The sequence below is a fragment of the Pollachius pollachius genome, assembly GCF_949987615.1.
Source record: "Pollachius pollachius genome assembly, chromosome: 10".
In the NCBI taxonomy this organism is placed as follows: domain Eukaryota; kingdom Metazoa; phylum Chordata; class Actinopteri; order Gadiformes; family Gadidae; genus Pollachius; species Pollachius pollachius.
The window spans coordinates 18219023-18291111 of record NC_136943.1 but is presented as its reverse complement, the minus strand read 5'-3'; the positions used below and the strand labels follow the sequence as shown (position 1 = coordinate 18291111).

Sequence of the window (72089 nt, the reverse complement as noted above, 5' to 3'; positions counted from 1 at the left end):
CGTTTCATCTACTTCACTCCAGCTTGTAAGAGCCTGAACGTGTGTGCAGGGTCTGGCAAAAAATCTCAAGGTCATGTGAAACCTTATCATTGCAACTACACACTACATTACTGATCAAACAGCAGGTACGAGACCAATCTCACCAGACGGTTGTCTGGTGCGTTCTTATACGGAAAGGTAAAAAAGAAGGCGGAAATGAATGTCAGCAATACTGCACTTTTTTTTGCGATCATGGTCTCTGATGAAGGAAGTCAATTCTTGAAAGCAGGCTGGAAACAGCCACCTCTATAAATAATTAAAAATAGAGAGCCACAAATCAAAATAATAAAAAACACCTGTCTCTACTAGAGAGATTGGTGAGTAAAACTCTTTCACAGCAGTACACGTCCTGCAACAGAGCAAACATCTTTAATTAGATACTATTCTGATCAATTGGCTTCAAAACCGTGACTTGTCCTCACTGTCACTCCCCAGACGTCACTACATACAGGATGCTGATTGACAATCCATTGCCTTGCAGAATTTGAGGAAATGGAGGTGGAAGAACAATACAGCCCCTACACCGTTCATTTTCCTCCTGAACAAGCTAATTCAATTCTAATTCTCTCTCTCTCTCTCTCTCTCTCTCTCTCTCTCTCTCTCTCTCTCTCTCTCTCTCTCTCTCTCTCTCTTTGATGGAAAGACAATATACAAATATGTAAAATATAATATATATGAGCATACAGTCGTCTTAAAAGAAACAATGTGGTATTAGCTCTATGAATCTCCAGTCAATACAACATACCCTGTTTTTTATCATGTATCATTAATTTAAAAATATTTATTGATATATCCTTTGTTGATACATATATTCAGCAAATATATTATGCACACCACATGTGTCACACAATACCCACACAAGATGCCGCTTATTGTCCAGGCTCACCCTGGTTTGACTTCATACATATGTTCATATCCCTGTTGTATCATGACAACGTAGTATATATTTTATTAAATAATATTTTACTAATGTTATGGACACTATAAGCACATTTCATTAACGGTCAGATATGTTTATAAACTCCTGTCCCTCCTTATTTGTTCTCAGTATGTTCTTGTTTGGTTGTGTATGCATTGGTTATGCGCATGTATGTGTGAGTGTGTTGTGTAGGCGTGTGTGTGTATTAGCACATGCATGTGTGGGTATGTTAGTGCATGCATGTGTAAGAGTGTGTGTGTGTGTGTGTGGGGGGGGGGGGGTTATTGCACACATGTGTGTGTGGGTCTGTTAGTGCATGCATGCGTGTGTACTGGACCTTGTCCCTGCCAGCTCAGCATGGGCCAGTGATGTCCAGCCAGCTTATGACGGCGGTCAGCAGCGTCTGTTCTCCCAGAGGACCTAGATGGCGTTTCTCACCTCATACCTCACATGCACACGCACACACAGACACACATAGATGCAAGCAAGTATGCACACAGACAACACACATGCAAGTAAGCGCACACGCATACACAAATGGAAGAGTCCAACAAAGCAAACATAGACACACACACACACACACACACACACACACACACATAAACACAATTCTGGTAGCCTACTCTACTCATTGAGTAGGCAGAAGAGAGCGAACTGGACCTTTCCCATTCCGGCAGCTGTCTCATCAGACTTGTATAAAGTGTATTTAGAAGTCTGATTTGTGTGACTGGGCCTGGGCGGGATAGGAGCCTCTAAGCCTTGTTTGTTAATATCAAAAAAAATATCTGTCTCTGAGAGACTGATATTGAAGGCCTTTCTATGTACATCTGTGTGTGTAGAGATCATATAAATCAAAGAAGATGACTTTATATGATTTATTCTCTCGAACTGTGTACGTGAGTGTGTATGTATATGTAAAGATGTATTATATATATATATATATATATATATATATATATATATATATATATATATATATATATATGTTTCATTGTGTCAATCATCCATGTTGATGAAATGTGTCACAAACAGACATGATGACGTAGGGTCCGCCGATCTCGTTTGACCCAGAGACTGTAGTTAATAGGGAGAGAGGTGACATCCTCAGCCATCAGAACAGCAGCACCTCCAGCACCCCTCGCCTCTGGCCTCACCCAGCTCAAGGTGCTGGACCACTGGGTGCTAGAGGAGAGAATCAGGAAATGTGTTTCACCTTCTTATTCGTGGAGCGGGTTTGAAAGTGCATCCGCTCACTCCAAGCTATCTCTATCTCTCCTGCTTGTTGTTTGATTTGGTTGCTGGTCAGGGACTATGTATGGTGTTGTCATGGTGAATGAAAATGCCTTTGTCAACAACTATACATCTCTCAAACGGGATTGCTTTATTTGTTGAGAATTATTGAGCCAGGACATTACCATGCGTCAGCCTCTCAAGGTACAAACATACACAGAAATATATATTAGACTGAAAAGAGACAACGAGGACAAACAAACCACAACATCTGAGAAGGACCACAGTGAAAGGAAAAAGTAAACAATGCAACACATGTATTTATATACAGCGTATTCAAGCATAGATTGATAAAACAGAGCACTCGTGTAGGTATGGGTTGATCTCCAGGATATGAAGACTATTCCCATAGTTAATGAATGGGTCCCGGATTTTGTTATTTGTCATATATTTGATCCGTTGGTTGTGTGACGGAGGAGTCATGACCTCCTTTAAAATAGAATTGAGCATCTAGCTAATAGAGAGGGAAGGCAATGGCCTTCTGAAAAGTGAGCCGGGAGATTGGAATCCTTCAGACTTGCGAGTATACAGAAAATAGCAGTTAAAGCAGAAGGCGTAATACTACAGCCATAAGTCCTGGAAATGGTGTCAAAAAAGGATGACCAAAAATGTCAAGTTTTTGGCCAGACCTCAACATATGGCAGGTGATCGCTGGGCAGGTCGCACCTGTCGCAGGTAGGGATGGATTTGGGAATATTCTCCCAAGTTTAGCTTCAGAGAGGTGAATCCAGTGAATCACTTTAAAATGTAATAAAGCATGTCTTGTGTATAAAGAAGAGGAATGAACCCTAGAAAGAGCCATGTTCCCTTCCTCATCCCCCAGCAGGACCCCTACGGTATTGTTTTTTTTTACCAGATAACATAAACGCGTTGTTAGCTATTAGTACATCGTTATTATCATCTTAATAAGTACATTTTGATTAATCAAACTAATCATTAATGATTCTTTGTTCAGCATGTACATATTATGTCGGCCCTGAAATGCAAAACACAACAGCATATCAGCAAACACAACAGCAAATCACAAAACAACAACAGTAAATCACAAAACACAACAGCATAAGGGAGACTCACAAAGCAAAAGGTAGGTACATCATTATTTTAAATTTTTTAAGAGGTAGGCACGTATTGGACAATGATGCCTCAGCCTGATTTGATGTACTGTCTGTTCACTTGCAACTAACAGATGTAGTGGCGCGAGAGGAACTTTCACATCGTGTTTTGGGTATGCATGCTACTGTATACTACTCATTTTATTAGTGAATACACTGTGAAAGCATCTATCTGTTGTGCTTTGGGTCTCTCCAATATGCTTTATGATTTCCTGGAGTGTTTTGTGATTTTCAGCTTTTTTTTTTGATTTGTTGTGTTTTGCACTTCAGGGCCACTTTGCAATTTGCTGCTGCATATTCTGACTTGCTGTTGTTTATCCGATTGCTGTTTTGTTTTCTGATAAGCTGTTTTGCTTTGTGACTTGCTGGTGTGTTTTGTGACTTGCTGTTATGTTTTCTGATTTGCTGTTGTGTTTTCAGAATCAGAATCCCTTTATTCGCCAAATGCATCAATGGACACACAGGAATTTAACTTGGCACCCAGCCAGGGCCGCTGCTGGCCGTTTCGGTGCCCTACGCGAGCGGAGGGGAAGGGGAGCCTCTTTTTATATATTAGGTAAAAACATATAATTGCCGAAATTGAGTGATAGGTTATGCAATTAAGAAAATACAACGGTGGGCCTCTTCATAACTAATTTTTATATTTTTTTAATTCAATAATGTAATAATTATTTTTATTTTTTTATTTTTTTTACAAACCATAATTTTTGGTGCCCCCCCCCCAGGTACTTGGTGCCCTACGTACTCTGCGTACTCTGCGTACTCTGCGTATAGGGAGCGGCGGGCCTGCCTCCAGCACTTAAAGTTTGTATCAGCGATGTTGGGTGACGTCACTTCTGTTGGTAGTTGAAGCGAGATCCCAAACAAACAAAGCCAGCTCGCCCCTCCTTTCCGTGTTTTGTGCATCCAGTAAATATGATCATGAGTGCAGCGCTAAAACCCACCCCTTGTCGGTGATTGGTTGGAATACTATTTATTTTAGTTTCGAGTGGTTGGAAGTACCATTTATTTTTGTGTATAACCTCTGTCATACACAGGCTGTCACTGTAGGCTGCCAACAGCGACGCGTTTTTTTGACGGCCTGCTTAGCGGACAGGCAGCTACCGGAGCGTGAGGAAAGATCAGATGAATGTGATCATTTATGTTTCGGCCTGGAATCGCTGATACAACCTTTAACACACAACTAGACAGTCAGACAGTCAAATGCACATAGCACTAGTAAAACATGATACTAAAAACAGTTCTATAAATAAGGAATAATAATGTAGTCCATTCCAGACTGGGGGGCGGGTGGAGAAATAGCCATACGGAAAAAAGCTATTTTGGTGGCGTGAGGTCCTTGTCCTGAAGGCATGGTACTCGAGGGGAACAGCTCAAAGATGATGTTTGCAGGATGAGACTTATCAGCAGCAATTGTACCTGCCCTCTTCCTGACCCTGGCCTCGTGCAGGTCACTGATTGACAGCTGCCTCTGTCCATTCAGCCTTTCTGCTGTGCGTACGATATGTTGCAGCCTGTTCTTTGCATGGCCGGATGCTGAGGCATACCACCACGAGATGGACGAAATCAGTAGGCTTTCAACAGTGGCTCTCTAAAACCTGGACCGAACAGAGCTGGAGACATTCAGTTTCTGTAGCTGTCTCTGACTTGCTGTTGTGTTTGGCCTTCAGGGCCCCCGTAATATATGCAACCATAAACACATACAGTATAACATATTCAAGGTTGGCAGATTGCTCCCCACTACTACTTGTCTGGCAATGATTATCATGATAATTTCTGCAGCTTTTACGCCTGCTTCAGTGATAGCACCATAAATGAAGTCAATGCCTAGATTAGTGGTGTGGGTGATGTGATAACCGTAGCTGGCTGAGTGTCAGTATTGCATATATTATTTTATCTGCGTAATGAAGAACTGCCATCTCATAATTTCCAGCGTTCAACTGAATTCCCTCAACTTCCTGCAATAACTTCCTAAAGAAATCCTATGAAAATGGGCTGTTATCGCTAAAGTCATGCAGTGTCTTCCACTGAACGAGTGTCTTGAGAATGCGTCTTGTATTCTGTCTAGTATTGATAGGTTCAATTACATTTCATCATATACATTATATTATTCAACATACACAGATTAGCTGCCAGTTTCAATGTCGGAAAAATACCTTTTCTGGGAAGGGAATCTGGGACGTGTGACCACCTCATGGCTTATCGATAATCCATCTGTTTTACTGCAGGAAGATGAAAGTATCTGGTCCTGAGTAGGACTGGGGAATCCACCACTGAATAAGTCATCCACAATGAATATTCCAAAGCTCTGCTCGTTTTCTACTTTTCATTCAACGTGGGAAGATTTCAGCGAGAGTGAGAGAAAGAAAGAAAAAAGAACGACAGGCCTTAGAAGATATTCTAAGAGAAAGAGAGCAGGGAGTCTAATGAGGAGGACAGGGTGGGCCGCTTACAGGACTTCTCTGCATTCTGATGGAACAGCTCCTCCATTTCATTGGCCTCCTTCTCAGGAGCTCCCCGTCTCCGTACTTCATGAAAGGTCATTGGCTCCGTCACAGGCTCCCCTATTATTTTTAATCTGCGGTGTTACATCCATAATGAAAGGAACGCAGATCTCTGAGCATGCGGAGCTCAGCAGCACAAAGGGCTGATAGACAAAAATTGTGAGAGAAGAAACAAGAGAGATATTTTTTGCATAACTTTATAGAAAGTTACAACTGTTGTGAATGTAAAATAGAACAATTCAAACTTCAATATCGATTCAAACTGATACGAAATCATGAGAGCTCCTAGAAATATCAAACTCCTCCTCCTCCATTCTGTCCCTCACTACTCAGATATCTTAAACACCTTGCTCGCTCCATTATCAACGTATTCCTGGAGTGACATGAATACAAACATAAATCGCTTAATTGTACAACCTCAAACCTGTATTGTGAACAATATGACAACATCCCAAAAAACAAAGTCGGAGCTCTTGTGAAATGCAGGTTATTGCAAAGTGTCCTCCGTCAGTGCAGTCACTTCTGATTTGCTGCTGGGTGGTTGCTCTTTAAACTTAAGCACCGGGGCAAGCGGTGGGGGAACGTCTACGTTACTCTGGAGAGAGCAGGAGGAACCTCAATATATTTTAATTTCACTCAAAACTGAGATTTGCGGCAGGGATGCCTGCTCAACAATACAGCAGTACAGCGAGATTCTGCTGCATCACGGCCCCGTTCATTGTTTTCGTCCGTTATTTATGCCTTTACCAGGATAAGGCTGCTGCCGTGCTGCTCATCATAACCCTGAACAAAGGGTGCTTACAGGTTAGAGCCATTGGACCTGTGACAAGTCACTTTGTGGTGAACGCAGTCCCTGGCGTGGCAGGGGCTAGTGTGTCCTGTTGCGTGTCTGCAGTGTGTCCTGTTGCGTGTCTGCAGTGTGTCCTGTTGCGTGTCTGCAGTGTGTCCTGTTGCGTGTCTGCAGTGTGTCCTGTTGCGTGTCTGCAGTGTGTCCTGTTGTGTGTCTGCAGTGTGTCCTGGTGTGTGTATTTAGTGTGTCCTGGTGTCTGCAGTGGGTCCTGGTGTCTGCAGTGTGTTCTGGTGCGGTTCTGCAGTTTGTGTTCATGAGGCTGAGGATGATTTCCGGAGTTGTAACCCTTCCTCCTTGTCTCCTCCTTGTGTGTGTGTGTGTGTGCGCGCGTGTGTGAGTGTGTGTGTGTTTGTGTACGTGCCTGTGTGTGTTTGTGTATTTGTGTGTGTGTTTGTGTACGTGCCTGTGTGTACATGCGTAAGTGTGAGTGTGTGAGTGTATAGACAAATGTATAACTATTTGTGTGTGTGTGTGTCTGTGTGTTGGTTTGTGGATGCCTGTGTGTGTGTGTGTGTGTGTGTCTGTGTGCGTTCCCCACCCAAGCCTCTGTGTGTTGGTTCCCCTGAATGTGATTAATGGTAAGTGACGCCAGAGGCATTATCCACATCATGACGGAGCAACGTGACACCTCCATCCTGCAAATGAGCTCTCCTATTGGTTTCAGTGTGCGTGTGTTTGTGTGTGTGTGTGTGTGTGTGTGTGTGTGTGTGTGTGTGTGTGTGTGTGTGTGTGTGTGTGTGTGTGTGTGTGTGTGTCTGTGTGTGTGTCTCTGCGTGTGAGTCAGTAGAATAGTGAGCTGTACAGGGTGTGTGGGGACAGGGGCTGCAGCAAAATAAAATGAATAAATACAGTTATGAGGGAACACAGAGAGATGGCAAGCGGGGCCCACACCAACCTATTTCCCGGAGAGGACGCAAGAGGAGAAAATCATGCATGAACCAAGAGAGCAGACGCAGACTAGAAAGGCAGGGATGACGATTGAAAGAAGGAAAATGGAGAAAGAAAACACAGAAAAATAAATCAGTGGCTAGGAGGGACAATGAAGCAAGAGAAAGAGACATGAAGAGAAACACGTCCACACAGATGCACATTTAAGGGTATGGGCGGAGAGGGGAGCCGTCTCACAGTGACTTGAAGTCCAGTGTTCAGGAGACGAGTGCTAGGTTTGGGTTGGAGGGAGGGAGGGAGGGAAGGCGTTTTGATGGAAGGGATTAGAGTTGTAAGAGAAAGGCAGTGGCGGTGTCTGTGTGTATCTGTGTGTGTGTGTGTGTTTGGGTGTCTGTCCGTCCGTCCCTCTGTCTGTCTGTCTGTCTGTCTGTCTGTCTGTCTGTCTGTCTGTCTGTCTGTCTGTCTGTCTGTCTGTCTGTCTGTCTGTCCGTCCGTCCGTCCATCCGCGTGTGTGTGTGTGTGTGTGTGTGTGATAACGGCTGCTAGACCCAGCCATGTGATGAACACATCTGAGAAGAATGTTGGAGGTACTGGAGGTATTAAGACCTTAATGAGGATATCTAGGGATAAGGACGGACCTAACACCACTTCAGCCAAAGTGGTTGCTTAGGTTCTACATTTATATCTGTGTGTGTGTGTGTGTGTGTGTGTTCGTGTGTGTGTGTGGGTGTGTGGGTGCGTGTGTGCGTGCGTGCATGCGTGCGTGTGTGCATGCACCTGCAAGCTTGTCATTCACCAGAACCATATATCAGAACACACAGAACGACAGAGAGAAGGAAGGAGCAGGAAAGTGGGAGGGGAAGAAAGTGAACGAGCGACTAAATAAATGAGCTGAGACAGAATCGAAGTGTCACCCCAAACACAGGAGCACTACCCCAGTGTGAGGAAGTCGTTTTTCCAGGGATGTAATTTATGGAAACGCTGTTGGGTAATTAGTGGTTGATGACTCACGCCTGCTGAATCACCTGGATGGGACTTCAACTGACAACCACCGGCAGCTCCGACCATTATAGGAAGGTCGGAGCTGCTGCCTGTGCCCATCAACAGAAGTACAGAGGAGCTAGGTTACATTTCAGGAGCTAACTCGTGTTTTTCTAGGGTTGTCTGCATGTCGTTATTATGCCCGAAACGTGGAAGTGAGGAGGCGTGTGTGTATGTGATTGTGTTTCTGCATGTGTGTGTGAACGATTACTCTCGTCAGCCTCGATGAAGGCTAAGTGTCATCATTATAAGAAGTGCGTTGATTGCAGTGCTCTGTCCCTCTGATAACTGCAGAACGCCTCCTACACCTGGTTGAATAGGCACTTGCATCCAAATGAAGTCTCTACAACATCTTTCTATTATGTCATGAATACCCTATGAGTGTCTGTGCCCACGTGCTTGTGGGCATGTGTGTGTCCGCGTCTCTAAACTGTGAAACTACACGCATTGGCTGTTTGTTATGGGGTCAGAACAGTCTCATTAATAATGAATGCACAGAGAAGGATTCACAAATTTAGTTTGTGATTTATATATAAATGACTCTCTTCTCACAAATACATTTCAATGCACACACAAATGGATATCTGTATGTATAAATGTAAAATAAATCCATAAACAAAAATAGGTTTCACAAACACATTTCTGATCCACACACAAATGTGGATTGTTTTAAATAAATGTAATATAAATCCATAAATATATGAATTAAAAAAATATTGGCAATTTTCATCAAAATGTATTTGGATGTTGTTAGATTTATATAAAAACTGTTAAACTTGAATTTACAAGACACTTTTCATTTGTGAACTTGTTGTCATTTGTGTGTGAACTGGTCTGTGTTCATATGTGGATTTTTGAGACTCTCCTGACGTGGCTAGATTCACAAATACGTTTTTTTCAACAAGGATCTCTCTGAAGCCAATCAGATGCCTCCCTTGTTTTCAGCCAATCACCTCGTTTTCAGCCAGGCACATTTGTGTGTGGATCAGAAATGTGTTTGTGAAACCTATTTTTGTTTATGGATTTATTTTACATTTATACATACCGATATCCATTTGTGTGTACATTGAAATGTATTTGTGAGAAGAGCGTCATTTATATATAAATCACAAAATACATTTGTGAATCCTTCTCTGTGCATTTATTATTAATGAGACTGTTCTGACCCCATAGTTTGTAGTTGATTCTCATTGAGTGTGTGTGTGTTTCTGTGTGTGTATGTGTGTGTATGTGTGTGTGTGTATGTGCGTGCTTTCACGAACAGGAGCAAGCATGGGTATGTGTGCGTAAGAGACAGAGTGCGTTTGTGTGTGCACGTGTGCGTGAGCGTGTGCGTGTGATGGAGAGTGCGGGGTCAATGTAATGGCTTACCTGAGATGTGTTCAATCTCCCAGGTGTCAACAAGACCAAAGCACAGAGGGCTGATTGATGGACGTCAGGTTTAAGAGACTGCAGAAGATTAGAAGGGGAGAAGGAGGAGAAGAGGAGTTATTGACTCATATTATGTTAGCCAGACAAGGAAAGGGTGGGTGGAGAGGGAGAGGGCTTGACATTTGGTTGCAGAGAAGCCTAGGGGAAGATTCATGACCTGACTGACCGGATGGAGAAACAGGGGAGAGAGAGAGAGAGAGAGAGAGAGAGAGAGAGAGAGAGAGAGAATGAATAATATCACTGATGTAAATGGAAAGATGGAAAACAATTGAAGTGTAGCTCCTCATTTTAGCGATTTTTTGTAGTTCATAACTTTATAATACTACTTATTCCTACAAACTAATGACTTACAAAAACTCTCCTGTAATAAGCATGAGCTAGAATACTGTACACACTTTTATAGAGTTATCTCTTACATTAATGAAACATATGCTGGAGTGGCGGTTCCTTGGTGTGTGAGCCAGCTCCCCTGTTCCGTCTGCAGCTCTTACAGTTTGGATCGTTAACGTGCAAAAGAAACACGACCATCAGCAGAAGAAATGGAGGAGGCATACTCAAACAGCTGATTAAACCCACCGAAATTCAGACCTGCTTAAGAACCCTAACTGTAAAGGAAAACAGCTCCAAGAGAACCACCTCATGAATATGCATGCATTAAGGATAAAACGCAAAACATGGACATTAACCAGAGAATATACAGTAGTAGCATAGTGGAAGTGGGGTAGGACAGAACTAACCTACTTTAGTCACACAAGGAACCCTTCTGGGCTGCCCTCTTTCTGCAATGCATTTTTCATCAATTTGTGAGTGTCTGTGAATTAGCTGAAAGCATTAACTGCATATATATGACATTGAGATCTTCATTAAAACCAGACAGATGCCAAGATTCAAATTTTCACAAAGGTGCAAGGCCAAGAATGGAGCGAGGCAATTAACAGCGACTTTAAATCAAGGAAAAAGGTAAAAGTTAAAGGTTTATAGAAAAGGTTCCACCTCCAGTGAATGGCTGTTCAGACTGATAAGGGCCGGTGGGAGGCTGTAGGCCTGTGGACTATGCAACTAGACAGAGCTAAACTAATTCTGACAAAAGCTGGTATTTGGTTTCAACACAATTCTTATCACTTGCCCAACAAGTCCGTCCTTACAGTGGTACATGATCCCCTACCTACCAAGGCCCCCAGGTCACCGATGGCTGAGTGAGCCTTAATATGGCGTGATGAGCAGACTCATGTCTCTCCCTGCGCGCCCGTCTGCTCTGCCACAATGTATAGCCGCTGGAGGAGGACATCTATGAAACCTAAGGAGCTCCTGAAGGATGTTGCTGGCATATGTCATCATAGCAGCTACTCCAGGTGTTGGCCAACGGCAGGAAGGAGAAGGCCCCTTCCAGCATGGAGCGCACCAGATGATTTTTCAAATTTGGAAAAGTGAGAGAATGGAGACATTGTGAGAACAGATTGCACATGTTGCAGTGGAGTTGGAATCCTCCTGAAGCCCATCTCACTTTCACTTTTGCCGCAAAAGCTTTTTGTTGTGTTTGCAGGTATGACCTTTTCTGTTACAGCCATTGTGCCATCCGATCGTCCTTCCCATTTGACAATATAGTGTGACTGGGTATTTGTCTATATCCTTGGTTCCCATATGACCGGATATCCCACCGTACATATCTAACATGTTTAATAATATGAAATTCCTGCCCCCGATCGTGGTTGACCGGGATCTGATTTCGGATAGTAAAAAGAGATCTTCTCATTCCAACACAGGATATGCTACACCGGGCTATGCAAACCAGTGTCATAAGGAGGACACTGAGAAGAAACCGGGGTAAATATTCTGTAGTGTATACCCAGCACAATAAGTAACCAACTGCGCTACTGGGGGTAAGAGGGGTTTAAGTCGATGGGCAAGAAAGAGGGTTACTGCCGTGTGACAAGATGACACTCTCTAGTGGGATTACATGGACATGGTGGGGTGGCTCCTCCCTGAAGCAGAGTATGTAAGTCCATGTCTCCAGTTGCCCACGTCCATAGCAACACATTGGGTTCGGGTTAATATAGCGATGTGTTGTCGTGCACATTTTCAACCCCTCTTTTGGGCTCTCTAGTGTGCAGATGGTTTTCATTCTGTAACCATGGGCACCATTTTAAGATTATCACCCACTTCCTTCAAACACCACACAGGCGACAGTCGCTCAGGAGGTAGAGTGGGTTGACTGGTAACCGGAAAGGTTGCTAGTTCAATCTCCGGCTCGTCCTAGCTGAGCGTCCTGGTGTCTCTGATGAGCTAGCTGTCGCCCAGCGTGGTTGACCCCGACGTCAGTGTGTGAATGTGTGAATTAATGGTTCTCAGCAAAAGCCTGTGAATGTAAATGTACCCTAATTATTTCAACCGCTCTCCGTCTCTTGCCTCAGTCTGAGGACCATTTGTGGCAGGAAACCCTTTAGAGCCCCAGTGCGATGGATGTATGGACCGTCCAGCTCTCAGCCACGTGCTGACCTGTGTTTATGGGGCTCACGTCCGTCCAGGGGTCAATGTACTTGTACAGAGCCAAAAGTCGGGAAATCACATAGTTATTGCCCTTGTCTCACGCTTGATGTCTCTCTAGGTCTTTCCAGCAGTCAATCTTCCACACGTGCACTCACACACACACATATGTCAACACACTCATGCACACACTGCGCACACACACACAGACACACACGCATACACACACTGCACACACTCATACACACACTGCACACACACACACAGGCACACACACGGACACAAAGCCCTTGCAGCGTTCTGCGGCACCACAGAACCCTCCATCCTCCACTGATTCTCCTTTCTCCTGTAATACGTCACTCGGCCCCACGCCCCACCTATTCTAATCACGTCAGTCCTTCCCGTTCCTCCCCTCCTCCGTCCGCCTCTCCCCAGCCCCCTGCAACACACCTAAGCTCGGCCCTTATCTCCAGCAGCCATGTTCCACCCACATTCTGCATCCCCTCTATTCCTTGCTCACCCACCCTGAAACACTAACGTACGCACCCTGCAGCAAGTGTTCGCTCTCCCCACCACCTCGCCGTCGCTCCTTAACACGCCTTAATCCGTCTTGACATTTTATGGCCCCACGTAATAATTTAACCCTGAATGGGAGGGATGGGGGGAGTGAGGGCAGACATGCTCTTAAATAAATCTACATGAATGGTATTTGGCCAGTGATTAACTGGTTATACGTTACAGTTAATGCAACTGCTCTGTAGTCGCTGCACTCAAACACACAGAAACAGACACACACACACAGACACACACACTCACAGAAACACAGACACACCTTCACACATACGCACTGACACACCTACACACACACACACGCATACTCGCACAAACACACACACACACACACACACACACACACACAAACACAAAATGTCTGCTCTTTTGTTTGCCAAAACTAACATACCATAGAAGCTACCAGACTAGCATATTGATTTGGTGACCTCTCCCGTGCCACACACTGCTCCACAGTAGGTAAACTCGGTTTTTCTCACCTGAATAGCCTTCAGAAATTTAGAAATGGGTACGTTTTCTGTAGATTTGCATTCATTTACGTGAATTCTTTGGGAGGAACATTCTAAGAAAAGGAGATACTTCTCTGCCCTGAATAAGTGATAAGTGAGTTGTTTATGTCAGGAAAAGCAAATACGGAACGGTGTTAATACTTAAGAGATGTCCACCAGGATTCAGTATCTGGCTGGTCTCACCCACGCCCCCTAGTGAGCGGTGGGGTACATCTCTCTGAGAACACGTGTTCACATGTGACCTGCAGTGATGAGTGGTAACCCCTAGAGTATGGGTCAGGAAATGACCCCAAATACATACACACAAGGGCGTAGGAACCGGGGGGGACGGAGGGGACGTGTCCCCTCCAATATCGGAGGCAGGCGCATTTGTCCCACCTAAAAATTATACCGGATCTGTCAGGTTTCCGATATGTGCCCCCCCCAATGTTAAACTCATTCCTACGCCCCTGCATACACACACACATTTTAATTCTTTATTTGAATCCACCAATCAAATTACAAGAGACAGGATTCAAATATTTTAGAGATGAGAAGGGTACAAAAAACATCTCCTGCGCCACACTGCCAGACTGCCTATCACTGCTGATAAGGAGCAGAACTTTGCTAATTAACACGGTTGTGGACATGCCCCAAGCTGCCAAAAAAAAACACTATAAGCTTGCATTGGCAGCCTAGGTCCCTTAGTATTTCCAGAATGGGCTGGTATTTAACAAATTTATCATTGAAAGCAATTTCCATGTACAGATCAAACACACAGCCTATCTCAAGTAAGAATGCTTCCCTTCTGTCTCTGTTTAAAAACACAACATCAGGGGTATTTGGGTCACATGGTTAAGGCCATCTCCTCAATCCTCTCAATCCAAACCATATTTTATTCTGAGAGTGCATGTGTACGGGTCATTTTAGTAAATCAGTGACAATTTCAGCAACAATAACAGCAAGGATAAGTATAAGAGCTTGCTCATTAGGAAGTATAACTATGAGAGTGAGATAAAAAGAAAGCACGAACAACAAAGAGAGAAGGAATGTGATCAATAAGGTATGAGGGAGTTTGCTTGCCCCGGTCTGTGCATGCTTAAATTTTCACACAAATGATTCAGGAGCACAGAGATTTTAGAATGGGATTGAAGGTCACTTTGAAGCAATGCAGCCCAATATGAGCCAAACCGCACTAATCAATGTATTTTCCTCTGAGTGCTCTACCCTCATGGCTTACATCTCAATACCTGACATCTGAAATCAATGCACATTCTCCTCAATATGCCGAATTATCAATGGAACGGGAGGCTAAGATTAATGAAAGACAGTCAACACGGCCCATTCACACACACCTGGATCAATAGGGAAGGTTGGCAAGGTGACTATCTTTCACTTTGAGATACAAAATTATGAACATCTACACAACTCCAAACTCCCTCAGCATTTAAGGATGCATTTTTGCATTTGTTAACTTTGCACCTTTGTCTGTTACATGACCACCGTGTGCTATTTCTTGTATGTGTTAATGTGGCCATCTGGCCAACTCACTCAGTCTGTGAACTCAGGGGGAAAAAACGAGAAATAAAAAATGTAATGGGCAGATCATACTGCTGCTCTAGTTATTGTATGCCCTAATGGCCATGTGTGTTACACCGGCACTAAACATACACACACTTGTGGCAAAGCAACAAAACATTCAACAAGTGTGAGCATTCACAATGACACACACACACACACACACACACACACACACACACACACACACACACACACACCGACACATTCATTCACATCTCCTAGGGGGCTAAACCTGTAGTGGGGAGATGATGGGACATCATACTCATGCACACACGCACACGCAAACACACACACACACACACACATACACACACACACACACGCACACACACAGACACACAAACACACCTCCGTAGGGCATGGAGGTGTTGTTGTGAGATAAAGACACAATTTTAAGCGGTTGAGACAACAAGGCCCGTTAACATTGTAATACTCAGATGCTGGAGGGAGGAAGAGAGTGAAAGAGATAGGGGGAGAGAACAACGAATGGGGAAGGGAGGGAGGGAGGGAGGGAGGGAGACAGACAGTGGAGGTGTTTGTCCATGCAGAGATTACCAGGAACCCTGGCAATGTCTCTCCAGATAGATGTACTGGAAGAGGGAAGGAAGGAAGGAAGGAAGGAAGGAAGGAAGGAAGGAAGGAAGGAAGGAAGGAAGGAAGGAAGGAAGGAAGGAAGGAAGGAAGGACGGAAGGAAGGAAGGAAGGAAGGACGGAAGGAAGGAAGGAAGGAAGGAAGGAAGGAAGGAAGGACGGACGGACGGAAGGAAGGAAGGAAGGAAGGAAGGAAGGAAGGAAGGAAGGCAGGAGGGAATGAAGCAATGATGAAGTCAAAATCAAAATTAGGTTGGAATGAACAATAAAAGGAAGAAAAGGCAGGTACTATGCATATGCATGTTATGTTAAAATGTGTATGCAATTCTAGAGTTTTCGCGCGCGCAACTCTAGTTGTAATTAACAGGGGTAATTGTTCAATGGAAAGTGTAGTATGCTATGCATGCAAATCAATTATTAAATTGCTTTTACTGTTATTCAGGGCTGATAAGTGCATTGACATTTGAAAATGCAAGGCAACTACTATTGGTTAGTTGAGAATAATAATCATCATTGCGATTAAACATCTCTTCCAGTGTCCTAGCCAAGGCATTAGTAGCCTACAGTCACACATAGCATACACACAAAACATAAGAAAAATAAAACAACTAAAATAGTCGGCGGGGGGAAGGGAGATATGAGGTATCAATATAAGACATTTCGGGAGGCTCAAGGAGGAGAGTAATATTAAGTTTGAGCAACAAAGTGTAAAGACATTTCGAGAGGCTCAAGGAGGAGGGTAAAGTGTAGTCTTGTGGTGGACTCTATAGACATAATTCACCATAGCCTACTGTGTTATTGACATGTTTTCGTTGTGTTGTCTCTTTAAGATCACGTCAATTGTGTGTTGATATGCCGGTCGGGTCAATGCTTGAATTAAACGGTTTTTATATGACAAAATGAACGACCTGCCGTTGCTTATCGAGCTGAGAAATTGTCTCTTCCCTTATATAACGCAATTTATATAGTCTAAAGACAGAACGTCTTACCTGGGAGAGTTTGTCGACGGCGGAGCCGTTAGGTTTTTATCTTGGCAAGTGTCGCTGCGGTGTGTGTGCGTGTGTGTTCTTACCTGCTCATGTGCCAATGGCGGAGCCGTTAAAGGTCTTACCTGTGCGTGTGTGTGTGTGCGTGCGCGCGTGTGTGTGCGCTTCCGTGTATGTGTCGCAACCTTTGTGTTGACGTTCGGTGTGTGCGCGTGCTTGTGTGTGTGTGTGCGCATGTGTGTGCGTTTCCGTGTATGTTTGTGCGCATGTGCATGCTTGCGTGTGTGTTCTTACCTGCTCATGTGCCGATGGCGGAGCCGTTTAACGTCTTACCTGTGCGTGTGTGTGTGTGTGTGTGTGTGTGTGTGTGTGTGTGTGTAGTGTGTGCGCATGTGTGTTCGTTTCCGTGTATGTTTGTGCACATGTGCGTGCTTGCGGTGTATATATGCTTTCGCACTTGGCACATGCGCACTTGAGTAACTGGTGCGACAGGCCTGCTATTATAGTAGTAAGATATGTGAAATTGGATGCCTTACATATGGATACTATATGCAAGTATTACATTAGTAGAGAGAGTGAATAAAGGAGTGTAGATATAACATAAAAAGCAGAATGTTTTCTGAAACATTTTCAACCGGGTATCCGAAAGGTCTCCATTCTGCCCAGGTTCCCACACTCCATTCCTCCAAAACTAACTCTGAACATCTCTGGTCCATCCGACATCCAGGACATGCTCAGACCGTACACCCAGCCCGTCTGCTACGCCCTAGGACTGCAAAAACGCCTGCTTCCCCCTCCATACCTAGGGACCCAGCTGCCACGCAACACATTCTCAAAGTCACAACTATTCTCTGTTTTTTTTCACCACAGTGGTGGAACGAGCTCCTTGCCGATGTCAGGAATGCAGTCGCTCAGCAGCTTCCGCAAAAGACTCAAGACTGACCTGTTCAGAGTTCACCTAGACTCTGCTCAGCCAGTCCCTCCCACCCCTCCTACTTATTGTATGTTGTACATCCTGGCACTTAATTTATGCACTTATTTTATTATAGTACTTTGCACTTGGTTCTATGAACAAACTGTACCGACAGCGGTATATTGTTTCAACTTCTACTGACAAATGTACTTATTGTAAGTGGTTTTGGATACAAGCGTCTGCTAAATGCCCTAAATGTGTATCTTGATTGTTTGCAGACCTGGCTCCGCAGGGTGGAACGAGATCCCCTCTGACACCAGGACAGCTGAAACCCTACTAGTCCTGGCTCCGCAGGGTGGAACGAGATCCCCTCTGACACCAGGACAGCTGAAACCCTACTAGTCCTGGCTCCGCAGGGTGGAACGAGATCCCCTCTGACACCAGGACAGCTGAAACCCTACTAGTCCTGTCTCCGCAACGGGGGACCGAGATCCCCGCTGACAACAGGACAGCTGAAACCCTGCCCGTGTTCCGCCGCAGGCTGAAACTCATCTGTTCCGACCGCATTTTAGCCCTTAGAGATCCTCTTCTCTTCCCGGTCTTCCTATATGTACCACTGAAGGGGTTTGCTGATTGCACTTTTTGGGTTCACTGTTTATTGCACTTATTGTTATTTTCTTTGGACAAAATCGTCAGCTAAATAAATTGTAAGATAGTTATTTCATATATATTAAATAAATTTTCCCATCAAACTGAAGCTTGATGAATACAATGTTTATGGAAATCCAAACAGGGGCAGACCAAGACATATTTAACATGCCCTATGATTGGCCCATGTGATCTACCAATGACCTTTTCCTCTGACAGCCCTGCATTTTAATTGCAATTTAACTGATGAGCAACATTCCCCAGTAAAGGCACATTTTACTGCTGGATATTTAATTAACAAGAGGATGCATTGACTCCCACACTCAATATACTCCATAATGTGATTTTGTAGTGATTGATCATACACAAATATTTTTTGAATGTTTAATGGAAGTTGAATATTAATGAAATCCACCTCTTAAATCGTTCACATATTGCTAACACTTTCTGCTTTTGCAAATGGGTTTGGTTACTGGCATGATGCAAAGTGCATTAAGATGTGTACTTTGGGGACACTTGATGAGAGCGAAATGGCCCAGGAGGAGTAAGGAGTGCTAAGTAAGGAGATAAATTGCACTCAGTGGAAGAGTGGGAACATCAAGTACATCAACACATCATTGTAATGCTGAAACGAGACCAGACACTGTCTGGTATTGTTTTCCTGGTGATGTTCTGATAAGGAATTATGTATTGTATCATATCACACACTGGATTGTGGGTATATGTTATCCCATCCTGGACTAGAGCCCATTTGAAAATGTTGTTCGGAAGAACAGTGGATAGTTAGTGTTTAATGAATTAAACATATCATTGGGTATTTAGTCAAGCATTTTGTGACTCAGAGGACATGAAAGGAGGGAAGCGAGATAGAGAGCGAGAGAGCGAGAGAAGAGAGAGAGAGATGGGGTGAGGGTAGACATTTAAAAGAGATAAATTATAATCTCTGACCTCTGAATGCCCATCAAAAGGTTGCATGTGTCATAACAGATTCAGTCAATGTGCAGAGTGATGAACCTACCAGGTCACAGGATATACTTTACTCATCTCCCCCCTCAGTTCAGGAAACTCTTGTGTTCACAGACACTCACCTTCAAACATATGGCCCGCAGAAAACATTTCCACAATACTTTTTTATCTATTAGCATAGATATAAAGTGCCTATTATTTAACAATGTAGCAGTTACAGTATCACTGAACGAGAGAGACAGCCCTATTAAATAAACAATGAGCTTTAAATGCTTTCGACAATATTGATTACAAACAATCACAAAACCTTGTTTGAATTAAACTCAGGGGGCTTATAACGCAGAAGCGGGTGAAGAAAAGAAAACATATCTGCCAGCAGAGCACGTTTAACCTACACAGCTGGATTGCTTTACAACCCAATATACATGGTTGTATTTCATTATTTTGCATTATTATTATTATTATTATTATTATTATTATTATTATTATTATTATTATTAATAATATCTTATCTGTATTAAAACATTGATTGAACTTGATGATCAAATCTTGTGTTATTTATTATAGGATATTAATGGTAGTAATAATGATAAAACATACGTTGTAATAGTCGTAGTTTAAGAGGTTGAGTAGTAGATGTAGTAACAGTGTTCTCGACCCCCCTCCAAACTTCCCCCCTCTATGTTGCTTATTGATTATCATATAGCTGATAATCTATATGTTGATTATTTCCATACTTTTAAAAGCTGAAGCATTGCAAATGACTTAACTTTGTTTTGTTTTTGCATCTCATCATCAAACAGCAGATGCCGCTTCACACCATATCCCAACAAGCAGTGGGATTGATCAGGGGCGGACCGGAACGCACCAGTAATTCCATGTCATCCGTTGTATTAATCCTTTGCTCTTTTAATGGTTTCTTCTCATCTGGCATCCCGACATAAAGACACTGGGAATCGGCTCATATATCCTCCATCTTTGTAATTCACTTTACCTGTGAAAGGAAAAGCATCGGTAACACTTTATTTGAAGGCGTCTACATAAGAGTGACATGACACTACCATAACTAAGACCTGACACTGTCATGAACTTTTCATAAACGTTATGAACATGTCATAAACGTTTATGACTTTAGTCATTAAGTGTCATTTGGTTGTTGTTATGTCAAATGGACATTGTTTTGGTTGTCTTGATAATGACAAGTTGACATTAATCAAAGTGACATTACCAGAAGTTGTCTTGGTCATGACAAGTGGACAATACATTTGTTTGGGATGTCTTTATAATGAAAAATTGAGCCAGGATGGAATTACTATTTTTTGTGTTCATGAAATGTTTACATAATTATTAATATTATTAGATGTGCAAGGTTACAGACCAATTCGTTGGTAATATGGTAATAAATAAATGGTAATAAATTGGTCAATTCTACGAATTCAACTGTCTATGGACTAAGTATTTTGGGCCAAATGTTGTGTGACGTACAAAGCGTCACATTAAACTAAGGGATATATAGAGATTTTCATCTACTTATTTCTTTCCTGAACCTTGTATGTAAGTTAACTTTCAAGTTGACTTGGTAGACTAGGTCCATCTTTCATTTGTGCAAGGTTGTGTCAGCGATAGCCTTTTTGTAAGCCTGAGAAAACATCCATTAATCATGATGTTGGTGAATTTCAGAAGGGATGTATGAAAACAGGGTGAAATTAAATGGCTTTGTTTTATTGAAACTTCACTTAATACTGATTATCATGAAGCCAGTATATGTTTATGCTTTGATAGGGCTGAACGATTTGAGGATATATTCTAATTGCGATTATTTCAACCATTCAAACATTGATGCATCAATTGATATTATAACATCTTTATTTAACTATTGAAATGCAAAAGAAAAATAAATACGAATCTTACTGATCTCCAGTCAGTAACAGTAGCAAATCACAAAAAAAAACCTCCAACGTTAATGTATTATACCTGTGCTGTCGCTTTAAGAAAAGTCAGTGTTTTGCACCGTCCACGAGTGGGTAACGGCTGCGGCCTGCTGCAATACAATCGTCTGCAGCGGGAGGCGGGGCTTGACCGTCCAGCAGGTCAAGCCCCGCCCATGACACACGCGTCACACGCCAAGCTCTGCGTAGAAGTTCAGGGACAGTCGGGATTTTGGAAACTCAGTAGAAACAGCGCCTGGGGAGGATTTTCCCCTACTACTACCCTATAAAAACTGTCTTTGCAATGTCTTTTGCAGCGACATATTGTGTTTTTGCTATTAATAGATAGGTTTGTCATAGTTTGTCATTAACGGAAACCCGAGAACAGCAAAATGCAGAGAAGTGAGTGATTATTTTATAGGCTACATCAATTATATAGGCTATAAAAATTAGACTGTACAACAATCAAAGAAAGCATTATATAATTTTTCTATAATTTTACTATCTTCCAATGATGTAGGTCTGCATCAGTCTAAAAAACATACCTTGAAAAACTTTTTTTCACCCCTTCTCACCTATACAGCATCATGACCTGTATTGATGTGTCACTGCCTTTGTTACTGTATGTGCCCGTTTATGTGGAGTGTATTTTGGGACTTGTCCAGGTAATCAAGGGCAGTGGTTCTCAGTTGACTGGTTAAGTAAAAAAGTGCAACCCTTTTCATGGAATATCATAATGATAGATGATTGGAAAAAGCCAGTGATAGCAAATAATGCAAATCATTACCAAAAGAAATGTTTCAGTAGGTCAGGCAAAAAAAATAAAATATACATCTATATATATATATGTATACACACATATAATATTGGTGCAGCATTCATGCAGACCAAGTTATTTCAATGCCTTTTTTCTTGATCCATAAAGATGTTATGAAGTGGATGATCCTGGTGGTTGTTCTGAATGGCCTCTCATCTTCAGTGTACATCTCTCCACCACCAAGTAGTTTTTCCCAGTTTTTTTGCCTTGCATCCTTGTGTCTGATGCCACCTCACCAGCAGAATGAGAAAAGAAAACGACAATCTTGCCACCACAGACTGAAAAATCATCTGCAGCATCTAACTACTGATAAAATGACTCAAGGACTCAAGAAAATTATTTTCATTTATTGGCCTGTTAAACATATCAACATATAACTGACCAATATAAGCAGTAGAAAACAAATAAATGAAGCATGAATGATGAGAGAGGGTCATGTCCTGTCATCTCTGTCCCTCCTGAAAGGAAAGCATAACATGTTACTCGATTTGCCGTAGCATATTCTTGAGCATGGTTGCACAGCACAGGCATCCTTGAGCATAGCTGCAGCAGGTTTGGCGACAGGCTCTGCCTTGGTTATTCGTTCCTTTAATGATCTGCTTTGCAGACCCATCCATCGGGAAACATAAAAACAGAGCCCACAGGTGGATGCTAGGTAGGAGGTGGGTTTCCAAAACCCCATAGGAGCAGCAGCAGCAAGATCTAAGCAGCAGCAGCATAGCCTGGGATGAGCAGGTAAGCTGGGGGGGGTTTAAATAGCACGCCTTATTTGAATGAGGAGAGCATGTGACTGATCAGTTCATCACGATGGGCGCAGCATGAGTCGTCTGCCTGAACTAGCCTTGCAGGCTTCGTATCATGAAGGATGAAAAAAATCAAATATTGTCAGAGCTTTGAAAAATGTTTTGAGATAAGACACACTCACCGATAAATTCACAACTCTACTCAGGGAAGCACATCTGGCAGAAGTTGGGGCAGAAGGCCGGGTGTGAGCTCTCGCTGTAAATCCCCTGCAGCTCCCCTCTCTTCCCCCTTCCTGCGTAGCCTGTGGGTAAATAAAAGATCTATTAATTTATTAAGAGTTATTTTTTGAGTCCCCACTTAATTTTTAGAATTTGGTGCTTATCTTGAATATCATTACTGACAATTTCAAATGTTTCAAAATGTGCTCTACTACAATCTCTGGAGGTAATAACAAAAATATCTATCATATTAACATTTTGCTTACCTGGAATGCAGTTTTTGTATGTAATGTTACACTCTCTGCACGTATCAAGTGAATACATTTTATAGTACTCAGCTCGATACCCTGCCGAGAACCTGCTCCAAGATGCCACTCCTGTAAGACAATTTTGACCAATTCATTCAACTTGGAAAAAAGTGCGGTTTATGGGTATAACATGAGTTTGGTGTTTCAAAATCTTACTGTTCAGCCACAGAAAATGTGCCTTCCTCCTAAAAACCCTGGTGGACACCACTTCTCTGAAGTGGTGACAAACGAGGGAGAGGGTCAGGATGGCCACGTCTCCTTCACTGAGGACAACCAGTGCAAAAATATCCTCCAACACTAGAGGTGGCAACTGAAATAATGAACATTACATTTTTATATTTTCTTTTGGAAAAGACATTTATAGAACAATGCAAGACATTTATAAAACAATTTAAAGGGTGAGTAATTACTATTATGTTAATTTTTTACAGCTAGTTCAGATATTAAGTAGTGAGTAAAGTTATTAATGAAATACCATATCAATAGATATGTGGAGTGGCCGTTCTTCTACTGGCTGAGGTCCATGCAACCGTCTTCTCTTCCTACGTGGAAATTTTCATATTATTTCATATTATATTTTTATATTATATTTCATATTAATTATACTAGATCCTTCTAATATAACATTTTAAACTGAGAAACGTTTAACAAACAAAATTAGAAAGTACTGGACAAGAATTCACGGTTGGGTTCATACCCTGATTTAACAGTCACTTTTGTACAGTACCTTTCCTTTTTGGCCTCGAACTCAGGCAGCTGATGGGCTGGGGCTGTGAAGGATTGTGGGGGATGGAGGGAGTTCTTCTTCCTAAAAGAAAATATTCAGATATCAGACCAGTGAAAAACAACCCTCCCAAAAGAAAAGATTAAAAAAAAGAAGAAATTAATAAATAGATGAATAAAAACACACATGCATTGCTGGATGTTCTCCAGGAGGAGCTGGCACCACCACCTCCTCAGATGTGGCATATCTCCCTATTAGATGATGCAGACAGATATGTCATTGCAATTCCAAACCTTAAATACAGTATGGCCATTAGTAACTCACACTTAAATATTTCTCACCTGGGAGAAGTCAAAGTGCCACTCCAGTGCCATGTATAGTGCATACTGCAATCCAAAAAGTCATTATTATTCAAAGTATGACTATCGTATTAGTTTTTTCTTGGGGCCTGTGTACGCTATAAGTGTTGATGATGAGGTGCAAAATCCCACCACTTCATTAACTTCAGAACTCACCATTAGCATGAAGACACCACAGTCAAGGGTTGTTCCTTGTGTTGGGACATTCTGAAAAAGAAAAAATAATAATAATTAGATTACATATTAATTCATTTATTTAAATAAATTAAATAGTAAAATGTAAATACATAGCACATTTCACAGGGCATATCAAATTTAAGAACAGCCCTAACCTTTTTATTGACAAATGTCCATGGTCCAGGTATTACTTGTTTTGCAATTGAGCTACGAAAAAACATAAAGCAACACACAACACACCATGAAATAAAAAAACTATGGAAATACTATGCAAGACCTTATGTTAGGATGTGACATGATATTTGTGGGCAATATTTTAAACACATGACTCCAAACTTAGTCTTCCATTTATAATTTTGGAACAAGATAAGATAAGAGTGACGTGATTACTCCCCAAACAGAAATTCAGTTGTCTTGCAGCTCATCTACCATTTGCAAGGGAATTAAAAAGCCTGATGGCTGTGGGTATGATGGATCTATCAATCTCTCAGTCATGCAACAAAGACAGAAGAGCCACTCACAGCTGTTTTTTTTGTCAATCAAGATGTTTGTTATGAAATGGTTGATCTAAGATGTAAGAGTAGCCTCTACCATCCTCAGTGTACATCTCCACCGCATTACTAGTGAATCCATCACGGACAATTGATGAAATGCTCCTGATATGATTGTCAGTGCCTCAGGATTTTTGTCTGTATCCTAGCAATAACTTAAGAGTACATGGAACCTCAGCATTTCATATGTATAGATATTTATATGTTTTGAATAAATTGACATCTGCAATGACTATTGATCATCTTTTTTTCTGTGTCAACAGTAGGTCTGCAGATTGCCACCACAAATAAAATGAGCACATCACCAGACAGATAAATCATGTACAATACAGTCTACGAGCGCTCCCTTACAACACTGCACAAGAATTATGTAACTCTACTAGGAACAGTGAACGGTTCCCAAAACATGCAACTCTAATAGGAACAGTGAACGGTTCCTAAAATATGCAACTCTAATAGGAACAGTGAACGGTTCCTAAAATATGCAACTCTAATAGGAACAGTGAACGGTTCCCAAAATATGCAAATCTAATAGGACCGGTGAACGGTTCCCAAAATATGCTACTCTAATAGGAACAGTGAACGGTTCCCAAAATATGCTACTCTAATAGGAACAGTGAACGGTTCCCAAAATATGCAACTCTAATAGGAACAGTGAACGGTTCCCAAAATATGCTACTCTAATAGGAACAGTGAACGGTTCCTGAACTTCAGACGCAGTGACTGGAAACCTGAGCATTGATAAATAGTTCAAATCTCCAAAACCCGTAGGCTTGGTAGAGTCAAGCACACATATCTTCCGTTGTTTAGGCTGGAGGGTCTGTAAAATATTTAATAACACGGCAATGGAAGCACATTTTTAATTATGACATCTGCATAAGCACAGCTTTCATATTAACACAGTCGTGATAAAAACTGACCAACTCTTATGCTTTTGTGTGGCTGTCCAGTGGAATAAAAAGATGTTAAGATGTGACAATTTGATAAAATAGTACAAATTTATTATGAATACATGCACTCTGATCTAACACCTTTAACACTTACGCCTAGTATCCAGTGTCCCGGTATCCATATTGGGAATAAGATGCAGTCTTTGGAGGCTGCGTCAACCTGCATCATCGCCATGACAACAACAGCTTGTAGTTTATGACTTGATTTGATTTGATTAAGATCCCCATTTGCTGCTACACCTGGTAGCAGCTACTCTTTCTGGGGTTCATAAGACATTTAAAACACCTAACCTTAGTCACAGGTGATCAATATGTACACGTTCAATACAATAAAAGTGTAGGTACAACAGATAGATCACTTCATTGTTTATTTAGGCAAAGTAAAAACTTACTGGCCGTGCAAGAAGAGGTATCGCAGTGAAGGGTTGTTTCCACGTGGAAATGACATAGCCATCTACAGCAAAAACGGCCTTTCCCTGTAAAGCAAAGAGGACAAGTTTCTATTATGTATCTTTAAAAAAGTATATTCACTTATCAAATATTGTACTACATAACAAAAAAAAAATGCATACCCTGGATCCTGCAACGTAATTTCAATCACCGACATCATTTCTCCTTGATGAAATCTACCTATTTAATACTTGCAAAAACACAATATCCTCCATCCTGAGTTTCCGAAATCCCGACTGTCCCTGAACTTCTACGCAGAGCTTGGCATATGACGCGTGTGTCATGGGCGGGGCAAGCGTGTGTCATGGGCGGGGCTTGACCTGCTGGACGGTCAAGCCCCGCCTCCCATTGCATTGCAGCAGGCCGCAGCCGTTAGTACTTGCCGTCCACGCAGCGCAAAGCTCAGGCCCCGTTTACACGAGGACGCATGCGGGTAAAAACGACCAAATATTTTTTCGGAAGTGCCTTTCGTTTAGACAGTGACAGTGTTTTTGGGGCTTAAAAACGCAAAAATCTGAAACCACCCTCCAGAGTGGAAAACTTGAATACGCTCCGCCGTAGCGTCGGAATGTCAAGCTGCTCTGGCAGCTCTAATAAACTTGCAGGAGTCTTTCCACGAAATGTGCAGGATATGTACAGATAGTATTACTGAACAGAAGGATCTGTAATTATGTTTTGGTTTTCGCGGCGCGGGTAAGAGAAGAAGGAAGATTCTAAGCATGCGCTCAGACATGGTGGTGTTGCGTGATAGTGTATCACAGCACCACCTAGCCGCCTGACATGCATACCCAATCGAAATCCACACACTTTTGCGTCACCGTATGCACGCAGATTTCCTCGAATTCCTCGAAGAAGTACTGCGAGAGGAGTACGGCTCAATACGGCTCAGTCCAGGTCACGCCCACTTTTGGCGGTGGAAACGCGATCTGTGCCACACCTTGCCACACCGAACCGACCCGTACCCGCCGGTGGAAATGCGCCATTGGACTCAACAGCATACGATTGGCTGGCTCTCATGAGTCGTGACGTCTCTCAGTCGGTCCCTCTTCACCACTCAGTCAGTGAACGAACAGCGAGTCAGCGACTAGTGCGTCTGGGAGGAGTCGAGTCTGAGAACAAACCAGACGAACGAGAGAGAAGAATCAGACCGGTTCGTTCATGTTAAAGATTTGTTCATTCAAACTGATTCGGTCACAAACGACCCATCACTACTCAGTGACACTTTTCTTTTGGCTCATGCAGGTATGAATGTTTTATTTGTTCAATATGTAATATCAATGCTGGCCATATTTACGTTTGTGGGAATGCAGCAAATTGCAATAAGTATCTTATTTTATTATTATTTTGTTAAATAAATATTTCTAGGTATTAGCGGTCTGCGCTAACCTAACTGAGGAGGGGAATGCTGACCCGTGTATGGGGTACTAGATGCTCAGTGACACTTTTCTTTTGGCTCATGCAGATCTAAATAAATGTGAACAGCCATCCCCCATTGTGGTCCTGTCCTTCTTCCGCACAGCGCAACCCAGCAACGCAGCTCATGCATATCTGAATAAATGTGACAACCAGCCTCCATTGTGGTCCAGTCCTTCTTCTGCACAGCGTATACCAATTTATCTGTTACACTGTCATAATGGTGTGATGACAGACAGTCAGTCTATCATTCATGATATCTTAATTACAAAACAAAATGGTACCACTTTACTTGAGGTCAAATAATGTATTCATTACACTATCATAATGGTGTCATGACAGACAGTCTATCCTTTATGATATCTTAATTACAAAACAAAATGGTACCACTTTACTTGAGGTCAAATAATCTAGTCATTACACTATCATAATGGTGTTATGACAGCCAGTCTATCCTTCACGATATCTTAATGAAAGATCAAAATGGTACCACTTGAGGTCAAATAATGTAGTCATTAGACTATCATAATGGTGTTATGACAGCCAGTCTATCCTTCACGATATCTTAATGAAAGATCAAAATGGTACCACTTTACTTGAGGTCTGATCATTTATTCATGACACTGTCATAATGGCGTCATGACAACCAGTTTTATGAAATATCCTGTCACACATCTATCTTACTAAGTGCTAAAATTGGTCTGTAACCTTACACATCTTATAATAACCATTATGTCAACACGTCATGAATACAAAAAGCTTTGCATTTTCTGTTTATGTCAAGCTGTCAAGACAGAGACAACCTCGGGTCAATTTGTCATTATAAAACATCCCAAAGAAATGTAATGTCAATTTGTTATGACCAAGATAGCTTCTGGTAATGTCACTTTGATTGTCATACTTGTCAACTTGTCATAATCAAGACAACCCAAACAATGTCAACTTGTCATAACAACAACCAAAAGACAATTAATGACCAAAGTCATAAAAGTTTATGACATGTTCAAAACGTTTATGACAAGTTCATGACAGTGTCATGTCATAGTTAAGGCATTGTCATGTCAATCGTATGTTGACACCTTCAAATAAAGTGTTACCAAAGCATCATATCCCCTGACCATTCAATGTCTGCCTTCTCAACAGCAACCTTGTTATGTGGGTAACATGGAAGCAGCCTTGGTGCATTTCAGTTCAGTTAAGTAATCAAACATGTAATATACCCATACCCCTATTTATGATTTCACTGCAATCATCCCAGAGAGCTCCATTCAAGAGCTGGGAGGAACATTACCAAAAAACCACTGGGGAAATCAAGATTACGTTTAATTGAGAAAAAAGGACCACAAACACTCCTGCTTCTGTTGAGATGCATGTGCTTCTGGAGGCAGCATAACATTAATATAAAACCCCTTGGGAGGGGATGGCATATCAAATATCATAACAGAGATGTTATGATCTTCTCCTGGAGATGTTGGCTGTTCAGCTAAGGAGGCGCTCTTGATGAAATTATGTAAAGAAATATGCCTGGGATGTAGACTCCGTGCTCTTCCATTATCAGGCTGGTGAGACATTCATAATTCATAGCTGGGGCATGGTTACCTTTAAGATATGTATTATGTTAATATTCTCTTGTCTCTAAGCCTGGCATCATAATAACTGGCATGGTTGTCAAGAATGGGTTTTCCTGGGGGTTGAGGGGCTTATATTGATGATTATGGCTTGTGGGAGAAAGTCCATTTATCGTATGTTTGCAGTGCTGAACAGTGCTGTCAACATCGCCTCTATGCAAGTTGTAATATGCTTGCAGCATTGAACATCGTTGTTGCTTAAATATGATGTTGAAGTTCCAAAACAATATCTCAATGGTGGCAATCGGCGGGGGGGGTTCCCATCTCCGTCTCCACTCCGGTGTGTGTTTAATATGAATTCAGATGTTTCTGCTTGATGTTGGTAATGGCCCTTGGTCCACTGAGGGCTGTTACCCTGTTTAACTACTAGCTGTGATTATGTTCGCAAGAAACTCAAATTTGTGGCTCTGATTATACAAGCCAAAACAGCCTGCTGGTTTTGAAACGATCCTACCCACTGTTCACTGTACTCATGAAGTTCTTCATGAAACCGGATTCAATAGTGCGAAAATAGCTTAATGAATGTATTCAGGGAATGCCTAGATAAAACAACAACTGTACAGCCCTAGTAAAGCCCATAATTGGGCACTGGGGTTGGCTAGGATGGTCCAGCCTACCGTGTCCCAAGTTCCCTTCTGGACCAAGAAAACAAATACATTAACATTTAAAGAAGGACGTTTGTTGAAGATTCGGTGCAGAACATCTGAAAAGCTATAGAACAAATGGGAACAGTCTTGTTTGTCAATTGGATGAAATATTTCACAGAGAAAAACGTCCCTTGTGTTCTCTTGATAAGTGTGAATACTGAATCTTCCCTAGGTTGCAGGTTTTCGCTGAAAAGGTATTCCTCATGGAAATTAACATGAGATATGAATTGGCAAATACAGTGTTGGAAAGTGCACGTCATAGCGAATGCTGGATAATGGGAACAATGCCCTTCAATGTCCTCCCCTCTGTCCTTCCGACACACCCATAGAGGAGATTGCAAACATAAGTAATGACCGCAGACATATAAATACACACGTCCTAAGGCGGATTTGAAAAGCCTTACAAATTGTAAGAAAATAAAAAGCTAGAGATAAAGAGAAAGACCAAAACAGTTAAATGGGAACAAGAAAGAGACATGATAAACACTTTTAGTCAATACATTAAATATAAATATAAAATCATATCATTTGTATTTCACATCATGAGAATCGATACAAGGAGTTGCTAACTCAAAAGCTTGAAAATGCCACAGCAACCTAGTGAGATCATTTGATGGCCCCCTGACAGTACTCATTTGGCAGAAGATGTTTCCTAACAAAAGCTGATTTCTGATTAGAATTATGGACAGGCGGAATATTCTCAGGGAGACCGATGGGAATAATGATAGATCAGCAGGGGTTTCAACTCGTGGTTTGGATGGAACACAGTTTTGGAGCAAAGACACATCCTGTGTGTGTGCGTGTGTGTCTGTGTGTGTGTGTGTGTGTGTGTGTGTGTGTGTTCACTCTTATATGAAGTTTTGCTAAAAAGACATTCTGAGATGAACTGTAGCAGATGAAGCATCTCTAGCGTGTGTGTGCTGTGTGTTTGTCTTTGCGTTTGAATCTAACTTGAAAAGTATATTTCGGAACATAGGCATAACAGTGTTGACGTTTCGTTTTTAGGTCATACTAATACTGCAATTGAGCATGTAAAAACAATGGTTGGGCATATAGCTCACTCTCTCTCGTTATATGAATATGTATTGGTCTGTCCTACAATCACAGGGTTATGACAGTAACACATAGCAAATGAGCATATTGTCTTGCAGCAAGTTACATCATCCAGACCAACTGATTTGAAGTTATCACTGTTTTTTAATGGACTACAATGAAAAAAGCCATGTTTTTTTATCTTCAAGTTTATTCATAGCTATTCTATTCAAAGAAAACATCCACTCTCACTAGTGCACATCTGATGAAGGGCAGGTGAACTCCCTGTTTTCAGCTTGTTTTCTGGGGTAGGTAGAAACATAGGATTCAACAGACATTATTTCTGCATTACACTATTATTATAGTAGCAGTGACGCGATAGCATGGATAGCGATGATTATGTTTCCATTTTCACTTTTCACATTTTTTCAGCAAAAACACGACTTTGGGTCCACTGGCACTTTAAATCGCCAAGTCATATGTACAATAGTTTTCCAAAGTTACCAGTTTAAAAGGATTCTACAGCACTAAAGTTGTGAAGCGACAAGTCGATATGGGGATTTAACAACGAGAAGGTGAGTCTGCACGTGCGGCAACAGCAAAAAAAAAAAAAAAGAATAACCCTGTGGGTATAATTACTTTGATGGACACTTTCCACACTGCTTGTGGCACTGGTGGGACACGGGATCAGTGCTCAGAACAAAAAAACACTGATTAAGTCCTGCTTAAGCCCCTCCCCGTACATTTGTCAAGCCTATCGCCATTGCAAATGGTGGCTGTCTGCTTTGCTGTAAAGCCGCTCCAGGCCTGGGCCATCAGTCTGCCTTCAGTCTGCCTGCAGCACGCCAACGCCCTGACGATCCATCGTGTCATTTCCTCCCCATCTCCCATAAGGCTTCAGTCACCTTGACGAGGTGCTAGGTTGAAAACAAACCTGTGTGTTTGATGTTCCTCTAAGGCATTCCTCATTCATGCATTTGTTGATTTGCCAAGGACGAAACAAGTAACACATTTACCACCACTTTAAATAAATGTGTTGCACGTAGGATTTCTAGCCTTAGCTTATTAGCGACACCAGGTCCCTGGTTAAGCCTTTTAAATATAAACGGTTGAATCATATCATTATTACTAAATTGAATTGGTTAAATTGAGCACATGATAAATAATGTCTTATGAATGATCATACAAAAGATGAATTCACATTGAAATCTCATACGTGTGTTGAATATGTGTATTTGCGTATTGTGTATGTAATTCATGGGAATATATATATATATATATATATATATATATATATATATATGTGTGTCTGCACAATGCTTTTTGTTGCATGTGCATGTGCATGCATGGACACACACACAACGGTTATGATTGTTTATGTGTGTGTCTGTGTCAATGATCAGGGTCCAATGGTCCCAGGTTTGGTTTGGTTTTAGCCATTGTTTCACAGTTTCATAAAACAGTTTATTTCTGTTTCTGTTTAAAAAATCAATTATTTTACTGGAAAAGATAAGTGACCCAAAGTAATTTTGCGCAGTGCCCACCTGCAGTGGCCATTTCCTGATCTCCATAGTGGGAATCCTATTGGTTTGTTTTGGTGACATATGGACAGCTGGGGCGAGATTGTTCACACATGTTAGAAAACTTGTTTAAAAAGCTGTCATTACTGAGAAACTTGTACTACTGCAGAAATACACAATGGTGCCATTTTCTTTTTATTTGGATCCATTCTTTTCAGTGCTTGTAGGGATGTCCCTTGTGTAGGGATGTAGTGTGTTGTTTGTGCTGTGAGAGTTCACTGTGCCTGCCTCATACAATACCTCAACAGGGAAAAGGTGAAATATCACGGTATGCATGTACAGGTGAGCTGCCTTAAGGGGTCATGTCTTGTCATTCTTAAAAAGTTGAGATTTGTCTTTACTGTCTTGCATAACTTTTTAACTGGTTTATCATACTTGGATTTGTAGTCCAGAATGACAGCTAAGTTTTAAAATCCCTGACTTCCTTTTTTCCCTCTTGATCTAATTTCACTTTGCTTCTCATGGAAAAACACGTTGACAGTCTTTTCAACACTCAATGTTTGATGGTTATTTTTTGAGCCATGGAGAAACAGCCTCCATTCTGTTTGATCTATATTTGTATAAAGCTCAGTGTACTAATCCAGCCTTGGCCGGGAACATCAATCACGCCGGTTGCATGATAGGCAGTATTTCACTTCGGCCAGGGTTCACTCAGAGCTACGAGTTTAGATAAGAGTTTGTCAGAAGCTGTTTAAGTTGATCTCCTTTTGATATTGAACTCCTTAGGTTAAGATGGAGCACCTCAACACCCTTGCATGATTTACATTCTGGAAACACTGTTACTCCTGTTGTACTCCTGCTGACCACAGCCCTTCTTCCCAGCGTGGGTCGGTAATCCCCTCAGGCCTGCACTTCAGCCGTTCTGGTTGCTCTGGAGGCCTATGAGTGTGCGGTGGTTCAGCCTCACGGTTCACATCCCCTGGCTGGGAACCCATGCTGACAGGGAGGCTGGGGCCTGGTCCGGCTTTCACAGCACCCAGCGTATGTCACTGGTACCCCGTAACTTTAGTCGGACCAAGCAGGGAGCCCGTCCCTCCCATCGATTCATGCTTAGCACCAGGGGCCCCCACCCCAGGAGCCCAGGGGCCGCCATCCCAGGAGCCCCCACCCCAGGAGCCCAGGGGCCGCCATCCCAGGGGCCCCCACCACAGGAACCCAGTGGCCCCCACCCCAGGAGCCCCCACCCCAGGAGCCCAGGGGCCCCCACCACAGGAGCCCCCACCACAGGAGCCCAGTGGCCCCCACCATATGAGCCCAGTGGCCCCACCCCAGGAGCCCAGTGGCCCCCACCATATGAGCCCAGTGGCCCCACCACAGGAACCCAGTGGCCCCACCACAGGAGCCCAGTGGCCCCACCACAGGAGCCCAGTGGCCCCACCACAGGAACCCAGTGGCCCCACCACAGGAGCCCAGTGGCCCCCACCACAGGAGCCCAGTGGCCCCCACCACAGGAGCCCAGTGGCCCCCACCATATGAGCCCAGTGGCCCCACCACAGGAGCCCCCCACCCATGCAGGGGAAGCAGCTCAGCGAGGTTGGCGCCCGGCCGTCACCCCCCTGCGGTATCCGCTCCACTGAATTGTTGGGTGACGGGCCGGGAACGAGGATGATACCAAACACACCAGCAGCATACTGGGAACCAGACACCAAGCTCTCCACTACACAGGGCAAGGTGGGTGTGCCGAAGACATATCCGTTTGACACAATTTAATTATTTAATGAGGAGGTTTCCCTGTCGGAGGACATTTCTTGGCCTTTCATTCATGGGTACCAAGTAGTTTTGGTTTGTTTTTTCCACATTGTCCTCCACATTGACATTATACGGCCCGTTATTCAATTGATTCTTTCCATGATGACTTTGTATTCTGTTTGTTGAACTTGGCATTGTGAATATTATCCATAACATTTAAAATGACTACACAGTATGATTTTAAAGAAACATGATAAGACCTCTCTCTTCAAGGGTGTCTGGTTCCCAGTAGGCTGATGGTCTGTTTGGTATCATCCTCGTTCATTTCATCTCGGCTCATTTTACCGCATGTGCATTGTTCTGAACAGGCTAAGGTTGGTCAGTTGACAAAAGCCTGCGGTAAAAAAGAAAGGTTATTTCAATAACACAACATTTACACAGAGATAACCTCACAAACTTAGAGAAACATTCATCCATGAAAATGCATGATATGATATTCTATCAACGTTAGGTCCGTTCACATTTGGGTACCAAATACAAGCTTTCATCTCATAGTTACTTAATCAAAAACAAATAAAACAACAAGAGCTTTTTGTGGAGAAACAGTAAGTACACCCTGATTCCAGTAGCTTTTAGGTCTACCTTTAGCAAACATCCCTTGCAAATATTTGTGTGTGTGTATGTGTGTGTGTGTGTGTGTGTGAGAGGATATCTTCCCTGTATAAACTCCTGGGGTTAGCCCTAACATCTTCTGTTTTCACGGTCAGGCTCCCCACATCCACAGTAATTGGCTTCGATCCTATTTTAATCTGCCTTTCTTTTTCCAACTATTTAGACTCTCTGGTCCGATGCAGTATTTCTGAGTCTCATCGCAGTGCAATTAAAGGGCTGTTTTATCCTATATAGCTTATTTGCATGTCATTAGAGGAGCCAGCACCAACCTTACGTGAATATCAAAGAATGAAAGCATGGCGGTCTTTCCCTTCTCAGAGCGGCTGCATGTTACTGGTTCCCATCTCCTTCATCGCCACTCAGCCTCACAGGTCCCTGCGGCGTCGGTGAAGCCTGGCAGATGAGCCTCCATTGTTTCATTGTGAATACGCATTGACACCCGATGCACACGCCGCAGAAACAAATGTCGATAACAAGCAACGCTGCACACGGACAAATGTTTTGCGTCACATATTCAATCAAAATACCTCTTGTCATTAATTCCTCCACCCATGAACACAGCCTTGTCTTAGTTAGACACTCGATATAAAGGGTGCTGTATAAATAGACACATTAAATATTTTTTTGTATTAAAGCAAAATGGTGGTTTTACAGAGTATCAAGCTTTTAAAGTGCTTTTTCCTGAATCCATATGCTGTTGTGATGTGCGTGGGGAATTCCAAACATTGACTACACAACATCCCTCGTGGGCCTGGGCCTGACATCCAAGAGACGTTTGTCTTCAGGCGGTATCCTGGATGACTTTGGTTTAAAGACACATTATTTCCCATGGGGGTTAATGGACAGACGAACAAATGGGTTTTTTGTGAGGAAACATTGATTCCTTATGGCTGTAACGTATCGCACTATGAACAACAAAGTGACGTTATATCATCAGCGAGCGGCAGTCGGCTGGGCTCCAGACTTGGCCTGTTGATAAATGAACCATCCTGCAGGAGAGGGAGAGAACAAAATGTTTGTTTCATGTTTTCCTCATGCGGCTCTATTTGCGCGTGGCATAATGAGCTATTTGTTATGGTCACCAAAGCTGAACTAAGGGACGCAGGCATGTATGCCTCGCTGAGTTACGTTTGGGCAAGGCCGCCGTAATGGGCAGTATACGTTCACAGTCCAACACCCGTAGCCCCTGGATGCCCTCAGAAACTGGGCATAAAAGTCAAAATCTGAACTATATAGGGGAGAGAGAGAAAGAGAGAGGGTTTAGGAAGCGTTAATATAACTAGCATATAGGACCATTCTTTATGTGAGTGTTGGTGAGAATAAGCCCCATTAGTGAAACAGTCAAGCCACCACCTGTTCTTTATGCCATTGACGCAACATGAGGTAACACCACAGCAATATCAGGAAAACATCGGCTAAACACAACCCCCTGTTTATTCACATCACAACCACCGCATGGGCGGGCCTGATTGACACCATGTCAAAGTGCCGTAGAGTGAATGTGACAGGAGTGCCCCATGTGACCAGGCTCCATGAAGCTAAATAACTTCACATAGTTACATCTGTCTGGCTTTCCTCCACTCTCGCTCCCTCTGCCTTTTGCTTCGGTCTGGATGTCTCTACCAACCAGACCTCACAGAAATTGCTGCATTGAAATTTCAAGGAAACACAGATACAGTTCGGCCATTATCAGGCAATCAGAGAGAGTGGTAGACACTTCAGTCACCCTAATTATGTTGCAACATCTCACACACAAACACACACACGCACACGCACACGCACACGCACACACACACACACACACACACACACACACACACACACACACACACACACACACACACAGGGCAAGAGCAGAAATCATTAAAGGGTACTTATCACTCGTTGGATGAGGGAATGTTTGGTGGGGAGGGGGCCGCACTCTGGAAGCGGAACAAGTTTGAATAATCTGATTCAATAGAACGTCAGATATGGGTTTGGGGGGATGATTATCTTATGGAAATGTATGGATTGGAATATAGAATTATCCCAATATCAGAGCTTTCTATAAGTCCTATCCTTAAGAGGATAATGTGGAGGAACGGATTACTTTCTCTGGTAGGGTTATCCTGAGGGCACTTTGCTGAGTTTTGGTTCCCATTTGTTTTCTATATGGTGCCAACTTATTGGTTGACACCAAATACCTCCATAGTACACGATTGGCAGAGGGTTTGCCAATCAAGTACCGTGGCCAGCCAATCACCTTCAGTTTGAGTGTAATTGGGAGCCCCTCCCACTCAAGAGGTAGGTGTGATCATCATTGGTGGGTGTAGCAAAGGCATGTCAGAATGAAAGACCTCCAGACAGATGTTTCCTGACAATATATGCAGTCAACGTCTCTCCCTTCATCCCTATCTCCTTCTCCCCCCTCTGTCTCCCTGCCCCTCTCATCACACCTTGTTCCCCTAAGCTTTGAAAAGACCAAAGTAGACACGTCAATGTCACACTCAGAAATCAATGCAGAGAGACAACTAAATTGTTGTTTGAAGAGCATACAAATTGCCTTGCCAGCTATTAAGTTGAAAAGTGCCAGTATGACAGCCTGATATGTGTCATCAGTGTCATTTTGGGGGTGAATATAGTCCTTTCCCTACATTGCACAACAGCACAATGTGGCTTATAGTTGACAATACGGTCGGGCCATTAGCGTCCGCACTGACTGTCCATGGTTTCCCAAACAGAATGGACAATGGACTGCTGCCGTGTGAGCTACAACGTCTCTTATCTGCATCCATGTATGCTTATGTGTGGTCCTCTAAGAATTGAACAATACCATACCAAGCAAACTGACATACAGAACAATTTGTTGGGTTACTTTCCGTTTTACAAATGCCCAAAAAGGTACGGATGCTCAGAATCAAGGGAAATTAATCTTAATTTGCAGGGTTCAGAAAGTGTGTTAAATATATCTATAACAGCAGCCTGTAACCCTGACAAGTTAGCAGTACACTGTCACACTTCCCCAGTCCCCTCTTCCTGTATAACCAGAATGTTTGTGTGAACAGGGTCAGAAAGAGGAAGATGAATAATGGGGAAAAACACCATTTTGCAAATGATGCATGTTATGTTATGGAGTTTCCATCATCATGCACCTGCTCTTCTCACAACCTGCTCACACATGCCACTGGTGTGAAGCGGCTTAAAACTCTGTAGGGTAATTAGTGAACTGTAAGGGCCTAATTGGGACCACAATGACAGATACTGCACCGGTCTGACTGTAATGGAAACTAAATGGTATCGCTACGGCAACCGTTAATTGGTGGCAGTCCGACAGACACTTAAAGGGAAAGTCGAAACCCGCTCTGCAAAGAACTACAGCCCCGAGCCGTTGCTAGGCAACAGACTGCATGTGACTGTGTGTGTGTGTGTGTGTGTGTGTGTGTGTGTGTGTAAGAGAGAGAATGATGGAGGAAAACATAAATCATCTGCATGTAGGGGGAGGTTTGTAGGTGTTTGTGTGCGTACGCCCTATGATCTTTTCACAATGAAACACAAACGCAGTCACACACTGTCAGAACAGGGAACCACATTTGATCCCCAACATTGTTTGACAACGGCTGTGTTTTTGTCTGCTTTGGGTACCGTGTGCTTTTCACCCTGCAACGCTCTCAATGGTCAGAATGTAAGAAACCTAGGACTGCATGATTTCTTGGACCACAAATGTTTTTGGTTGGTTATAAATGCTCTACAAACAATAGAATAGAATTCCATTCAAGAGTCACAAAAAAAAGATTTCAACGTTCTACAGAACAAGACAAGGTGGCGGCACAGTAGAAAGACAGGGTCAAGCAAACCCAACACAACGCATGTAGCTATATGAAGTGCATATTGCATGGGAATCTTTCTGGATGGGGAAGGTTTTGGGAATATTTTCCAGATGCAGAAGATTTTGGGAATCGAGTGTCCATATGGCACTGTGGGTTTGAATACGTTCTGAAGCGGAGCTTAGGTAGATTTGACGGTATGAAAGTTAGTACCCGGGCATTAGAAGGGTGTTGAGATGCATCTGCAGCATGGCATAGCAGCCTCTCCATCACTGGCTGTCAGAGGAGGTAGAGATCCCTTAAATACATAACAGCAGGGTACCCTCTAGGTACACATCGGTTTAGTATAGTTCTGCAAACAATGTCCTTTCCCCCTTTGAGTAGGAAACATGCAGCAGTTATGCAGGGTAGAACGTGTTCAGAGCCAGCATTGTTTTAAACAGGTGTCAGAAAGCACCTCGCCACTGGCACCCATACATCAGGCTGAGTTATGTATAGGCTTGTCTACGTGACTTTCACTGGAAGTCACTTCCACATAAATAGTGCTGCTCTTATATAAATAAACATAAACCTGGTGCTTTACACTATAAATTGTCTTCCTGTGAGTCATTGAGTCAAAAAATAATAACCTCCAAACTTGTGATCAATTGGCAGCCATACTATAGACATTTTTCTTCACTCCGGGCTCTGTTTCCACCTCCATAATGTAAAGTGACAAAGCTCTCTTGTAAGCCTGACATCATTGCCATACCAATTCAAAAAATAGGTAATTGTCGGGAACATATGTTTATTTATTTGTTTATTTAGCAGGGACAATGTACAGCTCATTAGCAGAGCTGTACCAGAGTTAGCTATAAGCTCATTTGCATCTGTAGTCCCTGGGCAGGAAACAGAGGATAACATCTCTGTCAAAAGGGTAACCTAAAGGCCGATTCCAACCTCCGGATCCGGACAAAATTTGTCCGTCCATACCAAAAGTTTTCTCCGGGACTACCCTTCATACCTCCGTCCGGTTTCAGCGTTGTTACGGATGTTACGCAATACATCCTCTAGAGGGCAGTGACTCTCGTGTCACAAATGACCAGCATCAACAATCGCAAACATGGCATCTGTAGAGATGATTTTGCTTTGTGTCATCCGAAATCAGCAAAAAAAAAGGCACATAAAGTGTAGGCCTACGCGGTGGTGGAATGTGACACCCCTTACCAACCCGCAGATTATCTCCTCAAAATGTTGTGCCATTTTTAAATGACCAGTTACAACTCATTGCCAAAGCAGGTGAACAATCAAATAAAAAGGTCAGGTATATAGTATAATATAAGTATAAAACGTTAAATACAATATATCTTAGATGTTATACTACTCTATATTTTCGCGAATGGTTGGACTCCTGACTCTATACTACCGCCTCGATTTCCGTTGGTATTGCTCCTTTTCTCCCGGAGCACTCCGGATTCGTGAGCTCAAAGGCGACGGACCCACTGACGGACGAAACGACCTCCAGGACGAAAGGGTTCCTATTAGTATTTACCGTAGGGTGTGAATGGGCCTTAACACTGAAGTATAAAAACAATAACACACAATTTTACAACAGTAAAACACAACAACACAACACGAACAATAAAATCACAACATTAGGACACCACAACAACAGGACATCACAACATTAAGACAACAGTCTATGCATGATGGGTACCTGCTTGGGTTATTTTCAGCCACGACTTCATCTTACATTTAAAACCAGCAAAGGTGTTCCACTCTCTTATCTCGCTTCATACTGAGTTCCGAGACTTGTTGGCTCTAACTGAAAATACAGATGTGCCAAACTCAGTGGATCTGTGCAACTACACAGTTCCCTCTGTTGGACATCCTAGTTCTTCTTCCATTGTCTGAGCGCAGTGACACAAACTAATTCAACGGAGGGGCTGCCAAATCATTCATTATTTTGCAAACTAAACATACATCAGCAAGAAACACAAAACTTTCAAAGGTCATGAGATTATGTCTTTGAATTATTTTACAGTGGTGATATTATAATGGCTTTTTGTCCAGTGCTTTGAGTGTTTGTTTGTAAAGTGTTTGCAGTGGAGCGAGTGTTGATTTTCCAGTTTGTGACCAGCTTGTAAAACAGTATGAGATTTGTGAAAAGATCATGGAGTGCATGTAAAGTTTTGCTGCATCCAGAGGGAGCTGGTTCCTAATGTACCTACAATTCCTTAAATTGAATTTGACTGTACACACCTGCTTCACATGTTTCTTAAAGGAGAGCTGTGAGTCAACAGTTATTCCTAAATATTTTAAATTTGAAACATTCTAGATCCTTTCTCCATTAACATTGATATCAGGCTGATTTCCATTTTTTGCATTATAAAAGTACATGCATGCTGTTTTACTGATGTTGAGTGTCAGGCAGGACTCTGAGAGCCAATCAGAGATTTTGGCCATTGCTTCTGTTAATTTGGCTGCCACCTCACATCTGGTCTTTCCATGTGCGAGGATGACTGTGTCATCTGCGTATATTTGGGTGTCAACTTCTGGACATACAAGAGGCCGATCATTTACATATAAGCTAAATAACAGAGGTCTTAAAATTGAGCCCTGCGGGACACCAACAGAGCAGCCAATGAAAGACGAGGTACTATCCCCAACTCTGGTGCATTGTTTTCTTCCAGTGAGGTAGGACTCCATCAATTTCATTGTTTCCACAGACAAATTAAAATTGGACACTTTTGAGAGCAGAACGCTATGATTAACAGTATCAAATGCTTTGCTCGAGTCCAAAAATACCGCAGCTACAGCACTCTCACTGTCAATATTGTTTTTTTTCGTTTTTTTTCAATGAGATAGCAGGTTGTCATTTCAGTTGAATGATTTTTCCTGAACCCAAATTGCATGGAATGAAGTAAGTCTTGTCCTGAGTTTAAAAAGGCGGTTAGTTGTTCAGCTACCACTTTTTCATCGATCTTTGATACAACAGGCAATATACTGATGGGTCTATAATTGTTCACTTCAGTTGGTTCACCTGTTTTAAAAATTGGAAGTACAACTCCAGACTTCCATGCATTTGGGAAGGTTGCCTGTTTAAATGACATATTAACCATGCGTGCAATTGCAGTGCTGAAGGAGTGATTATTGCTTTTAATAAAAGTTGAGTCCCACTCAAACACAACTTTTGCCTTAGAGGACTTTAAAGTGCTTAGGATTTTGAAAACCTTTCCTTGAAGAACTTCAGTTATGTTAAAAACCGGTTTGGTGTCATTCGGTGCTGAGATTTGTTTAAATCTTGCACCAAAGGTGTGTGACAAATTCTGTACTGAGTCAATAAAATATTTATTAAGTGCGGGGGCAATTTCATTAAAATTATTTGTAATAATTCCCTGTACTTTCAGTTCACGTTAGTGTCCTTGATTTTGCTTAATGTCAGTCTTTGTTAATTTTTTAATATTCTTCCATATTATTTGCTAATAGTCATGGTGAAATTGGCTCTTGCTTTTCTTAATTCATTAACCACTTTGTTGCAGAGTTTATTAAAAACTCATCCATCATTAATTGATTTGGACTTAAGTGCTAAGGAAAAACCACGTTTTTTCATTAAATCCCACAGTTTCTCATTAAACCGAGGTAGGTTACTCTTAGCCCGTCTGTTTTTAAATGGTTTGTTGTATTTTTCCTTAATTTTACTTACTGTGCCTATGAAGGATTCACAAGAAGCCTCTAGATCATCTGTTTGTAGAACATCAGTCTACTCATTTTGACTTAGTTCTTCCTTAAATGTATTCATATCCTGTTTCCTTAATCCATGGGAGTGTTTTTTTGTGTCTTGGCGAAAAGTAAAACGTTTGTTTGTTAATATCCTGGAAATAACAGTCATATTGTGATCTGACAAACCAGTAAGGAGGTTAAAAGATTTAGTGATTCTCTCAGCTTATTACAAAAAATTTGATCAATTTGTGTTTTTGAGGAATTTGTGATTCTAGTCGGTCCATCTATCGATTGAGTCATTTCAAATTGATTTGTAAGTGCTTTAAGTTTCTTTCTTGGGTTTTTTTCTGCCCGGTTTAAATTAAAATCACCTAGAACTGTACATTATTTTTTTGTATCTAATTCTGTAAGCAGGTTTTTGAAATGTTCATAAAACGTAATGTCAGATGAGGGAGGTCTATATAGACCAATAACATTAAATGACCTTTGCTGAGACAAGTTACGGCAATGCATTCCATGTCATTTGCGCATGCCAGATCAATCTGTTTACATTTAATGTCATCTTTCACGGACATGAGCAGTCCACCACCCCTTCCTTTATTTCTGTCTTTTCTAAAAACATTGTAGCCAGGCATTGTGAAGGATGCTACAGGCAACGATGTTGTCAGCCATGTTTCAGATCAACACAGGAAGTCCAGATTTGAGTCGGTGAAAGGTGTTTCAAGTTGTTTGGTTTTTGCTTTAATGCTACAAATGTTCAGATGTCCCCCAAGAAGACCTTTTAGTTTTGTGTGTGGATCCCAGACGATTTTGGAATGTTGGACAGTTTGGAAGAGGCCAATGTTAAAGGGATTTGTGACTGCCGGTTTTCGGGATGAATGTCCTGGTTGATTGGAATTACCTTGGTCCGAGAGTATCCCGGCTGGAGGCTGCAGATCGTGCGTGATGACGGACCCCGGGTTCAGCTGCACATTGCCGGCAAGGATAAGGGTTGTCAACAGGTAGGCGAGTAGCTTTCTGTATGCTCGTGAAGCTTTATCTCGCGCTGTGTTCATTCGCTCCGATGGTGCAGTTGCTGGACAATCTCGTAAGATAGTAGAGTAGGCGGTGAATAGGCTCCATTCATTTAGTGTAGAAAGTTGAATCGGTAAGGCGGTTTCTCGTGAGCTAATCAGCTGATTGACCCCGCAGCAGCAGACAAGTTACGGCAATGCAGTATAGAGTAGACTAAAAGTACAGATCTATCTGTAGAGTTCTCAGGTATTTGCCTCTGTATGGCCTTGGTGGCACGGATGACCATGGCTTCTCTTTGCTGGTTTGTAGAGTGCGGATGAAAGCAAGGCTGAGGATTTGGTCGGCGCGGCTGCGGCTCCATGCCAAACCACCAGTCCACTCCCCAATCCTCCGCTCCGTTCCGTTTATCCTAGCTGTCCCACAGCCCCAGTTTAAGGAGATCTCCCTGCTGGTGCAGTCCGCGCTGGATGGCGATAACGTGTGCTGCTAGATAACTATGAGTTCACGCCTATATAATTGACAGGCAAGATGGATTTCCTTAGTAAATCAGAAAAGAGATGCCCTGATTTATTTATCTATTCAACATCCTTTGTTTGTTTTTCTAGGTTATGTTACTTTAAAGATGTGTAGCATTGTTATTCCTTGATTTTCCTGCACCATGTTTGCCAGTGACCTGAGAGCTGTCGTGTGTTCCTGGTGAAAGACGGAAATGCACAACAGTTTAAAGTAAATGAGGAGGGGCGATAATGGATCCCACCAACTCAGAAACAGAGGGGGAATCAGATTATGTTATAGTTAATTAACTCAAGGAAATGTTAAATACATGCTTGTTCTGTTTTGGGAATTAAACAGCACTTTTGATTGACCAGTCTTTTTGACATCAAGCATGTTTTAAGCTTATGACTCAATGTTAGATGTTCAGTTTAACCCCCAAAACCAAGGTTGGGTTTGTCCTAGATTCTATAAATATTCCCAGAGTGTGCCTAGGTGGGAGAAAGACTTCTCCCATGGTAGACGCTGTGACTGTCAGCTGTTAGAACAAAGGCTGTTATATTTTATCCCAATCTTAATGTCCCCCTGCTCTTGATCGTTCAGTACTCCACAGATGGCAATTTCATTTTTAACAGATAATAGCTCTTAAATCTTACATACAGCACCTTTAATTAGCGGGTGGTTCCAACATACTAGCTACTCACTAGGTTCATAATAAACAGCCATGGAAAGTATAGACTTGGCTTGCATAGATGGATCCTCACAACCAGGACTCCATTCCAAAAAGGTCCTGTCACACCCTTATCTAAAAGATAGGCAAGCTGATATTCTAATTTGCTTAATTAAAGTTTGTGCATGATATTTTTACTTGCTTCCAAACAGTAAAAAGAGAAGATGTCTTGGGAAACTAGCAAAACAATGTCTAATGCCTAGCTAGAGAGGCTTAAAATGTTACAACTCACACCTCCAAAATCCAATAAGATAAGATCATAAAACCAATTAAAATGAATGAGATTTCAGTGTGTAAAAGGTAGTGGCATCTAGCGGTGACGTTAGGTTGCAACCACCTGAAATCCTCCCTCCCCTGAATACTATCTTACGATTGATTATGGTGTCCTGTACTAGCCTGTCCTGGCCTGTGGAGCAGGAACTTCCATAAAAATGTCTACATCGGGAAGCCAGATGTCAAGTCAAGAGGTTCCTCTGAATTGTTTTGAGTTACTTAGTCGTTGAATGTAAAACTTGGCTCACGGCTCACAATGTCATTTTCAGAATGGGAATCTTGGAGCTGAATAGGACAAAACATGCTGCGGTTTCCATTTTGTGAAAGAGTGCCATTCATTTGAATCGCACCAAGGTTGATTTTTTATGGCTTTAGCCAGCTAATGAAATAGTTGAACCACTCAACATCCTGATCTTTGTCATTGTCACCAATGACATTGAACATTTTAGGAGATGGCTGAGGTACCGGCCAATTCACACTGCTCAACTCACAAAATATAATAATTGGATCGTCTCAAATTATAATGCTGGGCTCGGCTTCACTTGTGCTGGTGTTTGTTCAGCGTGCTCAACCTGGCACCCCACATAGCTCCAGGGCTGAGGAGGTGGGAGAGTGCAGGGACTAGCCTAGTCAACAGGGTGAATCTGGACTGCAGTACACGTTTAAGTGCTCATTGTCAATGTTATATGTTGTACTTCCCTTCAATTGTTTTGAAAATCTTTTTAAGATAACAGTATTACTTTATGAAGGACATTACAAGGCACCTCTGGTAAAATGCTTCTGGTACTGGTAAGATGCTTCTGTACCTGGTAGAAAGGTTCTGGTACTGGTTAGATGGTTCTGGTACTGGTAATATGGGTTTGCTACATTCTGGGACACCTGATTGAACACAAACCAATAAATAGTAAAAACATTTTAGTCTAACCATCAAAGTGCTTGAGTTTATCCCCTTGAACAGTAATTGTCTTTGTTGCCATTTTGTACGAATCCCCCTACGCACTATTCATAAAAGAAACAATAATATAATAGCTATTAACTATAATATAACTATGAAGGGGGGGGGAGGATATTTAAATCTGGACGCACATTTTACATTTCAATACTGTTAATATGTAAAGTTTTGTTTGATCAATACCATAATGTCAGATGGTTTGTTTACTTTAGTTTTAGCGACCAGTAAACAGAAATCTCCCCACTTGCCACTGGCACGGTATTGAAGCGTTCAGTGAACCTGGTGTAAGGTAAGGAATAGGATAGGCTGTATGTGAGTGGATCATGATTGTTAGTATCCCGTTAGATCCAGGGCCAGAGCAGGCCAAGGAAGAACGCCATAGATTTTGGTAAGGCAGGATATTGTTTTTTTCTGGAATAGGATGGAAGGGAATATTTTCTCTTTCTCTGTGAAACAATTGTTAACATTGACAAAGCAGGTCAAAAATTTGGCCAAACTAAAAATATGAATTAGGTCAAATATAAATAGTTAAATACAAAATATATCTATGCATATGAATATATATTAAATACTTATAGATAAAGTCAAATATGGAATAATAAGTGTATGAAAAGTCCAGTATAAAATATCTCCTATAAACAGATGAAGTAAAGTCGGTTTCCAGTTTGTTTTGTGTGCAGTGGGAGCACAGTGTATCTCTCTTGGAAGCCAGGTCTGTCTGCGGTGTCCCTTCTCAATGACAAGGCTGTGTTCGCTGAGACTGTACCTGGTCAAGGATTTTCTTAGATTTGGGTCACAGTGGTCAGGTATTCTGCAACAGTGTATTCTATGATAGGGACAAGTAGCAAGCCAATATATTCTGATTCTAGGTTTAGCTTTTTTGATGTGGTTGTTGTGTGTCGGACAGAGTTCGAGGACAAGCTGGCTAAGGGAACTATTTTCTGTGTGTAACTCTCTTTTTGAATAACAATTGGATATGGTCGTAATTCTGCCTTTCATGCATTATTTTGTGTTTTCTTTCTTTGGACTCCGAGGATAGATTTGAAGAATTCTGCATGTAGAGTATCAATTTGACTCTCTCTCTCTCAAACCCATGATCCAGACAAAGAGACGAGGTATGTGGATGTGTGGAGCTCAGTCTGGGCAGCAGTTGATGTTGATGGTCGGAGAGGGTTAAGTAACTTGGTCCCATTCATAAATAACATTGCTCATTATAATGCTCATATGCAATAACGGCACTATCTTAAAAAAATCAATCACAAAGTTGCCATGGTTCATAACCATGGGGATCAAACGTCCCCCCTTCATCCTAGAACTCTCCAAAACTCCACAGCCACTCTTCTACAAACTATACAGGCTCACCCACCCACACAAGCAGCCATTCTCACCCATGCATATGTATAAATTGATATAGATATAGATATATATATATATACATTGATGCGCATACTGAATTCTCAAGCAACAAAAAACACTCAGACACACAAACACACACACACACAAACACAAATGCGCACAAACACACACACAATACATATCCATACACAAGGTTAAAGAAAAGATGTACACTATCCCAGATGTGAGAATCCCGAGCATGTCATCTAAACGAAGCCAGGAATCAAACCCGTGTCTCTGTAGAGTTCTGAGGCAACAGTCCTGCCCACAGTGCAACCGTTCCGTGCCCCCAGCTCTTTCTATCATCGCGTTCTGCTTCCATTGCTTGTACGTTTCAAAAGAAAAGTCATAGTTGTGTTTTTACACACAGATGGGTGAAGTCAAAGGGGCAAAACGCCAGCAAAGGAATGAAAAAGAGAAGCAAACGCAAGAAAGTGGAGGACAAAGGGGCACATACAGGCAACAGAGCGAACCAGGGGTGGGGAGGCTATAGAGAGATGCAGAGCCACGAGCTTGAATTAAAAAGTAACCAGAGGGAACGAAGAGCAAAGAGAGAGAAAAAATACAAAGCTGAGCCGAAATGGAAAGATGCATATGGAGAACGAGGGGGAGCGACAGAGTTAGTAAAGCAAATTGGACGGACGGGAGATGGAAAGGTGGACAGATACACGAAGGGAGAGGGAGGGCAGAACAGCTGAGCAATAATATATATATATATATATATATAGAGAGAGAGAGAGAGAGAGAGAGAGAGAGAGAGAGAGAGAGAGAGAGAGAGAGAGAGAGAGAGAGAGAGAGAGGGAGGGGGGGGGGCATGTGTGACACAGAGAAAGGCAGAGAGAGAGACAGACAGGAGGGGACTAATGAGATGGTGTATATCCCCAGAATGTCCCTGACACAGCAGACTGGAACTGTGATAAGGAGCAGCTGAGCAGCTAGCTTCACTCCTGTGTGTGCGTGAGTGCGTGATGGCCCAAAGCCTGCAGTGTGTGTGGTAAGAATAGTATAATAATGTCAGGTTAAATATACTTGTCTGCAAAGGTATGTGATTCAGATGCATTTCTGGAAAATTGCACTTATGTCAGGAAAACCCATGAATAGATAAACATAATGTCTGGCAATACAACACCATTTTGAGAGCAGAGTTTTAGGGGAAATAAGTAAGATACATTTGAAGGAAGTCCATATATATAGACCTCACGGCATACATAGCATTCTCTTTTTTTTATGTTTTGCCAAAATAATGGTCACAACTGGTGGGAATTGCATTCTAAGCTGTTGCTCTGAAACCGAGATACTAGGTGATTCCCTGTATCATTTTTCCCGGGTGAGGAATCGTTTTGAATATGCCTGCAGAAACATAACCATCCTTCAGTAGGGCAGTCGTATACAACTGTGAAACTTGAAGGAAGAGACAGAAAGAAAGTGGGAGCAAATGGAGCGTAAAGTTTTCCTTATCAAATACCATACATTAAAATATAAATATTCAGGATGGATGTGTTGAAGCTTAAAAAATCATACTTTCTCACACTGACACCCCATCTTCTCATTCCACTTGCATCCATCATGCAACTGATGTTGCACTAATGTTAGAACCCCATTACAACTCTCCTCTGTCATTTGCAGAGGCAATGTCCCTCCCTTACTGGTCCAATTTTACCATTTATAATAAACATTTGGCAGGCTATGTTACATTGCTTTAAATGTCATATCTGACCCTGAAGCTAGAAGTCTGAGGCCTCTTGTTATATTTACCATGATGGAAATATAGGAAGAGTAACTACCTTTATCCACCAAAATATTCTCGCAAGCCATTATTAATTAAATTATGCATATTTTCAGATAATGTCTTTGTTATGCTGTGATGTCAAAATGTCATTTTAGTCATTTACGTTAATCAGAGGACTCTTTGTTTCCCAACTCATTAAAAATCTTTTTGACACGGCTGTTGTATTCACTGAGCATTTACCAGCTGAGGTGTATGAAACAAGGCCTCATGCTTCGAATGTTGAAGTCATTATAGCATCCACATGGGGAGAGCACAGGCTTAAAACTAGCAATCACATCAGCATTCTCAAGCACCATAATTGAAGTGTCAAACACCTCCCCCCCCCCCCCCCCCCCCCCTTCCCTCTAGGCCTGCAGGGGCAGGGAAGAAGGATCACAAAGAGTTAACCTGACCAATAACTGCAGACAGTGATTACCCCGCAGTGTATAATGCAACCAAAAGGCTACTGCCCTTGTGGTGTAATTGAGCCGATTCACAGTGAGTGACTATTAAGTCTTGACAATATAGGCTGATTAATCATTTATCTGGAAGTATCGCTGCTTGTGTAGACTATGATTATTTATTCGCATAACCTTACGTCGACGCTCCAGCGGCTTCCGCTTCTCTGAACTTTAAGAATCAATGGGGAATTATTCTAAGGTGCTCCTTATTGGATTCAGCAACCTGGCATGTCAAATGAACGATAAAGTTGTAACGTATGCGCAGCTGCAGACGGCCTGCTGCCAAAAGGAGATGCTGTCAGGGTAGCTGCAGGCACGCGTATTACGGTAGTGTTTTGATTTATCATATGTCTGCATTGGTGGATAATTGATTCAGCTTTACACATGCATTGAGCACTTAAAGTGCATTATTATACTTTAGTTAAGGATTTGTGTTAAATATCTAATCTAATCAAATTAGATATTTATGAAATTAGAGTCTTTGCTGGTGGTCGAAAGCCATGTTTTCAAAATTATGTGCAATGAACACATTGCAGCTTCAGAATACGGATGTACATCAGAGGATTGAGTCACAGAGAACCCGGGGCAATTTAGAAAAGGACACTGGAACAAAAGCCGGTGCCCCTGTGGACTCAATCAACCCAAGTAGGAAACATGTCCACTACTTTACAGGAATATTAACTTCACAGCGACCATATGTCTCTCATAGGACATAACCTCTACTGAGAAAGTTCAAAAGATGTCAAAGGGTGTTAGAAATGTTCACCATGTGGCCCCCTGTATATCCTTCAATTCAGCAATACAATGGAATGTTACACCAAGAAATGTGTTACTTTATACCCACGGCTCGTAAGTATACAATATTAAATTATGCAAAATGGAGGACTAATAATACAGTTAACTTGATGATAGGGAAGCAAAAATGTATTTCAAATAAGGCCAGAGACTCCTGAGAAGGCCCACAAGCTGATGAATTATTGTTTTTGCCGCATTAAAATCACATTGATTCATCTTTGTAATTACCCAACAACTAAGGTCTCTGATCTTGTAGCTTAGGTGTCAGAGCTCTGCTACTTAATAAATAGGACAACCACTTTTCCAACATAAATCACCGGAATGGTGTATAATGAACACATAAATGATGACACAACATTTCCAATAAATCAAAAAAATACCTTTCAAAAGTTTGTGTGGAGTCGAGGAGTTTTCTCAGCATATTGTTAAAATATGCAGATCAATACCAAATTAATGTGACAAGTAGAAGCTTTTTAAAAGACGTGCTCTGAGGCAGGCTAATCAAGAGCAGTGTTCAGGAGAAAAGGCTGCAGTATTAGGGGATGAGTTTGAACAAACAATGACCATCAATGAGCATGGCAAAGTCCCAGTTAGAGGATGATGATAGGGGCTAACCATGCCAGCTCTGTGCCAATGTTCTTCATTACGAGGGAGCTCTTGTTGCAGTTCTGTAGCCAGGGCCAAGCATTACGATGTTCCCCTAGCACACATGTTTCAGCGTTTCCCAGGGCCAGCTGGTCAATAGAAGCTGTTTGGGTTGGCTGGCAGGGGCAGCTACTTCAGTAATGGTTAAATCGTACTTCTGCACACAGGCAGTGTGGTCACCTCCTCTGATGAATAAAACAGACTTTTATGATGAACCCACCTGTCTTTGCCAAAGTTGTTTGTCCAAACTGGATACACCACATAACCAAAAGTGTCAAGGAGCCAGCAGGTGTTGCTATCAGAGGCTGAAGGAGTGATTGCTTTCAACTGGCATTCATGAAACTCCCTACTTTCTGACAATGAAGAACTGTTGGAATACCAAGACAAACGGTGTGAGAAAGATGTTGGAACGTGTTAGATGGCCACCAATGTCACCTATGCTACGGGGTATATTGGTGCAGAGGTTGGTTTGAAGTCACTGCAGGGTCAGACTTTAGCTAATAGGGAAATTCCCTCTAGATAGTTTCATGGTTTGGAAGGATTTGTCCATCATGGCATAACATGCTGCACTGAATGGCCCTCTGGAGTCATGACAACTCAAAGCAGAGCGCTACCGGAGAGCAGTGACAACATTAATACAACCTTCCTACAAACTTCTGCTGCATAACATTTCAAAATATGTGAACATGTATTTACTTGCATAAATAATAAACAAGAGAGATAATTACAACAATGTACAATTGTAATGCTGAAATTCTAAGGCAACTGTCTCAAATCAGCAAAACATTAAAAAATTTGAGAGCACTCCTGATTGGCGCCTAACAAAGACACCATTTGAACCATGGCAACAGTAGAAGTTCCCAAGTGAGGGGACACTTGAAATATGTAAAGTGCGCCGACTTGCTCAAAGGGACACTAGAGGAGCTTGGTTGGGGCAAAATGTGCGGCCAAGTCTGTAATGATGACGCTTTTGTAAAGGGGAAACACAACGCTCTTCAGAGATTAGGAACCAACAGGAAGCCAAGGTACTCCTTTGTTCTGTGCGGTGCTCACTCGCTAAGCATACAACAGCACATCTCCAAGAATGCACACGGAAGAAGGCCCTGTCACCCGGAGAGTGGGGAGTTATTGATGGGCACGAGCTGCGCTTCTTAGTGCTTTAAGCAGACTCCTCCACAGTGGAACGGATGCCAGCCTGGTATGTGTACGGAAAATGAACAAACATCAAGCGATAGTCAACGCCGCCAGTTCTCCAGTCATATTTTTTTTCTGGCTTATAGCATGTTACATATTATACTTTTATAAAATAAAAAAAGTATAGTCTGTTTTTTCTCACTTGACGCTACCCATTCTGTTTTCGCTCTTTTCTATGTTTTCCCCGTTTCTTTGTAAAGACCCAGTCCAAGACGTGCTTGTGTCCATCAGGTCAGTGGTATACATCACGGTGTGTTGCTGGGCTTTCAGTGAGGTGGTTGCACTGTTTAACCTCGCTATTCCAGCTGAGAGTATGTTCAAATTAGTTTCTAAACCATTTCATACAGATTGATTTAAATGCTCAACAGCTAAGAGGTTAAAATAAATGTTTTTATCAGGGGAAAAAAAAGACAGAAATAGAGAAGCTGAAATGTAAAAGCAGAAATGTAGACAAATCAATGAACTGGTAACAAACCTACAGGTCGGGGTGTCCAGGGGACGGTATGAAACCAATTTTTTTATCAGATTGTAAGTTTGTTATTAAAAAATAAAAAACTTTTTTTATTAAAAAATCATTAAATATATCCCTTTTTTGCAGTGTTCTGGCGGCACTGACTAACTGGTACCAGGCTAAAGTTGGACTACTGGTGACTAAATAATGACAAGAATAATACAAATCATAATAAATTATTGGTATACATTTTTGTATCCATTAGATTAATCTACAATCAAGCAATAAGCAATGGCTCCAGCTGATATGGTAAGTTGCAAATATAAGACAATAGTTTTGATTACGTGCTCTACTTTTAGGCCATGCAGTAGACTGGTCTAGTTAACGTAGTATCCTAAAGTATTAAAGTATTCATAATAGTGAGCCAATATATTTTCTTTCTGTTCACATTCGGAGGACCGTGATACTCCATGACTGCTTCGACTCATTCTTAAGTCCTTATTCATCTGAAGCCAAAAGAAATGGAGCAGCATATGGTGATTATTACTTCACACTCAGAACAGGCTCTATAAGGTTGCAGTCGATTTATCTATTTATTTTATGCCTTTTCAGATTTGTTATTAATGTATTTGTTTGAGATAAATGATCCAGGTATTGTTTTGGCATTAATGGTTAGATATTAGTAGTTCAAATTACTATAAAATGAAGAATAGGGGGGGAATGCATTCATGAGACAATTTTTTCTTTTTAAAATAAAATGCAAATAAATACAATTTCAACGGCTGAAGTTCAAGGACTTTGAGCATTTTTATCACTATTCTTACGTTAAACAAGTATTCAGTGGACCTGAATAAAAGTGAGAAGGGTCAGAAGACGGAAAAACAATAGCAGCTGTTGTGGTGGCGGGCGGTATCTCACTACAAGTCAACACCACATCCCACCTTACTTGTGCTGACACACCACTGCACAATGCTGCTGCAAACCACTAGAAACACAAGTGCACCAAAAGTCCATGTGTGCACCCCACTGGCGGCTGTAGTTGAAGGCCTGACAGAGGTCGGAGGACCAGTCAGGATTACAGCAGAGCCATAACACAACACACTCATACACTTCAACTAATCAACACTCACTGATATTCTAATAATAAAATCAACTGAATTTATCCAGCACTTGAAGCTGTAGTTCAGTGAATAGCCATGAGTTACGACGTCATTGGAAAACAATCTTAGAAACATATCAGTGTTTCCATTGTACCATTGGTCCATGGGCCTTGAGCGATTTTGTCGTGCCTCATTGCCTTGTAACATGACACAATGGACAAAGAGCTGCAACAACAACACTACTCAACAACAATGCAGGGGCATGACACAGAAACCAAAGGAATCATCTGATATACATACCTTTTATCTAAGTTAGAGAGATGCCATCAGACATGTGAAAGGTGATGCTGTTTAAATGCTCCTAACAACCTCTACAGTTAGCCCTGCCTCTTCAATAACCATCACCTGGGCAGGCTAACACCACTGGGTGCTATCCCACCATCCTAATGACCTTCTTCTGACGTCTCGGATGATTCATGATTCAAGTGGTTCATACTATCATTATTATCCCCTAACTATAAAACGACAATTACGATTAAACCGTAAGACTAAAGAGAGACATCATTTTGGGACGTCTCAATCATCAGAATGATGTGCTTTGTCCCCTGATACAGACAGGTAACTGCTCTATACTACAAATACACTGTACTACAACACTGTAGTACAGTGTACCTCATGCTCAGCAGTAAGTCCAGCCCGTTCAGAGACAAAAATGGTCATGAACTTTGAAGTAAAATTGACTAGCGTGCCACAGCCGTAACGAGGTACGAGGTTCTTTAGAGCTCACCGTCTCTGCGACCAGCAACAGAAACAAACAAGAGATATTGAGGGCAGGCCTCGAACGGCCGCCTTACAGTAGTTTGTGTCCAAAACGTATTAATATTGAATGCTCAATAGCTTTTTAATGAAGTACAGCTGATACAAACAGGACCTCCCAAAATACATAACATGGAGACGAACTAGCCACCGAGGTCCTAACCTGAACAAATAGAAACATTTATTATTTTTTGAATATGACTTGAATATGCCCTGACCTACATCCTGGATGGCCGTAGGGAGTAAGGGTTGCTTACCAGCTGCTGGGCCCCAATAATGTTTTCTCTTCTATATACTGGGGTGGGCCCCCTGTACGGGGCTCACTTCAGCGCTTCGACTTCTGTAATGCTTGTTGTGTTGAGGAGCTTCTTTTCTTCTCTACAATTTCTACCCCTTTTAAATTAAACTCTTTACGTTTATTTTCAATTACGCTGTCAATTCAGTTCAAAGAATTTCCACCACAAATACGAAAAGATTAATCTATAACGACTAATTCACATTAACTTGCAGGCAGAATGGTGGCGGTTCATTTTGCATCCAAACCGGGAACCACCTGAAGAGAAACGACTAGTCTCTTTCACACAAACACATGAGACTTCACAAACAGGCAGTCAGAGCTGCCGCTTTCAGCTGTTTATCAAAGTAAAGGAGGTTATAGGGGGGGGAGGAGGAATTCAGAACATTGACAGAGGCGTGGGATGAACTTTATCTCCACAAACTCTAGCCCGGAGGTCATGATGGATGGAAGAGTGTATGAATGGATGGTGTATTTGAATCGGCGCCTCCAGGTCTGACAACCACGGGTCTTTCCCCCATTCAGTTGATGGGAGACAGGTTGCAAGTGAGATTGCTCGGTAATATTATTAAACCAATTTAAACACGGTAGTTGGGCGCCCTCCAGATCTTACTCTGGCGTCTTGTCTAGCGAGTAAGGTTTTTATAGAATATATTACCAACAAAAGTTAACTGCATCAGTCTCACTGCACTGTTCAAGTGTTAAGCTAGAGTGCATGAGAATGCATATTTTGTGTGTCTGTCAGTTAGGCAATAACGTTTAAGGAGTCCTTCGAGAGACAGAGCCACTAAAGGAGTCGAGATTCGCAGCACATAATCAGACTGACAGTTCTGACAGCAATCATAGTATGGTCTGGCCGAATAATTATCGGCACTGTGGCACAATTGTGTGTGCTTGTCGTGTATGCAACGGTATGTGTTTGCGTGCGTGTGCGTGCGTCTGTGCCTTCTTGCGTGTCTGTGGGTATGTGCATGGGTGTGTCCAATCCTAGAAAAAGAGTTCTGGACCGAACGCCTCCTACCCTACCGGCGGCTGTGGAGCCAACAACGTCACAAGAACACCCCACAGAAGGCCACTATTTCAATAGAGGAAATACTAATTTAATCATAGATTGAGATCACTCAGGAGACGCACCCTGAACGCCCTGCATGGAAGGGATCCGGCGAGTGATGGCCCTTTGGGGAGCGCCCCTAACTAGGCCAGGGGCCGCAGACAAAGCCTGGCCCCCCCAGCAGGCATGGGCTGCTCCTCAGCGGCCCGACGATACTTCACACACCGCCACAGGGCGACCCACGGCCTGGAGCTGCCCGGTACAAGATTTTTCCATGGCTACCACTGCACGGAGCAGGGGACACCCTGGGGGGGAGGGGGGGGGAGGGGTTAGGGGGGAGACCGACGCTTACCACTCACCTCATCTCAGCCAAAAAGAAGGCGACCAGGCGACTCATCGGGGGGGAAAGTAAAGCCCCTTGGGACCAGCCGCACGTTTGGCCGATGGCCACGTCCGCTTTCTGCGACCTTAATTCATAGGTCCTGCCCTTGTTTCCCCACAGCCTCACGCTGCCTCTCCGGCCTCTGTGGAATACCGTCTGGTCTCCTCAGTATATACTGCGGCATTCTGCAGCCTCAAAAACGGGAAGGTGGCGTTGGCAATATATGAATACGGGTAAGCTAGATAAGAACAGATTCACCTGGAGGTCAACTAATTTAAGCTAGATCTTGTAAATGTTACAGCTCCCATGTATTGACTGATTTAATGATTGCGCTGCAGCCTATCCGCTCGTAAATCGTACAGCTCCACACAGAAGCTCCATGTATCGCGTGGGGATTACGCACCAAAACATTATTATTTGTATCCCCCCAATCCGATTGCGGCGCCATAGACCTGTAAGCCCCTAGAGCCCTCAGAGTTCCTCTCAACACATTACAATAAGACCTCACAGGATAAATCTCTGGTAATCTTTGGAGATACGTCAGTCTTTTTGCGCGTAAATCTTACATTTAATGCTCCATAGTGCAGAATGTTGTCCAATAAATGGTTAACCAGCTCAACCGTTAGCTGGGATATCTTTTCAATTACAACACAGGGATCATAATGGATTGGGAATGATGTGCAATCTGTCACGTCTAGAGAGGGGAGGGGAGACGTTGTTTGATCGACTGGCGTAAAACAACATGGTCGACTTTGATGATATTTCTGGGATAACACGTCACACACAAGCAGATCACGGTTATCATGCGTCAGATGGTTTTAGGAAGCAGGACATCATTGTGCTACAAAGGCCTTAATCTAACCTCATATAACAAACAAGCACATCATATTTGTGAAGTCAACATGCACAAACGCCACTATAAAAAATAAAACAAGAGAAATATAAATGTAATACACAGACATTTCCTGGATTGCTAGTAATCTAGAACAAAGGTTTCCAAACCATTTAGTCTGTTACCCCAAAAATTATTCAGGCTCAAGCTTCCAACCCTCTTGTCCCACCTGATCTACTCACGTTTACATTCACGTCTAGGGCATTTAGCAGACGCTTTTATCCAAAGTGACTTACAATAAGTACCTTTGTCAATATATCGTTGTCAGTACAGTAAGGATGTTCATAGAACCAAGTGCAAAGCACTTACAATCGCTAGGTTAACCCACTCCCCGTATACAACAAAGATAGCTAGGATAAGATGCTAAACAACTAAGTACGACATACAATAAGTGTGTACATTAAGTCCCAGGATATACAACATACAATAAGTTCATAGGAGGGGTATGAGGGGTGGCTATGCAGAGTCTAGCTGAACTTTGTACAAGAGTTCAGACACACACACACACACACACACACACACACACACACACACACACACACACACACACACACACACACACACACACACACACACAAAAAGCTGTACATCAGAGACCCGATACACTTTGGCATACATACTATTGCTGGTGGTTTTAATAGGAACGATGTGTTATGATGCCTCACATGAAAAAATATATACATAATTTGGAATTTACCAAGTGAGAACTTTGAGAGTCAGTGGTCTAGAATATCAATATAAACTGTTGGCTTTGCACTTTTAAGAATGCAAATGAAAACGAAAACAGCAGCTGTACACACTATACTTTGCAAGCTGCTAGCCATAAAGGTCACATGCCCCAGGTAAAAAGGAGCATTGTCCTAATTGACAATTAAAACGGCCACCAACATCGCCTTCATAGAGATAAGCATTGTGTGTGCGTCAATACATATATAAATAATGCAAAACAGGGAGAGAGAGACAGAGAGAGAGAGAGGCGGGGGGGAGGAGAGAGAGAGAGGGGGGGGGGGGGGAGAGAGTGAGAGAGACAGAGAGAAGGGGGAGAGAGAGAGATAGATAGAGAGAGCATGTCGTGGTGCAGCAGAGTAAAAGATGGGGAGTAAACACTCTGGGGAGGTGTGATCACATTCCCAGCTCTTCTACTTGGACTAAGGGCGCTGCATGCTAATTAAGTGTTCCCAGATGACCCAGTACCCCGATCAGCTCCAAGGGTTCAGGCCACTGAGGTCCGGCTTTTTAAGCCATGCCAGCTTTGTGTAAAGCCCTTTCCCTCCGGACAGAAAACCTCCTAACACATACTAACATCTGGCTTTTGTCTTCAGTTGGAAAGGTTACAATCGGCATTCTTCCTCAGGATAAATGACTGCAGTCATCAGGGGTATTTTCTCCGGCACCAATGGGCAGTGATTGGAACGTGGCACAGTGATTGTTGACACACTAGTATTCACCCCTTCCACACACGCCGTTAATGCACGTGGAAGTTCTTGAGGTTGGCGTATAAATAGACAGTAACAACATGCAACTGCGATTTAGTTTCAATGGGGGACTGAAGCGGTCACACGTAGTGTCCACACAGCGTGACTCTCTGGAAGAGCTGCACTTCCACTGGGATGAGTAGCCATGCTAGCTCCTGGGTCAACATTGTGGCTCTGACTTATTGTTATACATACATGAATGATAAGAGAAAATACGCTTGCACAAACATACACAAACATTTGATTTGGGAAAACAACTTACCATAGAGTCTATCATTTATATTCAACAGCCTGCTTTTTTTTCCCCCGACATTTCATTTGACAGTTTGACAGTTGGCATAAACTGAGATTGGGAAACTGGGAACCGCAGCCGTGACGATGCCAGCACTTTTCTGAAAAGCTCAGAGATTTTCAACCTGAAAATCTGTACAGAAACGTATACGGCCCAATACGCTCTCCCCTCACTGGAATCCATTGAAGAACAGTGCAAGCGCCCAGTAAAAGGGGCTTTGTGGAATGGGCCTCACAACAGTAAGCATTTTAACAGTTTCAATGGCCTCCAGTCTGCTGTCTGCTGTTGACAGGGCTTTAGAGACTCTGAACGGGACACAGCAGAATAATGGGATTCTCCTCTACCGGCTGCAGGAAAGGAGTCAGTTGTCTCTTGACAATGCAGGTTTAGACCACATGCATTTACACGCTCATTTTGGTGGAAAAAGGGTATAACATGTGTTTGTGTTTGCACGTACAGTAATACCTTTACAGACATACACACTCTAAAGGTGAGTGAATATCCAGGGCACAAGCACACACACACACACACGCACGCACGCACGCACGCACACACACACACACCTCATTGATTTAAAGTGTTGAAACCTTAGTAAGTCAGTGGTACGGAATGCTAATAACTTTCTACTTAACACCTGGGGCCCTCTGTGTAAAACATTAATCTTCTGGAAGATTTATCACAAAACAGCAAAATAATGCTCTGCCAACTCTGTTTGGGTATAAACCGCTGCAAACTGCATGATTATTATGATGTTACAAAGTAATATTCAATTATTTTTTCCATTAGTATGTACTTGTATCAAAAGTGCATAGAGAAAAACATTGAATATATCCAATTTGCTAGCCCAGGGCCTGTGGCCTGGCTGTATCCGGAATCTGTTTATTCAAAGGGTTTTGTGGATCTGGTTAGGGAATCAATCAGTAATTACCAATAATAACAGAGTATTTATTCTTTGTGGGATATTAATTGGGCTATATGGATTCTGAAGGGAAATGCATTAGCGCTGGAGGAGGAAGTGGATCAGCAGGGGTCTCTGAAATAAGTGGTTAGGACCCACATATGCAGCTGCTTATGCATATCATGAGCTACACTATTATGTTCACATAGTTATTATAACGTTGCAAAGGTTTTGATATGGTCATATCAAATTGAATTTATCCTTAAAGGTGCAGCAATAATTAAGAGTAAAAACATAACAATTAGGGTGTCATTAGTTGGTTAGTTAAATAGCTTCATGTATAGCAGAGGCATTGTATTATTTGACATAAGGTTTGGTGGAGTCAGACTCACTAGGCTGTGGGGCTGGTCAGGCTGCACGCCTATGGTGCATTCAGGTCATCCAGGCACGCAGGTTAAATCAGCCATCACACCGAAACACTCAGGGGGAGCGAGCTTGGACATGTCAGCATTTAACACCTGCTACGCCTGGACAACCCTCGTTCGGCCGACTCTCCCATAAACTGGTTGGTACATCTACCAGTCGTCTGTCAGCCTGTCTGTCTGTCCGTCTGTCCGTCTGTCTGAGGAGGAGCCAAGCAAAGCCACTTAGGTGGGGTTTGGCAAGCTAGACTGCGGCACTGGGCTGGACACAAGATTAGTTTAGATAATGTAAAACAAGAGTTGTGGTAAGGATATAGTTTTAGGACGAATATGGATACCATGTAGGTCTAATCATTAAGGGAATGGCTGTGAATGGGCATGAGGTAACAGGGACACCAACAGAATGATGAGATGTGGTGATCAGCAGTTCATTAGCTGATGAATGGAATGCCTTCACAGTCAGTGTGTGGGTCACATATGTATCAGCAACAGCAGGGCAGGATGAGTCACAAGGGCTGCTGGGATCCCCCCCCCCCCCCCCAGCCTTGTTGCTCACAAGGACTCAGTCATTTGGAATTCAGCCCAGGCAAGTGTAGGACATGGGCTGTGCAGGGAGGTGTGAAGACAATGCAGGCCCACAGAAAACCAGATGTGTTTGTTCTGTAGCAGTGCTTGGTGGAAGTTGTCTCGCCAGCGGGCAATTTTTTTATATTTTACTTGCAGGCAAAAAAATTAAGTTGAGTACACATATGCATCATTGTGTGTGTGTGTGTGTGTGTGTGTGCGTGTGTGTTCCCTTGTGTATTATTCTGCAGGCAAAACAAACAAGGTTGTGTACAAATATACATCATTGTGTGTGTTCCCTTGTGTTTCGTCAGACTTTGAGGATGGAGGCGTGCCCAGCCTGAGGGTATGGGGCTGTGCAGAGGGAGAACCAGCCAGTCAGCACATATTCCATGCATCCGCAAACCGGAGGTCTGTAAGTGCTTTAATAGTGATCAGCTAGAAACATGGATTTGACTGTACATCACTCAGGGAGCCATGAGTGGAGGGTCTGGGGCAGGGTGTTGAAACCAGCTGGAAGGTCACGTCTAGCCGGGGGTTAGAGAGGTTCTGCTTCACCAGAGAAGAGGGAGACACAGTAGTTCTTTTGTAAGGAGATGAGAACAGGAATGACTATAAGAGTAGAAAAGTATAGTGGTTTTGCAAAAGGGCCTGGACAGATGGCCAGTATAAATCTTTTTTTGTTGTGGTAATCTATTTCTCTTTGCCACCGTCCAGGAATGAAACTGCACTCTGTTTCTCCTGTTCACGACAACAGAGCGTTGCGGCAGGGAAGAGGACGGTCAGCGGTGCAGACCAGCGTACCTGTCGGAGAGCACATTAACGTCACAGAAACACTCTGTTTCTCTGTCAGCCTTCACCTTAACCGTCTTCTGCCCAGCACATCTGTGCCAAGCCACTGAGTTAAATGCCTCTGATCACAGACTTGACAACTGCCATATCTCCTCAGCAAAAAGCATGCACCCACACAAGTTATATTTAATACTTCATTGTTTCATCGTTGGATTGTTTGATTTCAATGTTCATGCCTGAGCAGATCTGAATGTTTTGTACACTCGGATGGAAATTTATTAGTGTCTCCCAACCTCTTGTGACCCATTCATAGTTCTGACATGTTTCAGACCTCAACTTTAACATTGTGCATCTGCCTCAACACAAATCATTTTTACCCATTCAACATCTGCTGTTAATACCAATGTCCCGGTGTAAGTATGGCATCGCTCTACTACACTCTAAGTACTTTGCTCATGGCTGTGAATCTGAGACCTTTTCAATAAGAAAACGGCTTGCTAAAATGGATAATCAAACATCAGCATATTATGTCAGGTTCTCCTGCACCAGTACATGCATATCAGTAACGCCAGATAGGCCCCTGAACCCAGGGTCGGGCACCATTGCTTTAGTGCCACGTCATTCCAAATGAAGGGATGCTGCTCCCTCATGTTGTGGGTTCTGAGGCCCCTGTGTGGACAGGAGCCATCAGCACTCTCACGATGGTGCTGCACATTACAGTCCAAGTGCATCCCAGCAGGAGACGGAAACACAGGTTGGTTTTCAATGTGATTTAAGCAGCGAGCATGTCAGCATGAAGGAAACACAATATTCTCTTGCTGTTCCCTCCCAAAAAAGACAAGGAACAACAACAACATGTACTCAGAGCGCCAACAAAGCTAATATGTTCTGTCACTTCAAGATTTCTAACTGAATGAAACAGCATCACTAACGATTCTGGAGGATATGTGAACTGTGAAGCCACAAGGCCACCTGTTGAGGTCACACATGAGGAGGTTCTAAGACGGTTGAAGAAAGATGGGGAATTTCAAATTATCTAAATTGTCAATTATGCTGAAAAAGATTGGATCATAATGAGGAGTAACGGAGTTAGCAACAAGACTCTCTGACAACAAATCAAACTAGTTAGTTTGATCCTCTCCGACCTAGCTGTTTCCTGATGGCCATTTCATCACTGTTGAAGCCATTAAGGTGCTGGGTGAACCAATGACCTCACCCTACCCCTGGGCATCCTTCATCAAGATGGCTATCGCCACCACCTGCATCTTCATGGCGTGCCTTCAATCATAAACCCTGCCGTATTTCAATGATTGCTCTTAAATCTTAGCTAAAGCATCTGTGAATGTCATTAGGCATGCCACAACCATCCGTCATCTATTACCAATTGAAATGCGGTGTGAGAATATCGCTTCTGCCTGACTGCACGCCTTCCTCTGTGTAAGCCAGTTTAGAAGGAGACAACTCCAAGGCTGATCTAGCCTTATCAGCTGGGGAATCTGTTCTTATCCATCTTGCCTGTAGAGTCTAAATGGTGGAGAAACATAGGGAGGGAGGGAGCAGAAAGGGAAAAGGGATTTTTTTTGGTGTAAAAAGAAACTAACCTGCTCTCTAGTGCTCTTTTCTGCTCTCTCTCTGTCTGGCAGCAGCTTTAAGCAATTCAGTGTTAAGAGACAAGGGCACCGGGAGGAACCAGGAATGAATGCCCGGCTCCCCCTGTTTCTGATTCCCATTCATCTGACCGTCGCTCCCTATTTTTCCATCTCTTTTTCGACCTCGTTCCCTCCCTCCCCATTGATGATCAACGACCCGTCATCGGATGGCGCCACCTCTCTGTACCACGGCTCCCAAAATGGACTCTGGTGCTCATTTATTCACTTAACCCCAGAAAAAAAAGATGGAGTTTATCAACAGAGGTATCGGGCAATTTCCTTTTGTAATTCAACTGTAAGTTCATTGTGTGTGTGTGCGTGTGTGTGTGTGTGTGTGTGTGTGTGTGTGTGTACTTGTGTGCATGTGTGTGTGGCCCAATCCCAATGTCCGGACTCACGGACTCACAGACTTTGCTCCGCGCTCTCGCAAAATTATTAAGGCTATAGGTCTGTCCCAATGTCGAATTCCAAAGGGCGTGAGGGTTTGAGTCCACACTTACCGAGCCCTTTCCGTGAGTCTGCATCAGTGCAGACTTCACCTAAGGGAATTACCCACAGTTCACAGCGGTGTGACGTTTACCGCGGAGACCATAGGGAAATCCGGAAATTAGGAAGGTAAACAACAAGACGCTACTGTCAATGCACGACCAGCGGGGTATTTCGGCTTTTTTTTAGTGAGCCGGATCATTTGGATCAGCTCACCAACAAGAGCCGGCTCTTTTGGCTCCCAAAGGGCTCTTCATATTACTAATTATACCTTTTACAATTCAGCCAAATGTTGCCAGTTCTGACTTATGATTAGTATGTGTAGGCCAATAATCACCTATTTCAATACATCCTTTATACTGAAGTATTCAAAAGTAAAAAATATATTTTCTAATATCAATAAATTGCTGTAGCCGATTGTTTTCATTGCATTTACAAAAAAAACAAAAAAACAAAAAAATAATGAGAATTCCCAAACCGGCAAGTGTTAGCAGCATCTTTGTCATTAAACGTTGCCAAGGTAGCAGGTGCTCTGGTGAAGTGCCCTCCCAATCCCATACACGTATACCTATCTGAGGCCATGTGGCCAAATGCACTCACTCACTTAGTACATGAGATCAATTAAGTCTGTGAGTCCTTAGTCCTTAGTCCTCAGGGCTCACTTTGGGATTGGGCCTGTGTGTGTGTGTGTGTGTGTGTGTGTGTGTGTGTGTGTGTGTGTGTGTGTGTGTGTGTGTGTGTGTGTGTGTGTGTGTCGTGTGTGTGTGTGTGTTTGTTCGTATATAGATTAAGGGCTAATGAGCAAAAATCCAATTCCTTTCTATTCCTGCTGTTAAACTCATCACTGATGACTCGTAGAGAGAAGTACCTTTGAAAGAAAGGTGGAGGGATGGAGAGCTTTAGATTAGGACGATCAGAACTAGACAGAAGATCGGAGAAGAAGAGAGGAAAAGTGGGTACAAGCAAATGTCAACCTGAGTGGAGGATGGAAAGATACCAACGCACAGGACAGGGGAAAAGCTCAGCTGAAGCCTTGTGAAAGCAAGTAAGATGAGGAGACAAAAACAAGGTGGAAAAGATTGGGATTCAGAACGGAGTGAAAGAAAAACAATTGCTGGGTAATGGTGGGCCCTGGGGTGGGCATTGGGAGAGAGAAACTAATTTGCAAACTCTAGAATTCAATTTACCAGCTTGGTGATTTAAAAAACAACTCTCAAGTGGCGTGTGTGTGCGCGCTTGTGTGATTACGAGTACATTTCTGTGTATGACAGCATGCGTTGTGTGCTGGAAGACCCATTAGCCTTAGTGGTTGTGTCTAAATGTTTGTGATGTGTATCACTCCACATGTCATAAAGAAACTGCACACATAAACAAACTGGTGCATTTATGTAGAAACACACAACCACAGACACTGTACACAGCTACACACACATGCATAACTAAGTTTTTGTACTGGTAACACAACATTTCTAGTTTTTCCTTGCTCTTCAGAAAAAGGCCTCTTATGAAAGACAAGTGGGAAGTAGGGGAAGTAGTTACTTGTGTGGGGATGTGCTGTGATGTAGTACTCTTCATGGACCAAACAATTAACTCAAAACATCAATAGAGCAAGTGAGAGTTGTTTCAGCAGTGAGTGTTTTCCCTGTACTGAATCTTCTCACTTGAAGATATAATGGGCCGCATCTTGGAGATATTGCGGAAAAATGCAATTTTTGTTCTATTTTTAACATGGTGTTCAAATTAAAGTGTGAGATTGAATATAGACCCCAAGTTTTCACTGTGGCTTTGATAATGCGGTTCTCCAGGTTCAAGATTGAGTCTATGAATAGGAACCTAGTTGTGTTCTCAGCGTAGCAGTGGAACTTGATCTTTCTCATGACAGCCCCTAGTGGTGGCATGTACCAGAACAGCAGGGGGCCAGGTACCTGGGGAGCATACCTTGGTACCTGGGGCCATCCCTGGGTACCGGGGGCACGCCATAGTGGACAGAGCTGTAAAGGCTGACCTCGCTGATAACCACCCTGAGAGGAGGCCTCTCTCTGCTCTTTCTCAAGGTTTCATTCAAGGTCCATTCACCTTTTGGGCCCTTTGAGACTCTAACTCAGATTAAAGGCTGCACAAATACATTTGATGGACTTAACTTGACCCCATGTGAAATTAAGAGGTTTTAAAACACCCGGAATTTGGAGAAAACACATTAAACCCAAGGAAGCGCTGGAAGAACATACTAAATCCATGCAGAAGTAGGATAGCTGGGAATAGAGCCAAGGTCTGTGAAGCTGCAAGGCAGCAGCACTACTTGAACCCTCTGGTTGTTGCTGTGTTTTGCCTGACACCTTAAGAAGTACGCTCTGTTGTGATTTGCCCAGCAGGCACACATTCAATGCCTGCATGTTCCGTAAGTATGACCACTTATTGAGAGCTGAAGGTGTTCTACTTTTTTTTCTTTTTTTCCTTTCTATTCCAATCAAAATAATGGTTTTCTAGTGGAAACAGGCTATTCTTGACTACTACAGTATGTTGAATGTGAGACCATAAATGTATTTCATATTTCCGTAACTGCTAAGATCATAGAACTGTACTTTCTACGTCTAGCAGTTTTATTAGAAGCTTCTGTGATATTGCAGAAATCTGTGCTATAATACCATATCAATAAAACTGACATACACACTAATCTCAATATAATTGTGCATTATATGATATTAGAATGAAAAATACAAGATAGCCAAAGGTATGGGATTTGCCTCAAGTTTCTGTTTAGTTTTAATCAGTGGAATCAATTCCTAAGATAGCATCCATTCTCTAGTCACACTACCAACTCAACATTTGTAAATGTTACATGCTTTGATAATTATTCGGATTAGCACACAGATTAATAGATTCACTGCATATGGAGTCCTATAGAGACAGCATTAGAGCAGCACTATGCATTGGTATGCTATAGCCCACGGCGAGCAGCCATACACACAGCAGGCACACTGGGAAGCATGTGTTAGGATCAACAGCCAAACTCCAAGCACCACAGGCTCACTCCCAAACACACAAGCAGACAATACTGAGCCTTCAGCAATTCAATTAAATTTGTAACTTTCCTTGTTAGTATACAAAATGTATTTGGTAACATGTGCATTTATGACAAAGTAAGAAAAAGAGTGTTTATCAAGCATAATATAACAAATTATAATCATCATAGCAAAGAGCAACATACTACTATTAAGCTATTTGACAGTAGTGATACATTTTAACCTAACTTATTTTATTCTTGTTTAAGATTTAGTTGTATTGCATTTGCTAAATGTCCGGAGGGCTCCAATCGTTTAGGTTAGTGTGGTGACCTATACAATTGTGCCTGGCTGGCAACCCCTTCATAACACCCCCAATAACCCCTCCACAAAGCCTCCATAGCCCCTCCACAACACCCCAATAGCCCCTCAATAACCCCTCCATGGATCCTCCCTGAACCCCCTTAACCCCTCCCCACAACTGCATAACCCCTTAATTATATGAATTTGTTCATGAACTATTTATTTTTACCATGTCTTGAATCAATATCCAATTTACCTGAGATATCAGGGTTTTAAATATTTTTAAGACCCTTAAGTTCTGTAAATGCACACAAATTGACATCCAGCTGTGTCAACCCTTTTAACAAAATGAACAAGTATATTTTCTGTGGTGGTATTTAAAAACTCATTCGCCATCAACTCTTTTTCTTTTTTTATTTGAAAAAACACCACTGCAAAGAGATTCCAGCCAGCCCCAGCGTTTTTATACGACAACAAAGTTTAGCCCTAGTTCGTTGAGAGAGTTCTGTCGGTCTTGGGTCTGATCACTGACCTCTGGCATGGATTCAGAGCTGGGATGTTGTTTGTCTAACGGCGCAAGCCAAGGGCAGACCAGTAAACCTTAACTGTGCCCTCTCTCCCTCACTCCCTCTGTTTTTATTCTTGTTTTTCATTTATTATTTGGCAGGAACAGAACACATTAAAACATTGCTGTAAATGTGGTAGAATTTGCCAGAAAGGCTGAAGCTAGAGGCATTCATCTGCAGTCCCTGGGCAGGTAGACACAAATTAAATTATAACACCATAATCAACACAATGATGTCTTAGACCATATATGAACAAACCATACCTACAAAAATAACTACAATGTATAAAGGAAGTAGAGGATAAATGTTACCACAAGCGTTTTGAATCCCTTTTCAAGGTGTGAAATTTGAAATGGTTTATGAGAACGCGTTGCAAAATGCAAACATATTTTTTTCGTAACTCATATTTTCTCTGTCGAAGCGAGACGGGAATGTTTGTACCAGAGATTTACATAGTTGTCAGAACCCCTCGGGAGGAAATGTATGCCATCTTCAATCTAGCTTGACTAGCGATAGCTTGTTGCACAGACAAACTCTCACAGAAGCGTGGTCAAGTCGTATACGTACATCATACATCACCGATCATCAACCAATATAATGTAGGGGGATGTCATATTTGTGTAATTTACACAAAGATAACTGTGCGATGGTAGGATTTCTATCCCTTGCAATTATATTATTGGACAGGATTGCCGACACCATCTCTCTCTCATTGTCTCACACGGCACTTCCTGCTTTGTGTTAGAGTATTTGACACGTTGAAATATTCTGATTTTCCCCATGGTTAATGGAGAAAAGGGTGAATTTCTCTGTTCTAGTTTATCTCTGTGTGCTTCTGCCCACAGTGGTTCAAAATAGCAACATTTCTTGTTCAGACACTTGAAACACAAATGTCAATGTTTTTTCCACCTCAGTAGACGGAACACAAGGACTTACAAAGAAATGTTAACCTGTAAACTAGAAAAGGTTAACCACGTCCGATCACATTGCCTTAAACATAACGCTGCTGGACCTGTAAACTGGGTTAGACTGACTGATTCAATTTGAAGAGAGGGGCCAGTGGATGGATACAGTGCATCGATGAATTTATAGATCCAATTTACAGTCTGGTGGAAGAGGCCTGCCCGCAATAAAACTGTCTGTTCTAGCAATTTATTTTTTAGCTATAAACATCCATCCAGTGAAGTGCTTTCTGCATGTGTTGGGCTGAGATGGGAATCAGTGGTTGTCAAGCTGCAGTCTGGAACTCCGCTGGGGCCCCCGAGGGGTTAAGCAGCACCATGATTGAGGGTGTGGGTTCACTCGCTGTAAAATAAGAGTTCACCGTATGCATCCTACACAATATTTATGGTAGATTATCTTGAGAATAAGATTAAAGCACGGGTTTGACTCCTGAACTATTTTGGGTCCCACGCCTGCAGATATCACAAGATGGTTGGACTTGAGCCCCACAGACACCAAGCTATTGTCTGTGTGTGGTGTGTGTTGTTTGGTGTAGGAGCCACATTTAATTTTTTTATGTTTTGAATGACTCACTTATTTTGTCCGTCTTCTCCACATTTCGTGATTGCGAACCTGCTACAGGTGGTGACGGTGCACCCTTTACAGTTTTTTTGGATTGGTTAGGCACTATTTTGAAAACATCTCAAACCCTTATGCAAAATGAAACCCTCTTGTCAAAAGTATACACTAATTCATAAAAAACATATTTTGTAAACTCTTAAACAGACACGCTTCATATGACTTAATTCTGGCTCAACCAGTTACACACTGCTGTTGCTAACCTTAAACACTTTTAGCAATTTTTTTTTCTAATTCTCAGTGCTTAAAATACTGTATATGAGTACACAGAGAAAGTGCGAACATACAATAAGTTCACCAAACACTGCACACTGAGGAAAATGTAATTTATTTCTCTGTATACCCAAATCCGTAGAAATGTCAACATTGAGTATCACAACAGTTTTCATGCTACTACAGCAGCTTGCATAACACTGTTACCCCAGCAAACAATAACAAACATAAAATACCGTATCCAGTACAGGTTAAAAAAGGTATGGTGGAAGGTGTAGGTCTGTGAACTGGTGGTGGAATGACACAATGTTCCGGATGACGATGTATTGCGTCTGGTGCATTTGGTTGCCTGCTCTGATGATGTTATGCAATCCGTCTAAAAATGGGAGAATGTGAGGTGTGTTGTTAGGGCCCATATTGGCATTATGGAGGATGACCCCATCCTGTGTAATGGCTGCGCAAAGGTTGATGTTACCCCCATGTTGCCCTGGGACATTGGTTATAGCCCTGTGGCACCTGATGGACATTATTGAAAATGGCTTGATAATCAATAATGTTGGCTTGAATTTCTCTGAGCCTGATAGCATTCTTGACCAAAACCATGTTTATGATCTTCCTCACTTGTTCTTGCGTGAATATGCGCCCCCTTGATCGGCTTGATTACTCGGCTTGATTACTGACTGTAGACACAAAATCATCTGCTAAGATTCGGCTGAACTCTTAGTCCAGCCTCCTTCAGCGTCAATCCATGGTTCACTGCATTGTCTACTAGTGTTTCATGAATATCATTTGTTAAATTTGTTTCACTTCTTCTAGCACGTTCTCCTCCTGGTCCTCTTCCTCTTCCTCCACCTCTACCTCTGGCTGAGCCACCACCTCTTCCTCGTCCTCTAACCTCCTTCTTCTCCTCGGTGGATTCCACCTCTCAACCTCACTCTAACTCTCACTATTTCATTTACAATAAATACCAGCCACATTGGACAGGGAAACTCTCACACTTTTTTGGACACAAACTGAAAGTCAGACACTGCTGCACCTGGTTTTTCCGTTTGGCAAAATTGAGTTTAGGGGTTGCAGGGAAAAACAGAAAAGGTTTTTTCACCACTACATTTGTTTGGTGTGTGGGTGTGTATCGTTTGGTGTGTGTATGTGTGTTTATGTGTGTGTGTGTGTGTGTGTGTGTTGTTTGGTGTGGGGTGTGTGTTGTTTGGTGTGTTTGTATGTGTGTATCGTTTGGTGTGTGTATGTGTGTTTGTGTGTGTGTGGTGTGTATTGTTTGGTGTGTGTATGTGTGTGGGTGTGTGTGTGTGTGTGTGTGTGTGTGTGTGTGTGTGTGTGTGTTTGGTGTGGGGTGTGTGTTTGGTGTGTGTGTGTGTTTGTGTGTGTTGTTTGGTGTGGGGTGTGTGTTTGGTGTGTGTGTGTGTGTGTTGTTTGGTGTGGGGTGTGTGTTTGGTGTGTGGGGGTTGCGTGTTGTTTTGCTTGATCCGTTTGGTGTGTTTAGCTAGGTGTGTTTGGTCAGTCCCATGCCTGCAAATATCACAAGATGACCGGACTTGAACCCCACAGACACCACACTGTTGTCTGGGGTGTGTGTGGTGTGTGTTGTTTGCTATGTGTGTGTGTTGTTTGCTGTGTGTGTGTGCGTGTGCGTCTGCACGTGTGTGCGCATGTGCGTCTGCGTTGGCATAACTGCTAGTACATTGTTACGTTGGTGTTTTATATGTTGGAGCGCTGGTTCTCTATTGGTGGGGGCCATTTCTTGTGCTCCCATTTCATCCTTTTCTTTAAATGCAGGCAGTATAAAGCTTTATAGACGGAGGGAATTATTTTTATTTTTTTTAATAACTGAAGGGTTGCAATAACACATCATTCAGAAACCTTTATAGCTTAAAAAGTACAATACTTGAGAAAAAAGTAATCTTCAAATGGGTTCATGAGTAAACAGCACGTTAGCATATCGCTGTACACACACACACACGCACACACACACACACACACACACACACACACACACACACACACACACACACACACACACACACAGTCCGTGTGAAGCCATTTCGCTGGCCAGCGGAGCTTCTCAAGCTAACTCTGCACATCCAGTGGAATATTAATTTCCCCTTCAGGGACGGACCCCAGGAGCCCTGCTGGGTCTGGATCCAGGTCTGGATTTAGCTGGGGTGAGAGCAAGGAAGGGACAGAGTCGCACCACACAACACAGTGAAGGTCAAGGAGCGGGGGAACTTAATTAATTTGACTCCTCTTTAATCCCCGTTTAAAAATTACTCATTACCACTGTCTTTCTTTACTTCTGAAACTTCTGAGCCCATTGTTGGTCTCTGAAGGACCATCAAATATGTAGCTGGAAAAGTGCAGCATAAATACTGCAGCTCACAGAGACCGTATGTGTGCCTCACACGGAGGAGTGTGTTTGTGTGTGTGTGTAT

At 42.5% G+C, this 72089-nt stretch overlaps 1 protein-coding gene and 2 long non-coding RNA genes across 3 annotated transcripts; all 3 read right to left on the bottom strand.

Annotated features, from left to right (window-relative positions):
* Positions 1 to 22465: 22465 nt before the first annotated feature.
* Positions 22466 to 23373, bottom strand: LOC307081902. The gene is made up of 3 exons (XR_013812175.1): positions 23275 to 23373; positions 22972 to 23091; positions 22466 to 22504 (listed from the first exon to the last, which is right to left on the bottom strand). It is a non-coding gene; the product is annotated as an uncharacterized lncRNA (long non-coding RNA).
* A 34-nt stretch (positions 23374 to 23407) lies between these two features.
* Positions 23408 to 24577, bottom strand: LOC307081914 (uncharacterized protein; the record flags this gene model as incomplete). Its single annotated transcript, XM_079745286.1, has 7 exons — positions 24556 to 24577; positions 24382 to 24426; positions 24227 to 24291; positions 24044 to 24124; positions 23792 to 23858; positions 23473 to 23626; positions 23408 to 23415 (listed from the first exon to the last, which is right to left on the bottom strand). Exons 1-7 carry the CDS (start codon positions 24562 to 24564, stop codon positions 23408 to 23410), a joined length of 429 nt encoding a protein of 142 aa, XP_079601412.1. The 5' UTR covers positions 24565 to 24577.
* Positions 24578 to 24731: 154 nt separating this feature from the next.
* On the bottom strand, positions 24732 to 26599 carry LOC307081862. Its single transcript, XR_013812173.1, has 3 exons — positions 26470 to 26599; positions 26172 to 26237; positions 24732 to 24783 (listed from the first exon to the last, which is right to left on the bottom strand). It is a non-coding gene; the product is annotated as an uncharacterized lncRNA (long non-coding RNA).
* Between the last annotated feature and the right edge of the window lie 45490 nt (positions 26600 to 72089).